We start from the raw sequence: 72089 nt of genomic DNA on the forward strand, positions 1-72089 counted from the left end.
GGTCAAGGAGTCATGAATCAATCACTGGTATTTTTTGAAGGCTTATTGTGTGAAAAACACTGTACTATGAACTTGGGAGAGTACACTATAACAGACATGTTCCCTACCCACAATGAGCTTACAGTCTAGTGGGGGAGACAGACATCAGTATAAATAAATAAATTATAGGTAAAGTGTTGTGGGGTTGAGGGTGACCTGAAGAAAGGGTACAAAGGCAGCACAGAAAGGGGAGAGAGAAGAGTAAATGAGTGTTTAGTTGGGGCAGGCCTCTAGAGGGACATGCAATTTTAATAAGGTTTTGAAGGTCAGAAAAGTGATTGTTGAATATGAAGGAGGAGGGAGTTCCAGGGCAGAAACAGGACATGGAAGAGAGGTCAGGGGCAAGATAGATGCAATTGAGGTATAATGAGTAGGTTGGCATTAGAGGAGCGAAGTATGCAGGCTGGGTTGTAGGAGGAAATCAGAGAGGTAAGATTAGAGAGGACTAATAATGATAATGGCTTTTATTTAGTGCTTACTATGTGCCAAGCATTGTACTAAGCACTGGGGTGGATCCGAGCAAATCAGGTTGTTCATAGTCCCTGTCCCATGTGGAGCTCACAGTCCTGATCCCCATTTTACAGATGAGGTAACTGAGACCCAGAAAACTGAAATGACTTTCCCAAGGTGACACACCTAAAAGTGGCAGAGCAGGGATTAGAACCCATGACTTTCTGACACCCAGGTCCTTGATCTTTCCATTATGCCACACTGCCTCTCAGGCTCAATGAGGGATTGAGTGCTTTGAAGCTGATGGTAAGGAGTTTCTGTTTGACGCTGACGTGGTTGGGCCACCACGGGAGGTTCCTGAGGAGTGGGGAGACTTGGACTGAATTTTTTTTAGAAAAAAATGATCTGGGAATGGATTGAAGTATGGACTTGAGTGGAGAGATAGAGGAGGGAGTGAGGTCAGCAAGGTGGCTGCTGCAATAGTCAATGTGGGATGGTATAAAATTCCTTGACTCGGTGTGGTAACGTTTCGATGGAGAGGTAAGGGAAGATTTTATTGATGTTGTCAAAATTGAACTGAAAGGATTTAGTGGTAGATTGAATATGTGGGTTGAATGAGAGAGATGAATTGAGGATAATGTCAACGTTATGAGTTTGTGAGACAGTAGTCGGTGTCTATAGTCATGGGAAAGTCTGGGGGAGAACAGGGTTTGGGTAGAAAGATGAGGAGTTCTCTTTTGGACACATTATGTTTGAGGCATCAATGGACATCCAAGGAGAGATCTCCTAAAGGCAAGAGGCAATATGAGGCTGCTGAAAAGGAGAAAAATCATGGGATGAGTTGTGGATTTGGGAATCATCCTTATTGAGATGGTGATTGAAGCCAGGGTAGCAGATGAATTCTCCATTAGTCATAGTTGGAGAATAGAAGGGAAACCAGTACTGAGCCTAGAGAGAACCCCACAGTGAGCTTCCAGTCTATCAATCAATCCATTGCATTTATTGAACACTTACTATGTGCAGAGCATTGTACTAAGAGCTTTGCAGAGTATAATACAGCAGAATTAGCAAACACATTCCCTGCCCTTAACGAGTTTACAGTCTAATATGGGAGGCAGACATTAATATGAATAAATGATTTAAAACATAATTTAAAGATATGTACATAAGTGTTGTGGGGTTGGAAGTGGGTGAATATTAAGTGTCCTAATGTCACAGATTGAAGTTCATAGATGACACAGAAGAGATGGAACCAGGGAAAAGAGGGTTTAATCAGGGAAGGTAGCTTGAAGATGTAACCTTAGTAATGCTTTGAAGATGGAGAGGGTTGTGGAGACAGACATAAAATTCATTGTGAATATTTTATTGATTTTTTTATGGTATTTGTTAAGCACTTACAATTGAATGAATGAATTCAGTGCCTAATGCACTGTATTTATTGAGCACTTAATGTATGCAGAGCACTGTACTAAATGCTTGGAAAGTAGAGTTCAGCAATAAAGAGAGACAATCCCTGCCCACAGTGGGCTTACAGTCTAGAAGCGGGGAGACAGACTTCAAAACAAATGAAAGCCATCAGTAGCATCAATATAAATAAATAGAATTTTAGATATATACACATTAAAACAAGTGAACAGGTATGAATATAAATAAATAGAATTATAGATATGTACATATGTACACAAGTGCTGTGGGGTGGAGAGGGAACATAGAGCAAAGAGAGCAACTCGGGGTGATGGGAAGGGGAGGGGGAGCTGAAGAAAAGGGGAGGGCTTAGTCTGAGAAGGCCTTTAGGAGGCAGTGAACATTCAGTAGGGCTTTCAAGGGGGGAAGTGTGATTATTTGGCAGATTTGAGGAGGGAGGGCATTCCAGACCAAGGTAGGATGTGGGCCAGCGGGTGATGGTGGGACAGGTGAGAACGAGGCACAGTGAGAAGATTAGCACAAGAGTAGTGGAGTGTGCTGTCTGGGATGTAGAAGGAGAGAAGGGAGGTGAGGTAAGAGGAGGCAAGGTGAGGGAGAGCTCTGAAGCCAATAATGAGATGTTTTTGATTGATACAGAGGTTGATAGGCATCTACTGGAGATTTTTGAGGAGGGAGGTGACATGCCCAGAACGTTTCTGTAGAATGATAATCCAGGCAGCAGAGTGAAGTATAGACTGAAGTGGGGAGAGACAGGATTTTGGGAGGTCAGAAAGGATGCTGATGCAGAAATCTAGTCGGGATAGGATGAGTGATTGTACTAACGTGGTAGCGGTCTACATGGAGGGCAGAGGTGGATCTTGGTGAAGTTGAGAAGGTGAGGCCTGGCAGGCTTTGGTGATGGATTGGATATGTGAGGTGAATGAGAGAGCAGAGTCAAGAACGATACCAAGGTTGTAGGCTTGTGAAACAGGAAGGATTGTTGTGCCGTACACTGACAGGAAAGTCAGGGAGATGACAGGGTTTGAGAGGGAAGATAAGGAGCTCAATCTTGGACATGTTGAGTTTGCGGTGGCGGGAGGACATCAAGTATAGATGTCCTGATGACAGGAGGAAATGTGAGCCTGGAGGGAGGGAAAGAGAACAGGGGAGGAGATATAGATTTGGGTATCATCCACGTAGAGATGATAGTTGAAGCTTGGGAGTGGATGAGTTCACCAAGGGAGTGACCGTAGATGGAGAATAGAAAGAGACAAATAACTGACCCTTGAGGAACCCCTACAGTTAGGGGATGGGAGGGCTAAGAGGAGCCTGCAAAGGATGCTGAGAATGAACGACCAGAGAGATAAAAGTAGAACCAGGAGAGGTTGGAGTCAGTGAAGCCAAGGTTGGATAACATGCTGAGGAGAAGATGATGGTAGACGGTGTCAAAGGCAGCTGAGAGGTCCTGGAGGATTAGGATGAAGTAGGAGCTGTTGGATTTGTGACCTCGGAGAAGATAGTTTCAGTGGAATGGAGGAGATGGAAGCCATATTGGAGGGGACCCAGGAGAGAGTTGGAGGAGAGGAATTCAAGGCAGCAAGTGTAGATGGCTCTCTCCAGAAGTTTGGAAATGAAGGGTAGGAAGGAGATGAGGTGATAACTGGAGGGGCCGGGGCATCAAGGGAGGGTTTTTTTAGGATGGGTGAGATGTGGGGATGTTTGAAGGCAGAAGAGAAGAAGCCGTTGGGAGAGTGAATGTTTGAAGATGGAAGTTAAGGAAGGGAGGAGGGAAGGGGCCTGATGCACATGTGGAGAGGGTGGCAATTGAGAGGAAGGAGGCGATCTCCTCCTTTGCTGGGAAGGATGGGAAAGTAGAAGAGAGGGTAGAGAGGACCTACTGGTGCTAATTTTCCTAATGAAATGGGTGGCCAGATTACTGGGGGTAAAGGGTGGAGGAGGGGGAGGAACAGAGGGACAGAGGCGGGAGTACTAAGATGTACCAAGTGCTGGGGTAGTTACAAGCTAATCAGATTGTACCCAGTCCAATGTGCCACATGGGGCTCACAGTCTTAATTCCCATTTTACAGAAGAGGTCACTGAGGCACAGAAAAATAAAGTGACTTGCCCAAGGTCACACAATAGAGAAGTGGCAGAGCTGGGATTAGAACACAGGTCCTTTGCGTTCCTAGGCCCATGTTCTATCCACTAGGACATGCTGCCTCTCATCTGTACATAAGTGCTGTGGGGTTGAGTGTAGGATGAATAGAAAATTCTTCAAAGCTATAGATCCATGTGCAGCATGGTATATGAATAGAGCACAAGCCTGGAAGTCAGAGTTTGTGGATCATGGAGCATTTACTGTGTGCAGAACACTGTACTAAGTGCTTGGGAGAGTAAAATATAACAATAAACAAACATTCCCTGCCCACAATAAGTTTGCAGTCTAGAGGGGGAAACAGACACAAATATATAAAATAAATGACAGATATGTGTTATGTGGCTGAGAGTGTGGATGAATAAAGTGATAAGGTGTCAAAGAAGGGAGGGGAAGAAGAGGAAAGCGGGGCTTAGTCAGGGAAGGCCTCTTGGAGGAGATGTGCCTTCAATAAGTCTTTGAAGCAAGGGAAAGTAACGTAATCATAAAATGCCTCAGCAACTGAATCCCATCAGGGCACAAAGCAGAAAAGAGAGCATCAGCTTACCAGTGGTGAAGTTCAGGTGTTGAGAGAGATTGTCTAATTCATTCCAGAAGAGTAAAGTCACACATGATTTGGAAGAGTTTGACAGTTTAGGGATCAAGGAGCCTCTGGCATTCATCAGGAACTCATTGAAAACCCCAAAGCTACCACTCAAGCTGATCTCAGGGCTGCACACCAGATGCCTTTTCTGCTCCCAGATTAATTTAAATTGATGCTTCCTTCCACATATTATGACAAGATATGGAAAAAGAGAGAAAGAGATGATTTTTTTTTCTACCAGAAGTCCTTTAGCAGAGAAAGTATAGGTTCTAATCCCAGCTCTGCCAATTGCCTGTTGTGTGACCTTTGGCAAGTCATTTAACTTCTCTGTGCCTCAGTTTCCTTAACTGTAAAGTGTGTATTCAATATCTGTTTTCCTTCCTTCTTAGACTCTGAGCCCCATGTGGAACAGGGACTGTGTCTGACTTGATTAGCTTTTATATATTCCAGTATGTATTTGTCAGTGCTTGACAAATAGTAAGCACTTAGAAATAGCATTATTATCATTATTATTATTATCCAGAGTGGAATACAGCATTGTCCAATCTAGTTCTTTGTCTTGGATCTGCTAATAAACTATGCCTGTTACTGAGAGCAATAAAAGGATGATGAGGAACATACAAATACAACGCATCATCCAATAGTTCCATAGAGACAGATGTCCTCTTCTCTGCAGGTGATGTTTGATCACTTTATGCCCTGAAGCAAGATGAATCATATGATGGTCTAGGAGAGAAAGTTATTCCTTTCCCAATGTCATTGTTCCTTTAGAACTCTTCTATAGGCATTTGCTCAGGTGAAGCTCTATAGCAGTGTGTTTTCCCATTTTAAATATACCTTTAGCCAAGTACATTTTATGGTATTTTTAAGTACTTACTATATGTTAAGCACTGTTCTAGACTGGGGTAGAATACAAGATAATCAGGTTGGATAGAGTCCCTGTCCCACAGAGGGCTCACTGTATAATTTGGAGCGGGGAGAAGGAGGATTGAATCCACATTTTACATATGACACCACAGAGACACAGAGAAGTTAAGTGACTTTCACAAGGTTACACAGCAAACAAATGGTGTAACTAGGAATGGAACCCAAGTCCTCTGACTTCTAGGCCCATGCTCTTTCCACTGGGCAACACTGCTTCTCTAAAGTGTACACTCAGTGGAAAGAGCATCGGCTTGGGAGTCAGAGGTCATGGGTTTGAATCCTGGCTCTGCCACTTGGCAGCTGTGTGACTGTGGGCAAGTCACTTCACTTCTCTGTGCCTCAGTTACCTCATCTGTAAAATGGGGATTAAGACTGTGAGCCTCATGTGGGACAACCTGATTACCCTGTATCTACCCCAGCGTTTAGAACAGTGATCTGCACATAGTAAGCGCTTAACAAATACCAACATTAATATTATTATTACTCTTTCTTCCACAGCACTCTGAGGTGATCAAGAACTATCCCTGCTCTGCCACTTGTCAGCTGTGTGACTGTGGGCAAGTCATTTAACTTCTCTGTGCCTCAGTTCCCTCATCTGTAAAATGGGGATTAACTGTGAGCCTCATGTGGGACAACCTGATTAGATTGTAAGCCCGTCAAAGGGCAGGAACTGTATCTGTTACCGATTTGTACATTCCAAGCGCTGAGTACAGTGCTCTGCACATAGTAAGCGCTCAATAAATACTATTGAATGAACTATACCAGTTCAGCTCACTAAATTGTCCTCTAGTGGCTTGAACTGCTTATAATTAAGATGTGAGGCCTTAGGGTTTACCTGCTTCAGCCTACTTCCTACCCTCTGAATTGAATTGAAAGTATAAGGGTCAAATTCAATCCCCTTCCCAACCAATTTCATTTTAAAAAAATGCATTTTGCTTTACAATTTTCCTGTCAAAATAGATTTTATAGCAATTTATAAATCTGTCTTCATTCTGCCATGGTCAATGTACATATTTATTTAGTGCTTTTTTGTGGTGATTTTTTTTTTAACTATGCCCATGTTATGAGTAGAATCTACAGGTACTTTGGCAAGAAATTGGTGTGTCTTTGCATCGTATCATAAACTCCTTGAGCAGAGGCAATGCTTGGTATAGTCTCTCAAGCAGTTAGTACAATACTCCTTACTCAGTAGGGACTCAATAAATATCTTTCGATTAATTGATTTTGAGCAGAAATCTCTAAGAGAATCATGAACTGAGACAAAACCAAGAACATTATCCACCACAACAGTGTGTATCTGTGTATGTTTCCATATTTGAGGAAACCACCAACTGTACTGTTTTCTGACAAAACGAAATTCAGTTTCACAGTAGTAACATCATCAATAGCAATCATTGAACACATGCCTAGTGAGATGTACTGTAACAGCAGCGTGGTGCAGTGGAAAGAGTACTGGCTTGGAAATCAAAGGACGTGGGTTCTAATTCCAGCTCTGCCACTTGACTGCTGTGTGTCCTTGGGAGAGTCATTTAACTTCTCTGTGCCTCAGTTACCTCATCTGTCAAATGGGGATTAAGACTGTGAGCTCCTCGTGGGACAACCTAATTACCCTCCCCACCCCACCCTCTGCTCCTCCCCCTCTCCCCTGACCCTCCCTTCAGCACTGTGCTCAATGGTATATATTATCTATTACCCTATTTATTTTGTTAATGAGGTGTACATCCCCTTGATTCTATTTATCATGATTATGTTGTCTTGTTTTTGTTTCGTTCTGTTTTGCTCTGCCTTCTATCTCCTCTGATTAGACTGTGATCCCGTCATTGGGCAGGGATCCTCTCTATCTGTTGCCAAATTGTACATTTCAAGCGCTTAGTACAGTGCTCTGCACATAGTAAGCGCTCAAATACTATTGAATGAATGAATGAATGAAGGTATCTACCCCAGCACTTAGAACAGTTCTCAGCACATCTAAGTGCTTAACTACCATAATTATCATTATTATGTTATTATTATGCTGCTATTACAGTACTAGCCTTCCTCCCTTCCTCCTCTCTCTCCCCACTCCAGTCTATTCTTCACTCCGCTGCCCGGCACATCTTCCTGCAGAAACGCTCTGGGCATGTCAGTCCCCTTCTTAAAAACCTCCAGTGGTTGCCTATCAGCCTCTGCACAAAACAAAAACTTCTCACTCTGGGCTTCAAGGCTCTACATCACCCTGCCCCTTCCTACCTCTCCTCCCTTCTCTCTTTCTATTGCCCACCCCGCACGCTCCGCTCCTCTGCCGCCCACCTCCTCACCGTCCCCCATTCTCGCCTATCCCACCGTCGACCCCTGGGCCACGTCCTCCCGCTGTCCTGGATTGCCCACCCTCCTCACCTCCGCCAAGCTAATTCTCTTCCCCTCTTCAAAACTCTTCTTAAAGCTCACCTCCTCCAAGAGGTCTTCCCAGACTGAGTTCCCCTTTTCCCTCTGCTCCCTCTACTCCCCCTTCACCTCTCCGCAGCTAAACCCTCTTCTCCCCCTTTCCCTCTGCTCCTCTCCTTCTCCCGTCCCATCCCCTCAGCAATGTACTCATCCACTCAACTGTATGTATCTTCATTACCCTATTTGTTTTGTTAATGAGATGTACATCACCTTGATTCTATATATTTGCTATTGTTTTAATGAGATGTTCTTGCCCTTGATTCTATTCATTGCTATTGTTCTTATCCGTCTGTCTCCCCGATTAGACTGTAAGCCCATCAAAAGGCAGGGACTGTCTCTACTCTGTTGCCGATTTGTACATTCCAAGCACTTAGTACAGTGCTCTGCACATAGCAAGCGCTCAATAAATACTATTGAATGAATGAATGAATACTAGGTGTGCGTTCAGTAACTGCTACTGATGTTACTACTCAGAAACTGCATTTTGTTTTGTCAGAAAACATTATAGTTGGTATTTTCTTCAGATATGAAAACACACAAATACACACTGTTGTAGTGGATAATGATCCATAATTATCATTATTATCATCATAGGCACTTGAGAAGCACAGAATATCAAAGTCCAGCAATATCACACAGCAGTCATGCCCCGGGATAAAATAAAACCAGCCACCCTTATCTAAACTAGCCATCTACCCCATAATGAGAAAACCACAACATTAAAGCCCCATATTTTAGTGCCCATCATATTCAAAGATGGCATCAGTAATAATGAAATTTACATTAGTTGAGACTGTGTCTTAAAAAGCTTCTAAGGGCATGGTAGTCCTGACTTCATCATGTATCAACTAACAATATCCTAGGTTTAACTCTGTCATATTTGCCATGAACTGAAATAACAAGATGGACTAGGACAATTCAGGTACTACCTTTCCTCACTTCACTCTTGTTAAATTTTCAAACTCAGTTTCCTCTTGAGGATCTTGGCCACATGAGAAGTGTATGTTGATGTAAAAATCACAAACCCCAATTTTTGACACTTTAAGATGACTCATGCTGGCTGTCAGAAAAAGAAATGTGCCATTTGGTGAGTTTTCATTTTTAGAGTGTTCTGTTTTCTGCTTCTCTTTAAAGTGAAAGAAATGTGTCCAAACTGAAGTGGACAAAAAAAGTCACATTCTCAAACAGTGAGTTTTAAACTTTCCATGCCATACGTGATCATTTCAAATTCCACTACTGTGAATGATTACATAGAAGAACTTTGAGGAACATATGATCATGCATGGAGCATTAAAAATAAAATATGGAATGTGATGGCTCTTTTCAAGCAATTCTGAGAGGATCAGTGCCTTAATGACTGTTACCTTTATCCTCCTCCTCCTCCTGCTCATCATCTCCTTCATACCATTTCTGGCCAAACTCGTCCAAGTTTGCTCCCTCAAGCTGCACTTCTCCTCCAACTCCCTCCTCAACCCTCTGCTATCTGGCTTCTTCCCCTCACTCCACTGAAACTGCTCACTCCAGAGTCACCATTGACTGCCTCAATCAATCAATTAGTGGTATTTATAGAGTGCTTAGTGTGTGCAGAGCACTATAGTATGCACTCGAAATGGTACAGTGGAGTAGAATCGCCCAATTTCTGCCTTTAAGGAACTTATTACCCAGTGAGGGAGGTGGACATGAAAATACATTGCAGAGAAGGAATATAAGGATATGTACATAGATGTTGTGGGGTTGGGTATCAAAGTGCAAATCCAACAGATTTTCCTCAGAGGAGCACCATGTCCTAGTGGAAAGAGCACAAATCTGGGATTCAGAGGACCTGGTTTCTATTCTAAGCTCAGTCATATGGCTGCTGTCTGACCTTGGGCAAGTCATTTAACTTATTTTAAGGTTCCTCATTTTCCTCATTTGCAAAATTGGGAATCAATGCTTCTTCTCCCTCCTACTTAGTTTGTGAGTCCCTTGTCTGAGCTGATAAACCAATATCTACCCTAAGCGTTAAGAAGAGTTCTTGATAAATAAACAGTTAACAAGTACAACAATAATAATAATAATATTCCATTCTAATGCTCCTTGATCTCTAAGCTACCTTTGACTCTGTGGACCACCTCCTTCTCCTAGAAGCACTACCTATCCTTGGCTTCACTAACACTGTCCTCTCAATCGATCTATCACATTTATCGAGTGCTTACTTTGTGCAGAGCACTGTACTTAGTGCTTGGGAGAGTACAATATAACAAGATTATAGAATTGATAGACACATTTCCTGCCCACAGCAAGCTTGCAGCCAGAGGGGGAGGCAGACATTAATACAAATGAATGAATTACAGATGAGAAGCAGCATGGCTTAGTGGAAAGAGCCCAGGCTTGGGAATCAGAGGACATGGGTTCTAATCCTAGCTCCCCCACTTGTCTTTTCTGTGACCTTGGGCAAGTCACTTAACTACTCTGTGCCTCAGTTACCTCATCTGTAAAATGGGGATTAAGACTATGAGCCCCACGTGGGACAACCTGGTTACCTTGTATCTACCCCAGTACTTAGAACAGTGCTTGGCACCTAGTAAACTCTTAATAAATATCATAATAATAATAATAAAACATAAGTGCAGTGGGGCTGAGGGAGAGGTGAATAAAAGAGCAGATCAGGGCATTTCCTCTTATCTCTGTGACAGTTCCTTTTCTGTCTCTTTCTCCAACACCGTTTTTACCCTCTATTCCCTAACTCTGGAAATTCCTCAAGTCTCAATTCTGTATCTCCTTCATTTAGACCCACTCCCTTGGAGAACTCATTCACTTGCATAGCTTCAGCTCCCACAACTCCCATCCCTCCAGAGATGATTCCCAAAGCAAGATGTCCAGCCTTGACCTGAACCCTTCTGGAAAACTCACATTTCCTCATTCATTCATTCATTCAATCATATTTATTGAGTATTAACTGTGTATTGAACAATGTACTAAGTGCTTGGCAGAGTACAATATATCATTAGATACATTCCCTGCCCATGACGAGTTTACAGGACATATATACATGGAAATTTTGCCATCACTTCATACTTAGGTCAAAAACTGAACTCCTCATCTTCCCTCCCAAATTCTTTCCTCTCCTGAACTTTCTCATCTTGTAGAACCCCCACCATTCTCTCTTTCTCCCAAGCTTGCAATCGTGGCATTATCTTTGACTCATCTTTCTTCTGCAACCCACAGACTCAATCACTACATCTTGTCAATTATTTCTTTACATCTCTAGAATTAATCTCTTCCTCTCAATCCAAACTGTAAAAGCACTAATCATATCCCACTTTCAAAACTGTGTCAGGTTTCTCACTAACCTCCCTGCCTACAGTGTCCTTCCTCTAGTTCATACTTCACTGTACAGCCTGGGTAATTTTCTAAGCAGGTGTTCTGCTTATGTCTTCTCCAATGCTCATGAACCTTCAAAATTTGCCCATGCCACTCTTCACCATTGAAATTAAGGAACTCAATCAGGTCTCCCTCCTACTTAATCATGCTTTTCTCCCACTACATCCCATCTATTCTTGCCTCTGCTCCCATCCACCCCTTGCTCATGCCCTCCCTCTCTCCTAGACCTCTGTCCCTCCACAAAATGCCAATCTATGGATGGTCAGAAGAGATGGGGATAATTAAACAATCAGTGGTGTGTGTGGGGGGGGGGGGGTTGGATGTGGGTGCTATTTAATAAGCATTACCATCTGTTACCGATTTGTACATTCCAAGTGCTTAGTACAGTGATCTGCACATAGTAAGCACTCAAATACTATTGAATGAATGTGCAGAGCACAGTATTAAGCACGTGGGAAAGTACAATATCAGGTGTTAGACACAATCCCTATCCCCAAGGAGTTTGTGGAGTTTGCAGTCCTTATATGTCATTTTATAGTTTATATAATTATGGATTTATTTCTACAGAGTCTTTTGAAGCTCAAGGGTCTAGGCTGTGGCCCTCAAAGCCGTTTCATATATCAAGAGGAGTGCTAGAAAAAGCAAAGCTTCCTAGAAATCCCCTATGGGTAGCATTGCCTCAGTTCATTTTCTTTGAACTGGATATGTTCAGAGGACTCATAATGAGTAACAATGCATTAAGTGCTTTCCATATGCCAAGAACTGGGGTAGATCAATCAATCAATGAATGGCATTGATTGAACACTCACTCTGTGCAGACTGTAGTAAGTGCTTCAGCGAGTACATCAGAGTTGGGAGTCATCCATGCCTACAAGGTACAAGGTTTATGATACAAGATCATCATGCCTGTCCAACCACACATACCATAAAATACTTAGTCTCATTTTACAGATTACTAACCTAAAATCCTTGGAATCACTCAGTGACTTTCCCAATGCCACCCAGGAGGCCACTGATGGAAGTAGGATTTGAACAGAGGTGTACTAACCCCCAGTACTGTACTCTTTCCACTAGACCAACCCTGGAATGACAAAACCTTTCTCCCAAAATTAAAGAATGGTGAAGGCTACCTAGCCCTTACATCAAACAGAAATTCCTCATCATTTGTTAGCCCTTCCTATTTCTTCTACTTTCCTACAACAATCCAACCTGCACACTTTGCTCATCTAATGCCAACCTTCTCAATGTACCTCGATCTTATTTACCTCACTGCTGAGCTCTAGCTCACATCCGGCCTTTAGCCTGCAATGCCCTCCCTCCTCAAATCTGACAATTACTCTCCTCACTTCAAAGTCTTATTGAAAGCCCATCTCCTCCAAATGCCTTCCCTGACTAGGCCCTCATTTCCCTTTCTCCCACTATCTTCTGAGTCACCCTGACTTGCTCCCTTCATTTACACCCCCCTCCCAGCCCCACAGCACTTTAGTACATATCTGTCATTTATTTGTTTATACTGATGTCCATCTCTAAGCTCATTGTGGTCAGGGGATATGTCTATCATATAAAATATGTAATAATAATAATAATAATGATAGTATTTGTTAAGTGCTTATTATGTGCCAAGCAGTGTTCTAAGCACTGGGGTAGATACAAGGTAATCAGGTTGTCTCATGGGGTGCTCACAAGTCTTAATTCCCATTTTACAGATGAAGTAATTGTCACACAGAGAAGTTGAGTGACTTGCCCAAAGTCACAGAGCTGATAAGTGGTGGAGCCGAGATTAGACCCCATGACCTCTGATTCCCAAGCTCCTGTTCTTTCCACAGGGTTATGTCTGTTTTATATAAGTAGAGAGAAGCAGCTTGGCTTAACGAGAGAAGCAGCATGGCTTAGTGGAAAGTGCATGGGCTTGGGAGTCAGAGGTTGCGGGTCCTAATCCTGACTCTGCCCCTTATCAGCTGTGTGACTTTGGGCAAGTCACTTAACTTTCCTGTGCCTCAGTTACCTCATCTGTAAAATGGGGATTAAGACAACCCCATTTGGGACAACCTGCTTACCTCATCTCTACTCCAGTGCTTAGACCAGTGCTTGGTACATAGTAAGTGCTTAACAAATACCATTATTATTATTACTATTATATTGTTATGTTATACTCTCCCAAGCACTTAGTACAGTTCTCTGCCCAAACTAATCGCTCAATAAAGATGAGTGATTGACTGAATGAATGACTGATCAAACAGTGACCATTGTCCTCAAGTCTCAAAATTGGAATCCAACTACCCTATCCACTTTCTCTCTCCTCCCAGGGAGCACTTGTCAGTCTGAATCCATGAGTGCTAAGGGGCAGAAAAGATGTCTAAATGTTGTGGCACTAAGTCATTCCAAAAGTTAAAGAATATTTAGCTGGTGTGATGTTAAATTGCTGTTTGTTGTTTTGTTTTGCTCTTCCTGAAATGAGTGTAGTGGGGAAAACTATTTTAAATGGTTTCTACAACACATCACATTAGGTTTCGAAGTCTGAATTTATCCATAATAATTGCGTGCCATGTGAACGTTGAAAAAACACTGTTTACATAAATACAGTAAAGACTTACTTTTCCTTGCATGCGATTTACATTAATGAATATAATTTTACTAATACAGTCAAACTTTAGCATTTGCAAATGCAAAGAGCTCAAAAGAGATCAGGTGCATGAGCGTAGCAGCTGCTTAATTAAAGCAATATTTGGAATATACAACTTGTTCTCAACCCTAAATCAGCACCCTCCCATAGATACATTCTGTATAATATTTTTTATCAGTTTAATCACCAATTTAACCTTCATGCTATGTGTTTCTTATCTGAATTTGGGCTCTGGAGCAGCATTCATGTATGTAAATGGGGATTATCTTTATCTTTTCAGTGATTACCAGCTCACTGATTACCAGTGGCAGGAACGAAGGGCATTCTTATTCTTCCTTCTTCCCAACTTTAATTATTCCCAACACAGGAGTGCATTTAAAAATAATAGTAAGAAGATGACAAAATCTGTCCATGGAATGTTAATAAATTTTTGCAGCCAACATGGCAATTACTGAGTTTTCTGGTGGTTTGGGGTTTCTCCAGAGATGAAAGGAAAAAAGCCCTCTAAGTCTAAAGAGCACAGGCTGTTAATATCACAATCACACTCAAGCCAGAAGTTAAGACAACACAATCAAGCAATGGATATATGGTATTTATTGAGTGCTTTCTGTATGCAGAGCACTCTACTAAGCACTCAGGAGAGTACAATATAACAGAGTAGACAGACATGTTCCAGGCCCACAGGGAGATCACAGCCTAGAGGATTATGAGTTTAGAGGACATATAATGTAAATGGAGCAGTGTGGTGTAGTGGACAGAGCACAGGCCTGAGAGGCAGATGGTCGTGTTTTCTAATCCCGGCTCTGCTACTTGTCTGCTGTATTTCCTTGGGTAAGTTCCTTCCTTTTTCTGTGCCTCAGTTACCTCATCTGCAATACAGGATTTGGGACTGTGAGCCCCAAGTGGGACGGGGCTGTGTCCAACCTAATTTACTTGTGTCCACCCCAATGCTTAATAATGTTGGTATTTGTTAAGCGCTTACTATGTGCAAAGCACTTTCTAAATGCTGGGGTAGATAGAGGGTAATCAGGTTGTCCCATGTGAAGCTCACAGTTAATCCCCATTTTACAGATGAGGTAACTGAGGCACCGAGAAGTTAAGTGACTTGCCCACAGTCACACAGCTGACAAGTGGCAGAGCCGGGATTCCAACCCATGACCTCTGACTCTCAAGCCCGGGCTCTTTCAACTGAGCCGCGCTGCTTCTCACTGCTTAGTACAGTGCTTGGCACATATTAAGCGCTTGGCAAAATACTAGTATTATTATTACTAGTATAACACTGGAAAGGGCATTCCCTCTGGAAATCTACCTATATTCTTCTTTTACATGTAGACAAAAATCCCCAAGGTAAAATAAACATTCCTCTGGAAATGTACTTTTCTGTCTGAACTGAATCTGAGAAACTCCTAGAACAATTAGTCGTTTAGTTAGGTTAGACCTCAAGTAGTACTGTGGGTGCATTTAGCCAACATCCATAAAACAATTGAGAAATAAAAAAGCTCGTGTTAACTACTATAATTAGCTGCTCTTTGCTGTGGGTAATAACATTTTGTCAGGACAGTATGTTTCTCTACAATTTCATCTAATTTCTTCAGGCATATTCAAACTCAGTCATTAAATACTAAGTGTGCTTTCAGTTTGGGAGATGTTTTTATTTTCTATTTTAGTATCTCTTTATCGAGGGAAGAACACCAATAAAGAATAAATGTTTACTTTTATCTCCCCTACTCAAGGATGACCATGGTTTTACCATGGGAATATGAAAGAGAACTACACCAGATGGAATCTTTTGAGCAAGCATTTCCTTGATCCGACCTGAAGCAAATCTAGGTGTGATCCCTGTGATGACCCTTTTGGAAATATGCCTCTTCAGCAGGGTTTTATCATTTCTCCTCTAAACTGTGAGGACACTGTGAGCAGAGAGCATGTCTACCAACTCTATTATATTGTGCTCTCTCAAGTGCTCAATAGATGAGCAGAGAAACAGCATGGCTTAGTGGTAAGAGCACGGGCTTGGGAGTCAGAGGTCACGAGTTCTAATCCCCGCTTCACCACTTGTCTGCTGTGTGACACTTCACTTCTCTGTGCCTCAGTTCCCTCATCTGTAAAATGGGGATTAAGACTGTGAGCCCTATGTGGGACAACCTACCTTGTATCTAACCCAGGGCTTAGAACAGTGCTTAGCATATTCATTCAATAGTATTTATTGAGCGCTTACTATGTGCAGAGCACTGTACTAAGCACTTGGAATGTACAAATCAGTAACAGATAGAGAGAGTCCCTGCCCTTTGATGGGCTTACAGTCTAATCGGGGGAGACAAGAATAGCAATAAATAGAATCAAGGGGATGAACATCATTAAAACAATAGCAAATAAATAGAATCAAGGCAATGTACATCTCATTAACAAAATAAATAGGGTAATGAAAATATATAAGTTGAGCAGATGAGTACAGTGCTGAGGGGGTGGGACGGGAGAGGGGGAGGAGCAGAGGGAAAAGGGGGGGAAAGAGGGTTTGGCTGCGGAGAGGTGAAGGGGGGGGGCTGTAGAGGGAGCAGAGGAAAAAGGGGAGCTCAGTCTGGGAAGACCCCTTGGAGGACGTGAGCTTTAAGCAGGGTTTTGAAGAGAGGAAGAGAATTAGTTTGGCGGAGGTGAGGAGGGAGGGCATTCCAGGACAGCGGGAGGACGTGTCCCAGGGGTCGATGGCGGAATAGGCAAGAACAGGGGATGGTGAGGTGGGCAGCAGAGAAGAGGAGAGTGCAGGGTGGGCAGTGGAAAGAGATAAGGGAGGAGAGGTAGGAAGGGGCAAGGTGATGGAGAGCCTTGAAGCCTAGAGTGAGAAGTTTTTGTTTCGTGCGGAGGTTGATAGGCAATCACTGGAGGTTTTTAAGAAGGGAAGTGACATGCCCAGAGCGTTTCTGCAGCAAGATGAGCCAGGCAGCAGAGTGAAGAATAGACTGGAATGGGGAGAGAGAGGAGGAAGGGAGATCAGAGAGAAGGCTGACACAGTAATCTAGCTGGGATATCACGAGAGCCTATAACAGTAAGATAGCCGTTTGGGTGGAGAAGAAAGGGCTGATCTTGGCGATATTATAAAGGTGAGACCGGCAGGTTTTGGTGACAGATTGGATGTGTGGGGTGAACAAGAGAGCCGAGTCAAAGATGACACCTAGGTTGCGGGCCTGAGAGACGGGAAGGATGGTCATACCATCCACAGTGATAGGGAAGTCAGGGAGAGGACAGGGCTTCGGAGGGAAGATGAGGAAATGCTTAACAAATACCATCATTACTATTATTATGTGACTGATCGAGTCTCCAGAAGTTGTTCAGAGTGCTCAGATTTTAGGCTTACAGGCTACTCAGAGGTATGTATGTGGAACTGCCCTTCTCACCTGAAATCCATCCCAACTATAGCTTCCACTGCCCTCTAAGCAGTTTGTGATAAATGGTTAAAAACACACCACCTACTTTGCTTCAGGGAATACACAGCACTCAAGCATATATGTTTCGTAATTGTGCATCCAATTATATACTTTGATCACTCTGTGCATAAATTCGTCTATGGCTATCTCCTCCGTTAGAGTGCAAGCTTCTTGCGGACAGAGAATGTATCACTTACTTGTTTTGAATTTCCCAAACACTCTTTAGTACAGAATATTGCACCTATTGGGGACACAGTGAATCCTACTTTTTCTGAGCAAAACCTTTATCAGGAACGAGAGACAAGGAGGCAAATGATTGCAAACATTAAACTTAAGAACACAAGAAGGGCCAATATTCTTGTTTGTCCATTGTGCTCGGGACTGTGGTACTCACATTAGCCATTTTAGCAACATGTGTGTTTATGTCAATATTCCCTCAGCGCTTACACAAAAGCCCTTGTACTCTACCATTTCCTACTTTTGTTTACTTGTTTTGATGTCTGTCTCCCCACATCAAGACTGTAAGCCAATCATTGGTTAGGAATTGTCTCAGTTGCTAAATTGTACTTTCCAAGCACTTAGTACAGAGCTCTGCACACAGTAAGTGCTCAGTAAATACAATTGAAAGAATGAATTCCCCTATCCATAATTTATTTCAGTGTTTGCCTACTGCTATAGGCTGTAAACTCCTTGTGGGCAGGGATTGTATGTACATACTCTATGTTGTACTCAACCAATTGCTTGGTACAGAGCATTGCAAACAGTAAAGACTCAATAAATACCATTCATGGATTGATATGTATGCCCTAATAAATGAATTTTACTGACAATGATGTCTTCTTTGAATGTAATTTCACAGCATAACTATATAAACATTACTTCTAGCACTACTTAATTTTTTAAAATTTATTTTTATGGTTTTTGTTAAGTGCTTATAATGTGCCAGCCACTGTACTAAGTGCTGGAATAGGTACAAGCTAATCAGAATGGACACAGTCCATGTCCCACATGGGGCGAACAGTCTCAATTCCTATTTTGCAGATGAGGTACCTGAGGCCCAGAGAATCATTCTAAGATTAATTATTCTAAGGGTGCAAAGAGGGAGAAGTAATTTCTTCAACATATTTCTTCCTCTGATCACTCTGCAGGGATCTTAGGGTCCAATAAGAAATCATTACTTGGACAGGCATCAGTACCATCAGGATAAACAAAATCATAGACATATGCACATCATTAATAAAATAAATAGCGTAATGAATAATATATACAAATATACAAAAGTGCTGTGGGCTTAGCTTTGATGCCATCAAAGGCGGCTCTTCAGTCAAACCCCCTGGTCCCTGGAATGTGTTGATTTTACCCCCCAGGATGACCAAGTGTACTGGGGTGAGGGATTCTGCTCAAAAAATCCCCCTCAAACCAAGGCTGGGGTTCCAATGGATGGCTGATGCTTGTCAGACAGTCAGTCAATCATATTTATCGAGTATTTATTATGTGCAGAGAACTGAACTAAGTGCCCGGGACAGTACAGTGTAACAGTGAACAGACACATTCCCTGCCCACAACCAGCTTACAGTCTATAGGGATGTAGCTAGCTTGTATCTGGTTCACACAGCTATTTGCAGAGGGTGTGTGTGTGTGTTTGTGTGTATGTGTCTGTGTGTGAGAGAGAGAGAGAGAGAGAGAGAGAGCGAGAGAGACTCAACTTGATGAAAGGCTGAGGATGTGTATGATATTCCAGTTCCTGGATAGATACCTTCTACTTTGCTCCTAGGGATACACAGGGACTGCTCTGTTCTTTGGAAGATCTTACCCTAGATATCTGATGGATTACATATCCCTAATTTATCAATGCCTGTCTATGTGTTTTGTTTTGTTGTGTCACCCTTTTCTAGACTGTGAGTCTGTTGTTGGGTCGGGATTGTCTCTATCTGTTGCCAAATAGTACTTTCCAAGCACATAGTACAGTTCTCTGCACACAGTAAGCACTCAAGAAATGATTGAATGAATAATTCATTATTTATATTAATGTATGTTTCCTCCTCTAGACTGTAAGCTCATTGTGGGCAGGAAACGTGTACACCGACTTTGCTATATCATTCTCTCCCAAGTGCTTAATAGAGTGTTCTGCACACAGAAAGCATTCAATAAATACAATTTATTTATTGACTGATCTTCACATACATATCCAGCTGAGCCTCTTCAGTGTTGGGCTGCAAAGAACCCTGGAGTTCTCTTTGTGGGAGAAGCATGATTCAATCAATCAATCAATCAGTCAAAAGAAACAATCGGATCTATTGATTTGTGCACACCACTGAATAAGCACTTTCAGGAGTCCAGTGCAGTTAATCAATAGTATCTGTGTCTTCGGAGAACTGTACTAAGCACTTGGGAGAGAACGGTAATGTTGGTAGACATAATCCCTGTCCTCAAGGAACTCACAGTCTAGCATGGGAAACAGACATTAAAATAAATAGCACGGAAGAGAAGCAAATGAGAATGATGATACATACAATACATAAGTGTTGTGACAGGCCCTGACATCAAGAAGCTTACAATTTAGCAGGGGGATTCTCCCAGTCTAGTCTTCCTTCCCAAAGAAGGACTAAAAAGACACTTCTGTACAATTTTATACTTTTAGAGGTGATTCTCCCACCTCCAGATAATTTACCGGTACACTGGACTTGATCTGGTCCTCCTCTAGACACTAGGCTCCTTGAGGGCTGGGAAAATGTCTACCAACTCTGTTACATTGTTCTCTCCCAAGGGATTTGTACAGTGCTTTGCACACAGTAAGCTCTCAATAAGTACCATTGATTGATTCATCCGAAGAGGATTCACAGATGTGGTAACAGAGGCACAGAGAAGTTAAGTGACTTGCCCAAGGTCACCCAGAAGAAAAGAGGTGGATCCAGAATTAGCAGACAGGTCCTGTGACTTCCCGGCCAGTGCACTTTCTACTAGACCACACTGGGTGGGGGCCAAATGCCTTCTTTTTGCATGGTTAAATTATAGGCTACATCATTAAAACTCCCTTTTCCTATAATTTTCCTCACATTCAAAAAAGCAAATCTCCAGGTATTTAGGTAGCACCTTCTTGAGCTCTGAAAATAAAAATATCTTTTTAGTATGATATATATAGACTTTCACTCTTCCCCCAATAAAATGAGAAATAACAGATCGTCAAACAAAGTATGATTTAAGACTCTGCATGTGATAATTCCCGTTTTTACTGTGAGTTGACTAATACTGATCAACGCTACCTGAAAGAGTCTCACTGGTTTTTTGGAATCTATTTCAGGAATATCTTTTCAAGAGTTTTCCAGTAGCCATAAAGCTTTCTAATTTGTGCAGCTGTGAAATATTTAAGAATGTGCAAACACCCACACAAATGCATATATAGGAAGCACATCTGAATAAACAATATATACATGGTTCATAATATTTTAGACATATTTATTAGCTATACCACCACCCTCATACACACAGTACCTTTTTCTATGAAATGAGTTGGAGAGTTGGCGATTAACCAAAAATTGGGTTAGTGGAAAAGGCTCAACTGGGTAATTGACACCCAGCCAACCCCAAATTCCGGACTGTTAGCAATCAGAAAAATTGCCTTTAATGCTCCACTTCATTTTACTTGAATATAGTCCCAATGATACCATGGAATAAATAGTTATTCATACACATTATATGGATTTCCTGCTGCTTTCTGGACTATACCTGGACGTCTTGCCAACATCTCAAACTAAACATGTTCAAAACAGAACTTCTTCCCACACAAACCCTATTCTCCCCTGTCTTTTCCATCACTGTAGACCACACCATTATTCTCCCTATCTCACAAGCCCCTAAACGTGGCATTATCCTTAACTCATCTCTCCTACAACCCACACATTTAATCTGTCACCAATCTTGTTGGTTCTGCCTTCACAACATCATTAAAATCTGTTTTCCTCTTCATCCAAACCATTAATATATTTATCCAAGCACTTATCCTATCCCCCCTTGAGTACTGCATCTGCCTCTTCATTGACCTCCCTTCCTCCTGTCTCTCCCCACTCAAGTCCATACTTCACTCTGTTGCCTGAATCAGTTTTGTAAAAAAAAAAAAAAAAATCCAGTCCACATCTCCCCAATCCTCAAGTACCTCCAGGGGTTACCCCTCTACCTTCAAAGCCAAGAGAAATTTTTTACTATTAGCTTTAAGGCATTCAAATGTTTTTCTCCCTCCCATCTCACCTCACTGATTTCCTACTACAGCCCAGTCCACACATTTCCCCTTGACTCTATTTATTGCCATTGTTCTTATCTGTCTCCCCCGATTAGACTGTAAGCCCGTCAAAGGGCAGGGACTGTCTCTATCTGCTGCCGACTTGTTCATTCCAATCGCTTAGTACAGTTCTCTGCACATAGTAAGCGCTCAATAAATACTATTGAATGAATGAATGAATGAATGAACATTTGGCCCCTCTAGCACCAGCTTACTCACTGTTCCCTCATGTCGCCTATCTAGCCACGAGCCCACATCCTCCCTTTGGCCTGGAACTCCCTCCCCCTCCATACCCACCAGACCACTACTCTCCCAACATTCAAAACCTTATTGAGGTCACATTTCCTCCAAGTGGCCTTCCCCGATTTAGTCTTCTTTTCCTGGACTTGCTCTCCCTTCTGCATCATCAACACACTTGGATCTGTACCCTTTGGGCACTTGTTAGTCATCCTACCCTCAGCCCCATAGCATAATTTCTTTATATCATTGTCTGTCTCCCCAGCTAGACAAACTTTTGTCATGGTATTTCTTAAGTGCTTACTATGTGCCAGGCACTGTACTAAGTACTAGGGTAGATAAAGGATAATCAGAATGAACAAGGTCCATGTCCCACATATGGGCTTACTGTCTTAATACCAATTTTACAGATAAGGTAACTGAGACGCAGAGAAGTTAAGTGATTTCCCTAAAGTCAGCAGACAAGTGGTGGAGCCAGGATTAAAACCTAGGTCCTTCTGACTCCTAGGCCCAAGCTCTATCCACTAGGCCAAGCTACTTCTCTGTAAACTACAAGTACTGTTGATGGATCGATTGATTGATTATACATACACCAGTGTGTCAGTCAATGATATTTATTGAGTACTTACCAGGGGCAGAGCACTTTATCAAATGTGTGGGAGATTACAACAGAATAAGTAGACATGAGAATCCCAGTTTTTTACTTCTATTGTGGATTTCCCTATCTAAGTTTTAAAGCAGAGTTTTTCCTCTCTGTACCATCCAATCTGCATTTCTTTATTGTCACCTAATGTTTTATTTCCTTCTCTCAGTCCTCACTACAGCCTCTTTTCAGTCCTCCCCAAAATCTGATCCTTGCATCACCTCCATCTAATGCCCAATCACAGCAGCCTCTTCTCAATTTAGTTTGTCCTGTGCCATCCTGGGATTTAGTATGACAATTGGGTGCAGAGTCCAAGATCTAGACTGAACAACCATCACATTTGAGATACAAAAATGTACCATTTGGCACCCATGCAGAGAGGCCTAGTGGAAGGAGCCAGAGCCTTGGAATCATAGGATTTAGGTTCTAAGTCCAGCTCTGCCACTTGTGTGCCATGTGACCTTGAGCAAGTCACTTCACTTTTCTGTGCTTGTTACCTCATCTGGAAAATGGGTTTAAGACTGTGAACTCTATGTGGAACAGGTACTGTTTCCAACCTATCTTGTGTCTACCCCAGTTCTTAGTACATTGCCTGGCATAAACACTTAAAAATACCATTTAAAAAGGAGGGTGATGAGGGGACATAGTTTCTGGGACTGAGTGCCTCTCCCATCACTGACTTCCTTACTTCCGAGAAGAGTGGTTTCTACTCAGCAAACTCCCTCTCCACCAAAACTCATGCCTTTCAACTGGGAACATAGAAATGGGGCCAACATCAAAGATCCTGGTACTTTTTCTCAATACAAAGGAATCACAAGGAACCACCCGACTCCTCTAGACTGCAAGCTCATTTTGAGCTCGTGTCTAACATCCTGCTGCACTCTACTCTCCCTACTGCTTCTTACAAGGCCTTGCACACAGTAAACACTCAAGAAAGATCACTGATTGATTTGATTCCTGGTCCCCCAAGTAGGTAAACCGGCATTCAGAGTGGATCTAAGTATGCAAAATGCATCCCGTCCCTAGATGGCACTCTGCACTGCATCACCAATAAGCTTGCTGCATCCAACTGGATATTCAGCTCTGCAGCCCCAAAGAAATTGCCTCTTTTTTGAAAAAAGAGTTTAAAAAGAAAATGATTAAGAGGGAAATGAATTCCATAGATTTAATTTATATTTTATTGTGTATACTATTACCAGAGACTGTGATTTCTGCAGTTTTGAGCCGCTTGGGGAAATCCGGAGGATATATCCCTGTGGAGGGCAGATCTGAAAATCAAATAAAAATGCACAGCTAAAATGCTTTCCAAGTAGAATCTTCGGGATATAGTATTGTGAAATTGTACTTTCATTTTTTTAAAAAAATTATCATTTTAAATATTATCATTATTATTATTATCAACATCATCATCTGTGCTCACTATTTTCCAAGCACCATACTAAGCACTGGGGAAGACACAAAACCATCAGACAGGTCCCAACTATGGCTCAGTCTCAGAGGTTGGGAGAACTGGTCTATTACCCCCATTTTACAGATGAGGAAATTAGGGCACAGAGTAAGGTCGCTGTAGTCAGAGATGTGTCTGTTTTATATTGTTATATTGTACTCTCCCAAGGGCTTAGTATAGTGCTCTGCACTCAGTAAGCACTCAGTAAATACAATTGTCTGACTGATTGACAAGGGCATAGAGCAGGCAAATGGCAGAGCCTGACTCCCAGGGCCCTGCTCTTTCTAGGTATAAGATGAATTTGCCCTTGTTAAAGTGAGAAGCACAACAAGAAATTATACCTTCTTAGAAGACCTTCTTTGATCATATTCTGCCAGTTAAAATCATTGATTACAGATTACTTACCCTGTTGGTTTCCCCAGACACGATCTGATTGGTTGACACATCTGTCAATCTGTTGAAACTTCCTGATTAGTTCCCACAGGCAGGGCCTGATTGTCTGAGGAACATGGTTGGGATAGGGGGAGAGAAAACAGTGACAGATGGCATTAGCACCACATCACTTCAGGGATGGAATCCATCTATGCCCCGTCCCCATCTCCATCCCTGACTCCCTGCCACATTCGTTTCCTCCCACCAGGGGACTCTGGGATTAGTGCTTCCTCCAGGTTGGAGGCAGAGAGTAGCTGGGATCAGAGTCAGGATGGTTGCTGGCCTTGGGGATAATAATAATAATTTTGATATTTGTTAAGTATTTACTGTGTTCCAGGTACTGAACTAAGCACTGGGGTGGATACAACCAAATTGGTTAGGACACAGTCCCTGTCCCACATGGTGCTCACAGTCTCAATCCCCATTTTACAGATGAGGTAATTGAGGCACAGAGAAATGAAGTGACTTACCCAGCGTCCCACAGCAGATAAGTGGAGGAACCAGGTTTAGAACCCATGACCTTCTGACTCCCAGATCCCCAGGGTCCCACAGCAGATAAGTGGAGGAACCAGGTTTAGAACCCATGACCTTCTGACTCCCAGGTCCATGCTGGACCCTCCCTGATTTCTGGCTCTGGACTCTTACCTTTTTTCCTGATTCCTCATGATGTGGGGGAGGTGGGGAGCTGTCTGACCACTGTCTGACCATCTGACTGTTGACTCTTTTTTTCCCCCGTGAAACCCTTGGGAAATGCCAGGGTTTGAATTCCAGTTTGAATTCCAACCAGATTCGCAGCACAGTTCGGATTCAAAGCTCGCTCCTGGGGTGATCACAAGGCGGAAGCTGGCATTTACGGCAGCAGCATCAGTGTCTGGCATTTGCTGGGAATTTCAGGTTTCATAATTTAAAATGTCCTAGAATCCCTGAAGAGAACAAGATCAGGTTTATGTTGTAAAATATGCATAATGAAAACTTTGCAGTCTAACTAGGTGTGGGTGAGGAATGGAGGGAGACTGGTGGGGGTGAAGTGTTGCCATTGAAGAGAACTACACTAGGGGAGATGGGGAAAAATGGGGGATATGGTAAGGTGTGTGGGGGGAGACCAGGGGACAGAGGCAGACATGGGGTAGATGAGGTGAGGAAAAGGGAAGCAGAGGGATATGGGAGAGATGCAGTGAAATGAGGGGAGTCCAGGGAAGGCGATGGGTTATAGGAGAGTTCACTGTGAATCAAGAGAAAGGTTCTACCTTGTTTGCTTTTCCCACTGCCAACTTCCCCCTCTTGGCTAAAACAGGTGAAAACAATACTTGAAGGATTTGGGAAAGTGTTGATTCGATCCTTTACCCCAGCTTCCTTGTTGCAAGGGATTCTCCAAATAGCAGGATTGCTGTCCATAAAAACACTTTTTTTGGTGGAACCCTAGTTCCACTAGGCCAGGATTGAAAGTTTTGATGGGTGTCAGACTGAGAATAAACCCTCTGTAAATTCATTTTTTTAAGAGTCTTTCATTCTTCATTCACTCATTGACAATTATCAAGCACCCATTGTGCTCCACTATCCTGCATCTCTTCTGTCTGGAGTTTCTCTTAACCAGAGCATGTCAACTGAACTGAGGGAGGGTGTAGGGGAGTGTGGTATGGGTGTGTGTGTGTGTGTGTGTGTGTGTGTGTGTGTCTTTTCTGAGTTAGGCCAGAAATGGGGGCTTCGGGGGAAGAATAATTCCCCATCTCTTGGCTTCCTAACTGGGGTGGTGCAGAATTGATCTTTAAAAGTTTTAGGTTTGTAACTTTTTAGAATTCCCTCCATTATCTATAAATTCCATTCCAAGCAATCATTCAGGCAATCAATGGAACATATTGAGCAATTAATAAGAATACTAATGTATAATTATGGCATTTGTTAAGCACTTCCTATGTGTCAGTACTGTTCTAAACGCTGGGGTAGATACAAGGTGATCAGGTTGTCCCATGTGGGGCTCAAAGTCTCAATCCCCATTTTCAAGATGAGGTAACAGACACACAGAAGTTTAAGCAGCTTGCCCAACACCACACTGCAGGTAAATGGTGGAGCCGGGATTATAATCCATGTTCTCTGATTCCCAAGCCTGTGCTCTGCAGAGCCCTGTACTAAGTGCTTGGGAGAGTACAACACTATTGAGTTGGTAGACATGACCCCTTCCCTCAAGAACGTTCCAATTTCCCTATCTTATATCCCTTTGATCAGGGCTTTGCATGACAAAGGAAACAGGTGTTGCCCAGAAAGTTCAGATTCCCCTTGTAGCCCATGGGCTGGCTAAGGGTAGAATGAATAGAGGTAATGGGGGAGGAGGGGAAGGAGCATGCTAGGACACCGAGTTCCTGTCCATCGGTAACTGTAATTAAGCCTCTCAAATCTGTCCAGGAAGACAAGTGATTGAGCCAGCTACTTTGAAACTGTCACCCTTTCTAGCCTCTATTCTACTCCGAACTGTCTAGCTGAGTGCAAAGAATTGGCTGCTTACTGTATACCGGTCAATTAGTAGTTACTATTTTTGTCCTCCTCAAGGAGTTTACAATCTAGCAGGGGACAAAGACGACTCGACAGCACTTAATAATACTAATGACAATAAGGGGAAGTAGACATTACAGTAAATTACAGAGAGAGGAAATGAATAAGGGTTGTGCAATGTAAAATGGTGAGATTGTGTCCATGAGGGTGAATAACAGAGAAAAACCCAAAAAACTCTTAAAACTTTCACAACTGCCAACTACTAAGCAGTATGGACTAGTGGAAAGACCACAGGCTTGGGAGCCAGGAGATCTGGTTTCTAGTCCAGGCTCCTCGACTTGTCTGTTGTGTAACCTTTGGCAGCTCATTTAACTTCTTTGTGCCTCAGTCACCTCATCTGTAAAATGGGGCTTAAGACTGTGAGCCCTAGGTGGGATAGGGACTTTGTCCAACCCTATTATCTTGTATTCATTCATTCAATCATATTTTTGGAGCACTTACTGTGCGCAAAGCACTGTACTGAGCTCTTGGGAGAGTACTATACAACAACGAACAGACACATTCCCTGCCCATAGTGAGCTCGCATTCTAAAGGGGGAGACAGACATTAAAAATAAATTATAGATATATACTTATGTACTATGGGAATGGGAAGGAGGATGAACGAAGGGAGCAAGACAGGATGATGCAGAAGGGAGTGGGAGAAGAGGAGGGAAGGGATTAGTCAGGGAAGACTTCTTGGAGATGTGCCTTCAAAGAGGCGTTGAAGTGGGGGAGAGCAATTATCTGTCTGATATGAGGAAGGGGAGCATTCCAGGCCAGAGACAGGATGTGGGTGAGAGGTCAGCAGCAAGATAGATCGAGATACAGTGAGAAGATTAGCATTAAAGAAGCAAAGTGTTTGGGTTGGTTGTTGTAGGAGAGTAGTGATGTGAGGTAGGAGGGGGCAAGGTGATCGACTGCTTTAAAGCCAATGGTGAGGAGTTTTGATGTGGAGGTGGATGGACAACCACTGGAGCTTCTTGAGGAGTGACAATATGTGGTCTGAATGTTTTGGAAAAAAAAAGATCCAGGAAGCAGAGTGGAGTATGGACTGGAGTGGGAAGAGACAGGAGGCTCGGAAGCCAGCAAGGAGCCTGATACAAGAATAAAAGCAGGATAGGTTGAGTGCTCATTGTAACATAGTAGCAGTTTGGATGGAGAGGAAGGGATGGATTTTAGCGATGTAGTGAAGATAGAACGGACAGGATGTAGTGATGGCTTGAATATTAATAATGATGGCATTTGTTAAGCACTTACTATGTTCAAAGCACTAGGGCTGTGTCTACCCAAGTGCTTAATACAGTGCCTGGCTAGTGGTAGACACTTAATAAATACCATTAAAAAACTACTATTAATGTAATTAAATGTTAGGTAACATAGAGAGAACATTTTCAGGAACTTCAATCAATGGAAAAAATCATATTAATTTAAACACTAGCCCTCTAATTCAGGTTTTGGCCACTATCATTCCAATAGAGAAGGGCAATAGAGAAGCAGCGTGGCTCAGTGGAAAGAGCTCGGGCTTGGGAGTCAGAGGTCATGGGTTCGAATCCCCCCTTTGCCACTTGTCAGCTGTGTGACTGTGGGCAAGTCACTTAACTTCTCTGTGTCTCGGTTCCCTCATCTGTAAAATGGGGATTAAGACTGTGAGCCTCACGGGGGCAACCTGATTACCCTGTATCTACCCCAGTGCTTAGAACAGTGCTCTGCGCATAGTAAGCGCTTAACAAATACCAACATTATTATTCTCTTGAATAAAAGGAAGCTTTTACATTTTTTTTTTTCTAAGTTAACAGCATACTCTTCTCTTCCACCCTTCTCTGAGTAACTTAATTTCAGCACATTAGAGAATCAGCACGTAGTAAACACTTAACACATACCATAAAATAAAAAGAAGGCATCATTCATTCATTCATTCATTCAATAGTATTTATTGAGCGCTTACTATGTGCAGAGCACTGTACTAAGCGCTTGGGATGAACAAGTTGGCAACAGATAGAGACAGTCCCTGCCGTTTGACGGGCTTACAGTCTAATCGGGGGAGACGGACAGACAAGAACAATGGCACTAAACAGCGTCAAGGGGAAGAACATCTCGTAAAAACAATGGCAACTAAATAGAATCAAGGCGATGTACAATTCATTAACAAAATAAATAGGGTAACGAAAATATATACAGTTGAGCGGACGAGTACAGTGCTGTGGGGATGGGAAGGGAGAGGTGGAGGAGCAGAGGGAAAAGGGGAAAATGAGGCTTTAGCTGTGGAGAGGTAAAGGGGGGATGGCAGAGGGAGTAGAGGGGGAAGAGGAGCTCAGTCTGGGAATGCCTCTTGGAGGAGGTGATTTTTAAGTAAGGTTTTGAAGAGGGAAAGAGAATCAGTTTGGCGGAGGTGAGGAGGGAGGGCGTTCCAGGACCGCAGGAGGACGTGACCCAGGGGTCGACGGCGGGATAGGCGAGACCGAGGGACGGTGAGGAGGTGGGCGGCAGAGGAGCGGAGCATGCGGGGTGGGCGGTAGAAAGAGAGAAGGGAGGAGAGGTAGGAAGGGGCAAGGTGATGGAGAGGCTTGCTATTTTGGTAAGTGGTCCCACAGAGTTATGTACTTCTACTCTCCCCTCACAGGTGATTATGTAGCCCGGTCACAGTCCATTGAAATGACCCAGGACCACGCTGTTCATTTTCTACATTCTGACAGAAAAGTCAATTTCCACTTCAGGAATAACTCTTTTACTCTGAGAGCTGTAAGACAATAATAAGAATGCCTTGCCTAGTGAGGTTTTGAAATCTCATTTGAAGACTCTTCCAAACTGCACAATTCATTCAAGATTTAAATAAATGATCTAAAGAAACCTCTGAGGAAGTCGTGTTTGACTTCCAGAGTTAGGGTAGAAAGATTCTAGGAGCTGTCTCTTCTTCTTCAGCCCCCTGGCATCAAGTACAGGCAAGTAGAAGGTGTTCTAATCACTTAATTATGATAATGATAGGTATATTTGTTAAATGCTGTTCTTTGTGGTGGGGTATTAGTTAATAATGTAGGATGAAGGTTGGATCATAGTCTATGTACCTAGCTATCAATCAGTTAATCAATCAAGGGTGTTTAGTGAGTGCTTACTATGTGTAGAGCACTGTACTAAGCACTTGAGAAAGTACAAAACAACACAGTTGGTAGACCTGATCCCTGCCCACCCGGGGAACAGGCCTAGGGGAAGCACCATGGCCTAGTGGATAGAGCATGGGCCAGGGAGTCAGAAGGACCTGGGTTTTAATTCTGGCTCTGCCATCTGTCTGCTGTGTGACCTTGGGCAAGTCACTATACTTCTCTGTGCCTCAGTTACCTTTTCTGTAAAATGGGAATAAAGACTGTTACCCCCATGTGGGATAGAAACTGTGTCCAACCTGATTACCTAGTAACTACCGCAGCATATAGAACTGTGCTTAACACACAATAAATATTTAGAAAATACCATTATTATTATTAATATCATTATAAAATACCCATTTTGCAGTTGAGGGAATTGAGGCATTGAGAAGTTAAGTGATTTGTCCCAGGTCACCCACTGGGCAAGTGACAGAGCTAGAATTAGAACATAGGTTCTCTGACTCCTCGGCCCATGCTCTTTTCACTAGGCCACACTGTTTCTGATTGATTCACTGAGTCATTGTATCAAAGGCACCTCACACAGCAGACAAGAAGAATTTAACTTTTTTTAATCATATTCATTGATTACTATGTGCCAGGCACTTTACTAAGTGCTGGGGTAGATACAAGTTAATTAGGTTCCACATAGGACTCATAGTCTAAGTAGGAGGGAGAACATGTATTGAACCCCCATTTTTCAGATGAGGGACCTGAAGCACAGAGAAGTGAAACAACTTGCCCAAGTTCACATCACAAACAAGTTGTGGAGTCAGATTTAGAATTCAGGTCCTCTCACTCCCACGCCTGTGTCCTTTCCACTAGGCCACACTGCTTCTCCATTACCTGATTATCTTGTACCTGTTCACATGCCTAGGGTAGTGCTTGGAATTCACAAGCATTTAATAAATATCACAATTATTATTAAGGGCACATAAATTGCTCTTATGCACCTGGTAGGCATGGGGAAAGAACTATCCCCTCTGCTGGCTCCCCCAACACTTCCTGCACAGCAGCACTATGCAGTGGCCACATAGTCTGCGTTTTACCAGAACCCAGGACTCAGAAAAACAGGGCTACTGCACACTCTGGCCAAGAGAGGAGAACACCCATCCCCCATTTCCAGTTTTCCTGGATTGCAGCATCCTGAGGCGAAAGAATGAAAATTACGCTATTAGGCCCAAAATAACACAAGCTCCAAGTCTCCAAGTTGGAGAAGGTAAAACATCAGAGAGTTGCTAGTTTTCTTCACACCCAAGGGAAAACAGAGAAGATTCTGCTTTATCTCTTGTAGAGGTTTCTGTTGAAGAAGCATCACCTCTAGGGTAAGACTATATCAATCAATCGTAAGTGCTTGAGCGAGCACCGTACAACAGAATTAGCAATCACATTCCCTGCCCACAGTGAGTTTACAATCTAGAGGGGGAGACATGGGTAGGAACCTATTATGTGGCAAAAATGAGTGCACTACTCAAAAATGGCATATGATGCAGATGAAACAATTGAGGGCTCAGCAATGTTGTGTAAGGTGAGCATCCAGAAACAATCTCTTCCACAGACAATCTGCCCCTCTAATTCCACCCATTCACCTTGCAAATTGCTGACTAGAGAGAGACTCAAGCAAGAAAATATTGGTGCCTTTACCCATCACCACAGTGCAAAACAAATCGAATGCATGTTCTGTTATATATAGTCTTACCCTAGAAATGATGCTTCTCCAACAGAAACCTCCACAAGTGTGTGTCCATCATTGGAGTGGTCCCCTAAACTAAAAGTCCTAGGAACGGAGAAGATTCTGGAGAGACATCAGCCCCATCTGTCAACTCCTGGATGTCCGATCAATCCTGCTTAAAACTTCAGCTTGTCTTTGGGAATCCAGACGAGATGTTCTTCCCCTTGACTCTATTTATTGCCATTGTTCTTGTCTGTCTGTCTCCCCTGATTAGACTGTAAGCCCATCAAATGGCAGGGACTGTCTCTATCTGTTGCCGACTTGTTCATTCCAAGTGCTTAGTACAGTGCTCTGCACATAGTAAGCGCTCAATAAATACTATTGAATGAATGAATGAACAACCACTACTTTATTTTTGCAACATGGACCTGAGCGCTGTCACTGAATTTTGGTACTTAGGCAGCACAGTGACTAACAACAGCATTGGACAAAGTAGAAAATCAAATCAAGAAGGTCAACACATCTTTATGGAGTCTGTCAGACAGACTGTGTTAACACAGTGGTAATAGATTTCAGACCAAAGTCTACTGAGCTGAAGTCCTCTTTGACCTTCTCTATGGTTGTGAGAACTGGATCCTCACACAGGCAACACATTATGCATCTTGAGCAGTTTCATCAGTGTTATTTATGTTCAACAACAAATGGCAACACATGATTCTAAAACAATGAATTTATAAATTTCACTCAATTATATTTAGCGCTTACTGTGTACAAAGCACTGTACTAAGCACTTGGGAGAGTACCATATAACACCAAAGAGACACATTCATTCATTCAATCATATTTATTAGAGAAGCAGCGTGGCTCAGTGGAAAGAGCACGGGCTTGGGAGTCAGAGGTCATGGGTTTGAATTCCAGCTCTGCCACTTGTCAGCTGTGTGACTGTGGGCAAGTCACTTAACTTCTGTGTGCCTCAGTTGCCTCATCTGTAAAATGGGGATTAAGACTGTGAGCCTCATGTGGAACAACCTGATTACCCTGTATCTATCCCAGCGCTTAGAACAGTGCTCTGCACATAGTAGGCACTTAACAAATACCAACATTATTATCATTTATTAAGCACTTGCTGTGTGCAGATCACTATATTAAGTGCTTGGGAAAGTACAGTACAGCAATAAAGAGTGACAATCCCTGCCCACAATAAGCTCACAGTCAACAATGAATTCAGTTCCTTCATTCATTTATTCCAATGTATTTATCGAGTGCTTATTGTGTGCAAAACACTGTACTAAGCGCTTGGAAGAGTACAAATAACTGACACATTCCTGCCCACAACAAGCCCACAGTCTAGAAGGGTAGACAGACATTAATATCCATTCATTCGGTAATATTTTCTGAGCACTTACTGTGTGCAGAGAACTGTACTAAGTGCTTGGAAAGTATAATTCAGCAACAGATAGCGACAATCTCTACCTAACAGCAGCCTCACAGTCAAGAAGGGGGAGACAGACAAAAAAACTAGATAAGTAAATAAATTAAACAAATTACATCCATATATAGATGTGTACATATGTGCTATGATGATGGAGAGATGATAAATGAAGGACAAAGTAAGAGCAGCACAGAAGGAAGTGGGAGAAGAGGAGAGGAGGGCTCAGTCAGATAAGGCTTCCTGAAGGAGATGTGCCTTCAATAAGATTTTGATGTGGGGGAGAGCAATTATCTGTCTGATTTGAGGAGAGAGGATGCTCCAGGCCAGAGGTAGGATGTGGACGGGAGGTTGGTGGTGAGATAGACAAGATAGTTGCCTAGCAATAAATCAATCTGTGTATTTATTGAGACCTTGCTGTGCAGAGCATAGTACTGAGTGCTTCTGAGACCCTTGTACAAGAGAGTTGGTAGCAAAGATGCTTCACCTCAAGGAACTTACAGTGAAGATATGCACATCTCTATGTAGCTACATTGGGTGGACATTTGAGGAGAACATATAGCTGCTAATTGATGAACTTAAATGGAAAAGAGAAAGCAAGGAGGATAGAGGAAACCTTTGAAGCTTTCAGTAATATAAAGTCTCAGGCTATGCTGCATCTCAGCTGAAAACTAGGAGTAAAGGGTTGTGGATATACAGTTACTGTTATCAAGAAAGGAGTGACTCTTTTCAAGCTAATCTTTGAAAAGATCAAGGGACATGGAGGAAAAAGACAAAACAGCTTCAGGTGCTGTGAACAACAAACAAGACCACATAGCAAGTGACAGACTTTTTATGTGTGCAGTGTGGCCAGACCCTCTCAGGACTCTAGTTTCCAGTACTCTATCAGTCTCAACTAGGGAGGGAGAGTCAAGCAGAGGCATACCCATTCCATTCCTAGCTTGGCCAGTGGCTAGCGAGTGGAAGGCAATCTGTTACAAGTCAAACCTTACCTGTGCTGGACAGCAGCAGGAGAGAGTCGAGGATGGAGACTTGAGTTTACTGCATGGAAGAGGCAATGGTAAACCACTTCTGCATTTTTACCAAGAAAACACTCTGGATACTCTACCAGAATGATTGCAGATGGAGTTGGGGCATTCTTGGAGAGATGTGTTCATGGAGTTGCTATGGGTACAAGATGACTCAACTGCATAAGACACACGTGGCCAAGTGGATTGAAATGTGCCCTTTTCAGTCATACCTGCACTTACAAGTGTATTTTACCATCAGTGATGTCTTCAATAACTTCAAGAATGAAGGATAGTATGTGAGCATTCATTCAATCATATTTACTGAGCACTTACTGTGTGCAAAGCATTGTAGTAAGCACTTAAGCACTGTACTAAGTGCTTAGTGCTGTCAGCATTTGAGGGCACCCTCAGTTGAGGTAAGTAGATTGGGTTTAAAGGGGATTGTTTGCCTTGGTGTTGTGTGGGCAACAGTGATCCTTCGGTTGAGCCGGGCACAGCCCAGGATCCTTATACATAATAAGCACTTAAATACCATCTATTTTTTTTTTTTAGTCTTGAGAGTTCTCCAGGCAGTTGAGGGTTCCAGCATCGCTGAGAGCTGGGGTATAGGCAAGAGAAGAAGTAGGGGTGCTCACTACATGGGAGCTCTGGCAATCCCTGCCAGAAGGCTAACACCCCCTGATCCCCTACCCTGTAACTCAGTCATATTTATTGAGAGCTTACTGTGTTCAAAGCACTGTACTTAGTGCTTGGGAGAGTGAAATATAACACAACGAGCTTATAGTGTAGAGGCGAATATAGACATTAATGTAACTATATAAATTACAGATATGTACATAAGTGCTGTGGGGCTGGGAGTGGGGATGAATCAAAAGGAGCAATTCAAGGTGATGGAGAAGGGAGTGTGGAATAAAAGAGGGCTTAGTCAGGGAAGGCCTCTTGGATGAGATGTGCCCTCAATAAGGCTTTGAAGCGGGGAGAGTAATTTTCTGTCAGATATGAAGCAGAGTGGCTTAGTGAAAAGAGCACAGACTTGGGAGTCAGAGGTCATGGATCCTAATCCCAGCTCCATTACTTGTCAGCTGTGTGACTTTGGGCACATCACTTAACTTCTCTGTGCCCTAGTTACCTCATCTGTAAAATGGGGATTAAGACTGTGAGCTCCCTTGGGATAACCTGATTACCTTGTATGTACTCTAGCACTTAGAACAGTGCCTGACACCTTGTAAAGGCTTACCAAATACCATAATAATAATAATATGAGGAGGGAAGGCATTTCAGGCCAGAGGCAGGTAGTGGGTGAGAGGTCGACATTGCGAGGGATGAGATTGAGGGAGAGTGAGTAGGTGGGCATTAGAGAAGTGAAGGGTGCGGGCTGGGTCGTAGTAGGAAAGTCAGAGCCGAAATGACAGCAATACGCTCACCATGCACTTATCCTTCCTCCCCCCATCCCAGGGTGATCTGGAGTAGAGGTCCAAGTTCTGCACGTCGCCATCCGTCTCCACATCACAGGGTTCAACCTTGCATCAGCAGTGACCTTGTACCTACCTGAAGGTGTGACCTGCCCTCAACTCTGTAACCAGCCAGCTCTGTTATATTGTACTCTTCCAAGCGCTTCATGCAGAGTTTTGCACAGTGTGATTCATAAATACCACTGATCAACTGATTGACTGCCCCCGCTGTGGAACCAATGCTCCCTGCCCGCACCTCTGCCCTACTCTCCCACAACACTCTACCCCAGGGACTCAGACCTACAGAGGTGGGCGCTCCAGATCTGGTTTCTGTAGAGTGGAGTTGGGCAAGGGTCTGACCCCAGCATCTCACCTCTGCTCAGCACCTCAGGCACTGGCCCTCGAGCTCACGATGGCAGTGAGCCCAAGATGGTGGAACCCTTGCCATGTTCATTCATTCAATAGTATTTATTGAGCGCTTACTATGTGCAGAGCACTGTACTAAGCACTTGGGATGAACAAGTCGGCAACAGATAGAGACAGTCCCTGCCGTTTGACGGGCTTACAGTCTAATCGGGGGAGACGGACAGACAAGAACAATGGCAATAAATAGAGTCGAGGGGAAGAACATCTCGTAAAAACAATGGCAACTAAATAGAATCAAGCCGATGTACAATTCATTAACAAAATAAATAGGGTAATGAAAATATATACAGTTGAGCGGACGAGTACAGTGCTGTGGGGATGGGAAGGGAGAGGTGGAGGAGCAGAGGGAAAAGGGGAAAAAGGGGGTTTAGCTGCGGAGAGGTAAAGGGGGGGTGGCAGAGGGAGTAGAGGGAGAAGAGGAGCTTAGTCTGGGAACGCCTCTTGGAGGAGGTGAGTTTTAAGTAGGGTTTTGAAGAGGGGAAGAGAATCAGTTTGGTGGAGGTGAGGAGGGAGGGCGTTCCGGGACCGCGGGAGGACGTGGCACAGGGGTTGACGGGGGGATAGGCGAGACCGAGGGATGGTGAGGAGGTGGGCGGCAGAGGACAGCCCAGCAACGAATGACAGGTCACCAAAGGGAGGGCTGGGGGAAGCTAGCTGTGTCAGTTAGGGGTGATTTGGTGTGAGAAAATGTGAGAAGCAGCATGGCCTAGTAGATAGAAAACAGGTCTGTGAGTCACAAGGTCAAGGTGCTCTTTGTAGCAAAAGTAAGCATCACACTGTCAATAGGTTACCGTGCTATTCTTCATGGTCCTACCAAAAGGAAGGCCCCCTTTTCCTCTGCTCCTCCTCCTCTCCCCATCACCCTGACTCCCTCCTTCTGCTCTATCCCTCTCCCCACCCCACAGCACTTGAGTATATATTTACACATTTATTATTTTTTTGTATTAATGATGTTTATACATCTATAATTGTATTGATTTATATTGATGCTATTGGTGCCTTTTTACTTGCTTTGATGTCTGTCTCCCCACTTCTAGGCTGTGAGCCCGTTGTGTGCAGGAATCATCTCTGTTGCTGAATTGTACTTTCTAAGCACTTAGTACAGTGCTCTGCACACAATAAAGCGCTCTATAAACATGACTGAATGAATAAATGAATGAAAGTCTATAAAAGCCTATGTTGCGATATACAGATCAAGGTGAAGCTCACTCATGCCAACTGGTGGTTTGCCAATGCTGAAGCGATCCAAGGCTATGGAGAACTCCAAACCACTGAAGTCTGTTCAATCCTGAAGGACCTGACTGATCTACAGCACAATACATCTCCCATCTTTGCAGTACTATTAGGAAAAGAAAACATGTCAATATGTGACTTTCAAGGAAATCATTAACAAAGAGCGAGAACAATTATGATATTAGTTAAGTGCTTACTTTGTGTCAAGCACTGTTCTAATCGCTGGGGTAGAGACAAGGTAAACAAGTTGTCCCACGTGGGCTCAGTCTTGATCCCCATTTTACAGATGAGGTAATTTAGGCACAGAGAATAATAATAATAATAATGATGGTATTTGTTAAGCGCTTACTATGTGCAAAGCACTGTTCTAAGGGCTGGGGAGGATACAAGGTGATCAGGTTGAACCATATGGGGTTCACAGTCTTCATCCCCATTTTACAGATGAGGTAACTGAGGCACAGAAAAGTTAAATGACTTGCCCAAAGTCACTCAGCTGACAAGCGGCTGAACCAGGATTTGAACCCATGACCTATGGCTCCCAAGCCCGTGCTCTTTCCACTGAGCCACGCTGCTTCTCTAAAGTGAAGTGATGCCTAAGGTCACATGGCAGACACGTGGTAGAGCCAGGATTAGAACTCATAACCTTCTGTCTCCCAGGCCTGAACTCTGTCTACTATGTCATGCTGCTTCTCTAATGAAGGATACTTAGAGATATATGTGAATGCACATATTTGTATGGATATTCAATTATTCATTCAGTAATTATGTATAATAAGCTTCATTTTCTCCTCCCACTATGTGTAAATAATTTACGTTATTCTGTTTTCCGCTCTGTGAGAGCGGGGAACTTATATTTTGTTTCTGATGTCCACTTCCAAGATTTAGCATAGTGTCTCATTGCTCAATAGATGTACAATAAGTATCATTAATCTATTATCATCAAGGTATCTCATGGCATAGCATATCAGATAAACCTGCAAGGTAGAGATGTGAAGCACAGTCATTTAACCAGCCAAAAAAAGTTGTGGAAATCTTGAGAGGTCAGAGACGAGCAATCTTACCATCTTCAAAAAGCAAGTTGGAGAGTCACCTATGGAAACTACCAGTTTTTCAGTGTTTAGTAGATCTTAAACCCAATCCTTTTGGACCAGATGCTGATGAAAAATAACAATAATACTAATAATAATTTTCGTATTTGTTAAGCACCTATTATGTGCCAGGCCCTGTATTAAGCACTGGGGTGGATACCAGCGAATCATGTAGAATACAGTCCCTGTCCCACATGTGGCTCACAAACTTAATCCCCATTTTAAAGGTGAGATAACTCTGTGAGGCGCAGAGAAGTTAATGGACTTGTCCAGGATCACACAGCAGTTACAGAGCCGAGATGAAAATCTAGGTCCTTCTGACTCCCAGGCCTGTGCTCTATACTCTAGGCCACACAGCTTCCCTACCACTAATAATGATATCATAAATAATGGTGTTTTTGAAGTGCTTACTATTTGCTAAGCATTGTACTGAGAACTGGTATAAATAATAACAATAACAATAATAATAATTGTGGTAATTGTTAAGCACTTACTATTTGTCAGGCACTGTACTAAGCGCTGAGTTGGAAACAAGCAAATCGGGTTGGACACAGTCCCTGTCCCACAGTGGGGCTCCTGGTCTCAATCTCCATTTTACAGATGAGGCAACTGAGATACAGAGAAGCTAAATAACTTGCCCATAGAAAACAATCAGCTCCGGCACAATTCCTGTCCTATGTGGGGCTCACTTTGTAATGCAACATGGCATAATGGCCATGAGCTTTACAACAAATTTCAGAAAGATTATGATATTTCTATAAGCACAGGGTAGGAGGTGAATACTAGAGGTGCATTTGTCTTTTTCAGCCACTCAATAAAATCTCATTGTCAGTGGGGTTATCCTTGAGGTTGAAGGACATAGTGATGTTTTTAAAAATATCCTAGGGGAGAGAATTGAAAACAATCTTCCTTTCTGATTTGGGAAAATATTATTTTTTCATTTTCTTTTGATTTGCAGCACTTTGCATATTGGTATTCTAAATCATTACCAAATTACAATAAAATTCAAGTGGAATTGTATATTGCACTCACATTAATACCAGGTAAGTTACTTCATTAGGACAATAGCAATAATAATGTCTAGTAATGCATTCACATTGGCTGACTACTCATTTTAGTATTTATATAAACTATATTTGAGCTGTTTTTGAAATGGCAGGGGTGAAGAGATATAGTATTCATTGCCCTAATCAGTAGCATCAGGAGAAATGAACTTTGGAGAAAAACAATGATGAAGTGTAAGTGGTTTCTGGAATTAAAAAGCTATTTTAGAAACAGATACCACTTAAATAAGACTGTTCTTGTGTTTTTCAAGTTACGTTCATGATTGCAAACTACAGACTAAATAAATATTAGTACAAGCAACTTTCCTTAACTAGGACCTTCTTCAGCTCAGAAGGTTACAAGGGTGATATCAAACATTGGTCACTTGGTGGATTCTATCAGTAGTTGCATAATGTAGGGAGAAGTAAACAATTAGAATATAATGTAATAATGACAATAATTATGGTATTTGCTAAGGGCTTTTATGTGCCAAGCACTGGTCTAAACAATGGGGTAAATATAGGGTAATCAGATTGTCCTACGTCGGGCTCACAGTCTCAATCCCTATTTTACAGATGAGGTAACTGAAGCACAGAGTAGTTAAGTGACTTGTCCAAAGTCACACCACAGACAAGTGGAGAAAATGGTATTAGAACCCTCGACCTCTGACTCCCAAGCCCGTGCTCTTGCCATGCTGCTCCTCTATAATGATGATGGTATTTAAGCACTTACTATGTGCCAAGCACTGTTCTCTGCACTAGGGTAGATACAAGATAATCAGGTTGACCCACCTGGGGCTCACAGTTGAATTCCCATTTTACTGATGAGGTAACCCGAGGCACAGAAAAGTTAAGTGGTTTGCCCAAGGTTATACAGCAGACAAGTGGCAGAGCCAGGATTAGAATCCTCATTCTAATTAGAACCCAGCCACATCATCTACCAAGACCGTGCTCTTTCCACTAAGCCATGTTGCTTTTCTGTACTCAAATAATAGCACATGCCTAGGTAGGATGTGTCCCGTTCATGTATTCTTAAATGAAAACACAGAGGGAGTAAGAATTTGACAGACAGAAAACTTCAGTACATATCTTTTCTAGACTGGTGAGGCCCATGTGGGATACAGAGAGGGAAACAGTGTGGTCTAATGGATACGGCATGGGCCTGGAGGTCAGAAGGTCATGGGTTCTAATACCGGCTCCTCTGTTGTCTGCTCTGTGACGTTGGGCAAGTCACTTCACTTCTCTATGCCTTAATTACCTCATCTGTAAAATGGGGATTAAGGCTGTGAGGCACACATGGGAGTCTGACAGTTCCAAATTGATTAGCATGTATCTACCACAGTGCTTAGTACAGTGCCTGGAACATAGTAAGCACCTGACAAATCTCATAAAAGAAAAAACAAAAAGGACTATGTCTGATCTGCTTATCTTCCCACCCAAACTCTGTCCTCCCTCTCACTTTCCCATCACTGTTGACAGCACCACCATCCTTCCTGTCTCACAAGGCCGTAACCTTGTTCCAACCCCATATTCAAGCCATCACTAAATCCTGTCAGTTCTACATTCACAACATCACAAAAATCCACCCCTTCCTCTCCACCCAAACTGATGGCGAGAGGAATTAATAAAAGCACGTATCCTATACCTCCTTAATTATTGTATCAGCCTCCTTGCTGGCCTCCCTGCCTCCCATCTTTCCCCACTCCAATCAATACTCCATTCTGCTACCCGAATCATTTTCATTCAGAAAAGTTCAGACCATGTTTCCCTACTCATCAGGAACCTCCAGTGGTTGCCCATCCACCTCAGCATCAAACAAAAACTCCTCACCATTGGCTTTAAAACACTTAATCACCCTGCCCCCTCTTACCTCACCTCACTACTCTCCTACTACAATTCAGCCCACACACTTTGATCCTATATTGCTAACCTTCTCAATATACCTCGATCTCATCTATCCCACCACTGACCTCTCCACCACATCCTACCTCTGGCCTGGAATGCCCTCCCTCATCTCAAACAGATAATTGCTTTCCCCCGACTTCAAGGCCTTCCTGAAAGCACATCTCCTTCAATAAGTCTTCCCTGACTAAGCTCTCCTCTCACTCCCTTCTGCACTGCTCTTATTTGATCTTTCATTCATCCCCCCTCCCAGCCCCACAGCACATATAATAATAATAATAATAATAATAATAATAATAATAATAATAATAATGGCATTTGTTAAGCACTTTCTATATGCGAAGAACTGTTCTAAGCACTGGGGAGATACAAGGTGATCAGGTTGTCCCACATGGGGCTCACAGTCTTAATCCCCACTTTATGTAAGTAACTGTTATTTTTTTATATTAATGTCTGTCTCCCCCTCTAGACTGTGAGCTCGCTGTGGGCAGGAAAGTGTCCGTTGTTATATTGTACTCTATCAAGAGCTTAATAGAGTGCTTTGCATACAGTAAGTGCTCAATAAATATGATTGAATTGAATTGATTGTAGATACTCCAGAATCTAGTAGAGTGCTTGGCACAAAGTAAATGCTTAATAATATTAATAATAATAATAATGTTGGTATTTGTTAAGTGCTTACTATCGCCAAGCACTGTTCTAAGTGCTGAACAATACCACCACTACTGTAATTATTATTCTGTGTACCATTTTTTACAACCCCAAAATTAAACCATAAACAATTTTTGCTCTAACTTACCAGCATGAATCATTACCGTCATCCATCATTAATGGTATTTATTGAGCATTTACTCTGTGCAGAACAGTGTACTAAGCACTTGGAAGAGTACAACAGAAGAGTTAGAGGACATGATCCCTGCCTACAGTGTGCTTACAGTCTAGAGGGGGAGACTGACATTAATATAAATAAATAAATGAAAGTGCTGTCTATGAGGGTTGTTTTTAATGGTATTTGTAGTTAATGGTATTTTTAAAGGTCTTACTATGTGCCAGGCACTGTTCTAAGCGCTGGGGTAGAGTGAAATCCGGTTGGACACCCAGTCTTAATCGCCATAGACCGTGAGCCTGTTATTGGACAGGGATTGTCTCTATCTGTTGCTGAATTGTACATTCTACCACCCCCCCTTCACCTCTCCGCATCTTAACCCTCTTTTCCCCCCATTTCCCTCTGCTCCTCCCCCTCTCCCTTCCCCTCCCCTCAGCACTGTACTCGTCCGCTCAACTGTATATATTTTCATTACCCTATTTATTTTGTTAATGAAATGTACATTGCCTTGATTCTATTTAGTTGCCATTGTTTTTACGAGATGTTCTTCCCCTTGACTCTATTTATTGCCATTGTTCTTGTCTGTCCGTCTCCCCCGATTAGACTGTAAGCCCGTCAAACGGCAGGGACTGTATCTGTTGCCGACTTGTTCATTCCAAGCGCTTAGTACAGTGCTCTGCACATAGTAAGCACTCAATGAATACTATTGAATGAATGAATTTGACAGATGAGGTAACTCAGGCACAGAGAATTGGAGTGACTTGGCCAAGGTCACACAGCAGAGAGGTAGCAGAGCAGGGATTAGAAGCAATTTGATCTATTGAAATCATACTCAGCCTAAATAAAGAAAGCCTGGTGCATTTTCTGGGTTAGACTGGCTATGAGAAGCAGCGTGGCTCAGTCAGAGGTCATGGGTTCGAATCCCGCTCTGCCACTTAGCTGTGTGACTGTGGGCAAGTCACAACTTCTCTGTGCCTCAGTTACCTCATCTATAAAATGGGGATTCACTGTGAGCCTCACTTGGGACAACCTGATTACCCAATATCTACCCCAGCTCTTAGAACAGTGCTCTGCACATAGTAAGCACTTAACAAATACCAACCTTATTATTATTTGGTTCCATTGGAGCGTGATTTGAAATTGTGACCCTTGTAGAATAACAGCACCTACTAAAAGATCCTTTTGACTTCCAGACCTATGCTCTGTCTACTAGGCCATGATATTTTTACCTTGACTTTATAATAAGACATTTTACCTATACTTTATTCATACTTAGGTCACTTAGATAAGAGTTTAAGCAGAAAGACTCAGTCCATGAGTATGTCCCTGTTTAATTCCTCCAAAATAGCAAGCATCAAGTATACAAACAGGATTATTTTTCATTTTAAATTTCTAGAAGAGCTTAATAAAAAATCTCAACCTTCAAGCAGTGGTGTTATTTTTATGTCCTTATAATTTGCAAAATACTCTTCTAGGTACTTGGGAGAGGACACTAGAGTTGGTAGACATGATCCCTGTTTACAATCTGCATTCCTAAATTTAATGGTTTCCGTTATTCATTTCCTACTTCATTAGTTTTTGAGTGATGATGGAGCTGAGGGCAGTGTATATCAGTCACCTAAAGAAATGCAGTGCTAATGTATTTATTAACATACTTGTATATAGGGGGTGATAATTTGTCTTCTTCCTTTTTAATTTCACAACCACCTGGCCTCATGGTAGGAGCTTGGGTGAGGTAACCTCTCAGTGTATTTCCAGCCCTGGGATCTTCTCCAAGGATTCTGTGCTTGGGAAAGTTCAATAAATGCTAATTATGAATAAATCAATCTATTGAAATCACACTCAACCTAAATACAGAAAAACTGGTGCCTTTCCTGGGTTAGACTGACTATTGGTTTCCAATGGAGAGTGACTAGAAACTGTAACTCTTGTAGGATAACAGCACTTAGTAAAATATGTATGATTTCTTCATAAAATCTCCTTGGAGAGAGGTTGGAAGGAAAGCTTCTTATAATTTCAATTTAAGTAACAGTATGTGCTACCACTGGGAGTTTTGCTAGACTAAAACTGATCCACTTTCTCAAACCAAATTTGAAAAAAAAAAGTATTTGAATTTCAGGGTTCTTTTAGTCGCCACAAGTGTAATTTCTACATTTAAGCTTTTATACATATATCGTAGATATCTAGATTTTTCTCTATCTCTGCATTAATCTATAATATAGATAGTCATATGGATATCTAGAGTCTTGTGTTATGCTGTCAAGTCATCTCTGACCCTTAGCGACTCCATGGCTACATCTCTCCCAGAATGCCCCATCTTCATCTGCAGTCGTTCTGGTAGTGTATCATAGAGGTTTTTTTCTAAAAGTACAGAATTGGTTTACCATTGCCTTCTTCCACATAGAAAACCTGAGTCTCTGCCCTCCACTCTCTCCTATGCCTTTGCTGCCCAGCCCAGTTGGGTTTTGACTTGGCATAGTAGATAGATCATGGGCCTGGGAGTCAGAAGGTCATGGGTTTTAAATTCCAGCTCCTTCACTTGTCTGCTGTGTGACCTTGGGCAAGTCACTTCACTTTTCACTGCCTCAGTTACCTCATATGTAAAATGAGGATTGAAACTGTGAGCCTGATGTTGGACAGGGACTGTGTCTACCTAATAATAATGTTCGTATTTGTTAAGCGCTTACTATGTGCAGAGCACTGTTCTAAGCACTGGGGTAGACACAGGGGAATCAGGTTGTCCCACGTGGGGCTCACAGTCTTAATCCCCATTTTACAGATGAGGGAACTGAGGCACAGAGAAGTTAAGTGACTTGCCCACAGTCACACAGCTGACAAGTGGCAGAGCTGGGATTCGAACTCATGAGCCCTGACTCCCAAGCCCATGCTTGTATCCACCCCAGGGCTTAGTACAGTGTCTGGCACAAAGTGCTTAGCTAATACACAATCAGTATTATTATTTCCACTCCCTAGCCATTCTCAAACTAGTAATGGAATAGGTATGACTCTTTTTGACTCTCCTTCCCATAGCCAAGACTGGTAGAGTACTGGAAACTCTCCATGTGCGATTCTCAGAGGGGATATATTAGCTGACTATTTGAAAATGTTATCACAGGTAATCTCTACATTTAGGCTTTTATACATATATCATTTTTATCTGTAGCTTTCTGTTTATATCTAAATCTATGATATAGATAGGCATATGTATATCTATAATATAGAGAAAGAGAGGTATATAGAGAAAATGACACACACTGTGGGTGTGGCTGAAAAGGCCAATGCAAAATCAAAATTCAAGCCACACTGGACACACAAAAGAGCTGTTTCTTGTTGTGTTATTGCACTTACACTTATAGTACTGAGCACTGTTTTCTGTTTGGTCTCCTTCACTCCAAATTTGCCTACATTAGAAAATTACATTCTTCTCACTTAATTGCTGCCCAGCACGGTGAATTTTGACTTGTAGCAGTTTGCCTTCCACTCACTAGCCAACCTAGGAATGGAACAGGGATGCCTCTGCTTGACTTTCCCTCCCTCAGTCGAGATTGGTAGAGTACTGAAAACTCTCCAGGTGCAGACCTAAGAGGGGGTGAACAGAGTACCAGATGTTAAACAGAAGACTTCTCTAAAATGTCTTTGTGAGGTAGTTTTGTTCAACTGTCAAGCAACCAGGGCCTAAAACTGACTTCACTAAAATTATCTAATGTCTTGGAAGAGAGAGTACCCCTTGCTCACATCCTCCCTCCTTCCTGGAGATTTATCCATTCATATCCAAATGATTCTCTGTATCTCCCATGCCCTCCTAAAATAAAATTTCCTCCAGGAAGCCTGCCCTGACCAACCTCTACTTTCCCCATACTATCTACCCACACTTCTTTGCTCTTGTGTCTGTAACCCTCATTCACTTTGATACTAACCTAATCCCAAGCCCAAAGCACTTCTGTACATATCCTTATATTCTGCCACTTCCCCCTCTTTCATTCATTTTACCATCTGTCTCCCCATCTAGACTGTAAGCTCTTAGAGGGCAAGGACCCTGTCAATCAATACATTAGTGGTATTTGTTGAGTGCTTATTATGTGCAGAGCACTATACTAAGCCCTGTGGAGAGTACAACAGAATTAACAGACACGTTTTCTAACTATAACCAGTCAGTCATTGGTATTTATTGAGAGCTTACTATGCACATCACCTTTCAGGGTTGTACCTGAAGAGTTTCCAGTACCCTACCAGTCTCGACTATGGGAGGGAGAGTCAAGCAGAGACATACCCATTCCAGTCCTGGCTTGGCCAGTAGCTAGATAGTGGAAGGCAATCTGTTATGAATCAAAACTCACCTGCACTGGGCAGCAGCGGCATGGAAGAGAGTCAAGGGTCGAGACTCAGGTTTACTGCATGGAAGAAGGCAATTGTAAACCACTTCCATATTTTTTTTACCAAGAAAACTCTATGAATACACTACTAGAATGATTGCAGATGGAAGTGGGGTATTCTGGGAGAGATGTGTCCATGGCATCACTATGTGTCATAGATGACTCCACAGCATAAGACAACTAGGCACAGAGCACTGTTCTAAGTGGTTGGGAGAGTACAATACAACAAAAAACAGGTGAATTCCCTGCCCACAATGAGTTTACAGTCTAGAGGGGGTGTCTAGAGCTTACAGTCTGACCATAATTGCCTTCAGTCTAGTGTGGGAGACAGATGTTAATACAAATTAAATAATTTATAATATATAATTTAAAGAGATGTACCTAAGTGCTGTAGAGTTAGGGGTAGTGTGGATATCACATGTTCCAAGGTCACAGATCCAAGTGCGTAGATGACACGGAAGGGAGAGTGAGCTGGGGAAAAAGAGGGCTTAACTGGGGAAGGGTTCTTGAAGGAGATGTGCCCTAGTAATGCTTTGAAGGTGGAAAGAGTAGTGGTCCAATGTATACGGAAGGGGAGGGAGTTCCAGGCTAGGGGAAGGATGTGGGAAAGGGGTAGGTGGTGAGATAGAAGAGATCAGGGCACACTGAGTAAGCTGGTGATACAGGAGCAAGTGTGTGGGCTGGGCTGTAGTAGGAGATTAGTGAGTTGAGGTAGGATGGTCTAGCTGAATGAGTGCTATAAAGCCAATGCTAAGGAGTTTCTGTTTGATGCAGAGATGGATGGGCAGCCACTGGAGGTTTTTGAGGAGTGGGGGTACATGAACTGAATGTTTTTGTTGATAACTGATTTGTGCAGCTGAGTGAAGTATGGGCTGGAGTGAGGAGAGACAGGAAGCGGGGAGGTCAGTGAGGCCGCAGATGCAGCGGTCAAGGCGGGATAGGATAAATATTTGGATCAGCAAGGGAGCAGTTTGGATGTAGAGGAAAGGGTGGATTTTAGCAACTTGTGAAGGTAGCGCTGACAGGATTTGGTGACAGATTGATTATGTGGCATAATGAGAGAGATGGGTCGAGGACAACGCCGAGATAGCAGGCTTGTGAGGTAGGGAGGAAAATGGTGTTGCCTACATGATGGGCAAGACAGAGTTGGGGGACAGGGTTTGGGTGGGAGGATAAGGAGTTCATTTTTGGACATGGACATCAGCCAGGTGATCATAACTAAGGGATAGGTGAAATACTGGGAGAATTAATACAGTCCAAATAAGTATATAAGGGGATGCCTTGGAAAATCAAATAATAATGATAATTATAGCATCTGTTAAGCACTTACTATGTGCCAGGCATTTTATTAAGAACTGGGGTAGATGCAAGCGAATCAGGTTGGACATAGTCCCTGTCCCACATGGGACTCACTGTCTCAATCCCCATTTTACAGATGAGGTAACTGTAAGTGAGAAGTGAAGTGACTTGCCCAAGGTCATACAGTAGACAAGTGGTACCATGTTATGTGCCTCAACTCAAATTCATGGTAGTGTGAGAAACACTCCAGCATATCACTGGCTTTCTCTCTCAACAACCCTAACACTGAGTTTGAATCCCAGCTCTGCCACTTGTCAGCTGTGTGACTGTGGGCAAGTCACTTAACTTCTCTGTGCCTCAGTTCCCTCATCTGTAAAATGGGGATTAAGACTGTGAGCCCCACGTGGGACAACCTGATTCCCCTGTGTCTACCCCAGCGCTTAGAACAGTGCTCTGCACATAGTAAGCGCTTAACAAATACCAACATTATTATTATTATTAAATATTTGGGACTTTTCTCCCTGTCTACCACAGCAAAGCCCAGCAGACAAAGTCAGGGGACAGCTTAGACAAACACCTCGTTCTTGTCAAAACCGACATTAAGAGACAAAGAACACAGCCCAGCTATTTATTCCAGCCTTGCAATCACAATCTGCCCAGATGGATGTGTGTTGGAAAATTTTTCCCTAATTTCCTTAAAGCATTATATCTGAAAGATATACTAAAAATGTGTTATAGAAGAAATGGTGGCACAACCTTTATTGATGTAAAAAAAGAATGAAAAGAAGTGGAGTTAAATCGTTCAGACCCAGTGGCATAGAGAAGGGAAGGAAAGAAGGAAAGAAAGGAAGACCTTATTGCATTATGCCTATCTAAAGCAATTTTAAATGTGTTAAAATGTGAGACAGAGGGTTTATGAGCACATGCTATGGAAGCAAAATATTCACATTTTTACTAACATCATAGTGAAAGAATCCAAGCTTCCTTTTGGGTGTTTACTCTCCCCACCTTCAAAGCCTTACTGAAGGCAGACATCCTCCAAGAGGCCTACCCTGATTAAGCCCTCATTTCCTCTTCTCCCTTCTGTGTCACTCTGATTTGCTTCCTCTATTCACCCCACCCTCACCCCACAGCAATTATGTACATATCAGTAATTTATTTGCTTATATTAATGTCTAGTTTCCCCCACTAGACTGGAAGCACAATGTAGGCAGGGTATGAGTCTTCCAACTCTGTTATATGCTCTGCACACAGTAAATGTTCAATAAATGTGATTGATTGAAAAGTATTTGGCTGATGATTAGACTTCCATCAAGATCCAAAACCTTATCCAGCTTGACCTCACTGTATGACCCTCATTCCCTATTATTCCTAATATTCAACCTACTGCTCCATGGGGCACTTCTCCCTCCAAGATGGAATAAAGACTATGGAAAGCCAAGACTTTGCATGTTTCAACATTCCCTGATTCATGGTAAAGTTCGAAAGTAAGCCGACACAGTGGTAAATGAATTTACCCAGAATAAATGTGCTTGCCTCCCTTTCCAACAATTTTTAAAGATTTTTCATCGCAATATTCCGACCCCATTTCCATTTGGAAGGCAGGAGTGTTACTACTGGCAGTTTCTTAGTCTGAGGAGGAAGTTGCTCATACAAGTGAATGATAGCAAGGTGCCCAGAATTTACGGCTATGCCACTTAAACCTTTTCCCACTACATTCCTACTTAATAATGGGTTATTGATTTTGAACCAAGCCAAGATGCTATTATGAGAAAATAATATTTCATTTAAGCATAGCTCTTTCGATAAATATCCCTGCCCAATCTAGGTTTTCAAAGTTTACCTGCATGTTAAAGGGCATCATACAAAATTGATAATTAATATTTCAATGATTAGTAGAAATCAGTGAACTATTAAATGGCCATGGCAAGTGGGACCAACTTTGAAGACATAAGTCCTCATGCCAAGCTATCCATATGCTGGTGAGATGGGGCCCCTCTCATGGTGGACATGATAACAATAACAACAATAACTGTGGCATTTAAGCACTTACTGCATTCTAAGCACTACACAAAGTGCTGGGATGGATACAATCAAATCAGGTTGGACACAGTCCCTTGACCCGCATGGGGCTCACAGTCTTAATCCCCATTTTACAGATGAGCTAACTGAAGCACAGAGAAGAGACTGTGAGCCCGTTGGGAAAGGATGGTCGCTGTTGATGAATTGCACTTTCCAAGTGCTTAGTACAATGCTCTGCACACAGTAAGCTCTCAATAAATATGACTGAATGAATGAAAGAAGGGACACACAAAGTGTCTCATTCATTTCATTCGATAGTATTTATTGAGTGCTTACTATGTGCAGACCACTGTACTAAGCTCCCTCTAATCAATTCATCGCTTAGTAGAGAAGCAGCGTGACTCAGTGGAAAGAGCACAGGCTTGGGAGTCAGAGGTCATGGGTTTGAATCCCACCTCTGCCACTTGTCAGCTGTGTGACTGCGAGCAAGTCACTTAACTTATCTGTACCTCAGTTACCTCATCTGTAAAATGGGCATTTAGATTGTGAGCCTCATGTAGGACAACCTGATGACCCTATATCTACCCCAGCGCTTAGAACAGTGCTCTGCACATAGTAAGCGCTTAACAAATACCAACATTGTTACAGTGCCTGGAACATGGTAAATGCCTAACAAATAAAAAAATACAAAAAAAATCCACGTGGATTTCTACTATAGAGTAATATCATCAAATGTCCAATAAATCTTTCTCCATACCAGTCCATAGAAATAAATGCCTCAATCAATTATTTGAACATCTTTAAGAGGTCTTCCTAAGCCCTCATTTCCTCTTCTTCTATTCCCTTCTGCATCATCCTTGAACTTGAATTTTCATGCTTTATTCAGCCCTCTCTCATCCCCACAGCACTTATGTACATATCCATAATTTAACAGTAATGGTATTTAAGTGCTTAATATGTGCCAAACACTGTTCTAAGCACTGGATTATGTCTACTAATGTCTGTCTCTCCCTCTAGACTATAAGTTAATTGTGGGAAGAGAAAGTACTACCAACTCTTATATTGTATTCTCCCAAGTGCTTAGTACAGAGCTGTGCACAAAGTAAGCCTTCAATTAATATGATTGATTGATTGATTTGCATTCATATAGTATCTGTTACTTGCAGAGGGCTGCTTTAGATGCTCGGGATGAGGGGCGGAGTGCAACAAAAGCAAAAAGATGTAGTCTCTGATGTCAAGAAACATAGCTGGCTATCATGCTTAGCAAATGCTATTATCATCATGATAAATAGTAGTAAGAAATAGTAGCGTGTCCCCTGTGAGAGGGGCCTAATCTTACCAGCACATGGACGTCCTGCCCCGAGGACGTGTCTTTGAAGTTGGTCTCATGTCATGGCCCTGTAACAGTTCATTGATTTCTATTAGTTTTTGAAATATTAATAAGAAATTTTCTATGATAACATACAGGTAAACTTTGAAGACCTAGATTGGGCAGGGATATGTATTGAAAGAGCTATACTTAAATAAAATATTTTCATATATATTTTGTGACTGCACCTGCAATCTGTCACTGGCCTAGAATGCCCTTCCTTTTCATATCCATCAGACAAGTACCCTCCCCACCTTCAAAGCCTTACTAAAGGCACGTCTCTTCCAAGAGGCCTTCTCTCAATAAGCTCTCCTTTACTCTTCTCCCACTCCCTTCTGCATCACCTAGGCTTGCTCCATTTTTTCATCTCCCTTTCCAGCCCCAAAGCACTTCTGTACATATCTGCAATTTTATGTATTTATATTAATGTCTGTCTAGCCCTCTAGACTGCAAGCTCATTTTGGGCAGGGATTGTGGGTGCTATATCTTTCAGAAAGTTCCAAACATGTCACCTGATGAAAATAATCCACTCCTTCATGTTTGCAAAGCTCTAATCGCTAAGCAGTGTCAAATCAAATTTCTCCTCCAAAGAGGCATGTATAATGTCCCTTCAGACAGGCTGGTGATGGAAATTTGAATTTAATGAGACACCTCCCTTGGCTTCCAGACTTTTATTTTCCCTATCTTATCTGTGTGCCTGCTTGTCGGCCTGTCAATCTCTTCATATGGTATCTATCATTGTCATATACAAGGAACCTTTGAGTTGCTTTTTTCAGCCCTGCCAATGCTCACTGAAAATTAGTTGAAATCATTTGGAGAAGCATAGGAGCCAACATCAAGCAGATTTCCTCTGCTGACTTGCATACAACATCCTTGCCAATTATTTGCTTCTCCAAAGCAGAAAAATGAGTGATAGATTCCAGAATACAGAAAAACCATTGAGTCGATATAGGCTTATTCCAAATAACATGTTATTCAAGACAACTTTTCTTTCCTAGCTGATTAGGTGCTCCAGTCTCCTTACTGAAAACATCAGAGAATACAAATTTGGTTACTTGAAAGACATTCACATGACCTAGTAGATAGTGCATGGGAGTGGGAGTTAGAAGAACCTGGATTCTAACCTGGCTCTGCCACATGTCTGCTGTGTGACCTTGATCCTCAGTTACCTCACTTGTATAATGGGAAGTAAGACTGTGAGCCCCACGTGGGACAGGGAATGTGTCCAACCTGATTTATTTAAATCTACCCCAGTGGCTAGTACAGTGTCATTTGTGTGTCACAACTCCTCCCCAGTTTGCACCAAGATCTTCCTGGATCTGGTAAGCCTCAGTGACACACAGTAGGGGTCAAACCACACCTCTGCTCACTAAGGTTACTGTGAAAAGTTTTTTACTTAGTTTTACCAGTTTGGAAGGGAGTGACACATACACACACTCACTCCACAAGGGTCTGATGCCAGCCTGTGATCAAAGGAGCCCATTCTGCCAATGTTTCTTCTTTCTGCTTCCAAGTGCTCTTGTCTTCTGCTACTTCTGAGTGCTACTCTCCTGCTGCTTCAGTGATTGCCTCTCTATGATGCCTCTAGTTCTCTACGTGCCTCCAACCTGCCTCCAGGTGCCCCAACGTCTCAACATTCCCCTCATCATTCAAAATGACCACCAATTTATCTGCCTTAGATAAACTACAGCTGTGGCCCTATATGGCAGCTACTAATTGGCTCAGGCCTGTTACTGGGTGGAACAGGGAGAGAAAGTCAAGCCTCCCTCCATGCTCCACCCCCACAGGACCTCATCACCTGTCTCAGGTAGAACATATCAGTGCCTTCCCGAGTCTCTTCCTCGTTGTTGTTTGCAGGATCACAGTCATGAAACAGGGCAGCTTGTTGTGGGCTCACCACATGTCACATAGTAAGAGCTTAACAAGCACTACAATTATTATTATTTTGAATGAATAAAATTTTTCCAACCATAAATATGATTGCAAACTTTTAGCAGTTACTCCCATTGCATTCCGCATTGACCAGATTATGGTCAGATTTCTGGAACCATCTGGGATATTTAAACAGGATATGAAAAATGGAGAAAAGGCTCAAGTGAGGACCAAAGAGATGAATAAATTGTTGGAATGAAGAATTTATGAAGAAACCGTAAAATTGTTATTAGTCTCAGGGAGAGAGGCTGGTTAGGGTGGATGGAATATTAAATGGAAGTAGGCTCAAAGTGAAAGATGGGGGAATACTGGTTTATTGTCATATGTGCTCACTCTTTCTCTCTAAGTCTCTCTCTTCTGAATGCCACATCACTGTTGGCTAATGCTATCATTCCTCTTCATCTCTGCTTGTCCAATTCAGCCAGCCCACTGGAGAAAGCTCTCATTTAACTCTATGACAGGACTCAAGCTCCTTATTAGTGTCCAATTAATAGAAACTGATTGACTGTAGGCTCCTCTATCCTTAAATGGGACATTTGATATTCAGGAAGACTCTTGGACTTCTTTGAACATCTAGCAGACCACTGAGTATCCTGGAACCAGATGATGAGGGGTATGAGGAGTTGGGGTGGGTAGGTCTCAGCAGTCCCATTGTATTGTAATACTCCAGTGTGGGTAATAATTAATAATAATTGATATAAATATTAATAATAATATTTGCAAAGTGTTTATTATGTGTCAAGCATTGTAGTATAAAAAAAAATCTTGTCTCACATGGACTTCACACACAGTCTAAGAGGGAGAATAGGCACTGAATCCCCATTTTGCAGATGAGGGAAGTGAGGCACAGAGAAGTTGTGTTTTACACAAGGTCACAGTGCAGGTAAGTGGCAGAGCCAGAATTAGAAGCCAGGCCCTCTGACTCTCAGTACTGTGGGCCCATACTCTTTCCCCTAGACAATGTTGCTTCCCATGCTGGCTATTATTTTGGCCAGAGGGCAGTTTATGGACTTTTGAGACTGGCAGAAGAGGGTGGGTAATAAACCACTGAAGTCTAGTCATTTGTGACTGCTTTGCCTCCTACTGACTCCAAACCAACCATAGCACTGGCGGTACCCTTCTAAGATCGCTACTGTGAGGGATTGCTAAGTGGTCTGCAGCTTGTTTGGAGCTAGGAAGGAGTCATCACAGACAGAAAAAATTGGCTTGAATAAGGCCAGATTAAACAGATTGGTGGACTCAATCTGGCACCTGCATCAATTAATCAACAAATAATATTTTTTGAGTGCTTCCTGTTTGCAGAACACTCTACAAAACACTTGGTGGAGAGTATGGGAGAATGTATGTGAAAATATGTGAGAGTGAAGAGTATGCTAGAAGTAGGAGATACTTTCTCTGCCCACAATGACCATAGGGAGACAAACTATGAATAAATAAATTATGGATGTATACATAGCTGCTGTGGGGCTGAGGGGGAAGTGAATAAAGGATACAAATTCCAGTGCCAGGGAGATGCAAAAGGGAGCTGGAGAAGAGGAAATGAGGGCTTAGTTGAGGAAGACCTCTTGGAGGAGATGTTCTTATAATATGACTTCAAATAAAGGGAGAGGGATCATCCGTCAGAAACAAAGAGGGAGGATGTTCCAGGGCAGAGGCAGGACATGGGTGAAATGTTGTCAGCAGTGTGATTGGTGAGCGCAAGATAAAATGAGTAGGTTGGCATTAGAGGAGCAAAGTATACGGGTTGGGATGTAGTAGAAATTCAGCAAGATAAGGTAGCAGGGGGACTGTGTCCAACCTAATTAGCTTGTATTTACTCCAGCGCTTAGTACAGTGTCTGTCACCTAGTAATCACTTAAATATCATAAAAAATGGTGACTGAGTACTTGAAAACCTATGATAAGGGGTTTCTGTTTGATGTTGAGGTGGATGGGATGTCACTGGAGGTTCTTGAGGTGTGGGAGGGAAACATGGGCTGAATAATATTGTGGAAAAATGATCTGAGCAGCAGAGTGAAATATGGCCTGGACTGGGGAGAGACTGGAGGCAGAAAAGTCAGCAAGGACACTGATGCAATAATCAAGGTGGGATAGGAGAAGTGTTTGGATTAATGCGGTAGCAGTTTGGATGGAGAGGAAAGGGAGGGTTTTAGCAATGTTATGAAGGTTGAACTGATTTGGTGATGGATTGAATACGTGGTTTGAATAAGAGAGAGGACTCAAGGATACTGCCAAGGTTGCCGGCTTGTGACACAGAAGATGTTGGTGATGTCTACAGTTATGGGAAAGTCAGGGAGAGGACAGGATATGGTTGGGAATATGAGGAGTTTGGTTTGGGATGTGATAACTTTGAGGTGTGGGTGAGACATCTAAGTAGAGATGTCCTGAAGACAGGAGGAGATGTGAGACTGCATAGAAGGAGAGCGGTCGGGTGGAAATGTAGATTTGGGAATCATCTGCATAGTTGACGTCATGGAAGCTAATGGTTTCTCCAAGGGAGTGGGTGTAGATGCAGAATAAAAGGAGACCCAGAATGAGTCTCTGAGAAGCAGTATGGTGTAGTATAGAGCACGGTCCTGGGAGTCAGAAGGTCATGGTTTCTAATCCCTCCTCTGCTACTTGTCTACTGTGTGCCCCTTTGCAAGTCACTTCACTTCTCTGTGCTTCAGGTCCCTCATCTGTAAAATGGGTAATAAGACTGTGAGCCCCATGTGGAACATGGACTGTGTCCAACTTGATTTGCTTGTATTCACCCCAGCGCTTAGTACAGTGCCTGGCACATAATAAGAACTTAACAAATATCATAAGCAACAACAACAAAAAAGAACTAAGGCAATTTGCCTGGATTATTTGCCCTTGGTTGGAGATGAGGGAAGACCGAATTTTAGGAAATGTCATAAAAGACGTTGGTTGCACATACCTGCAGATTGAGGCAGGAGCTACTACAGAGGTGCTTGGCTTGTGCTGTATTCCTGATTTGAGGAGAGGGATTAGGACACTCCTTCCTCCCCACCAAAGCACACTCATGTCTCCGTTCACCGACACAGCATCAACGGCTACCAGTGGGGGCTACGCATCCAGGCCGGCATCAGATTGTGTCATGTGACTGACTGGGCAAAGTGGAACCAGGTCATACCTTTGTGCAATCCCTTCACCTCAGGATTGGTAGAAGTGATAGGATGCCCAGGCAACTCTGTAAGCCAACAAAATGCCTCTTATGCACATCATACCCACGTCTCTGACTCAGAACATATAATAGAAGGGAAAGGTAAAGTCCTTCCCTTCTAGGAATGTACAATTATGGTAATGAGTAGGTTCACTGGCAAGTTAGCTTGAAACATTTTTACAACTATACCCTTCCCAAACTTGATAGAGTAATTGTCATGAAAATCCCTTTCTTGCACAATTATAGCTTGTGGATGGCTGAGCATCACATCATTGTGGGCTCTTTTCCATCATAATCACTGTCATTTCAGTTGGTTTGAATTCAATTTATGATGACTCACATAGACACTTAATCTAAGTGTCTAATTCATCATCTCTGAGTGACCTGAAGGTACAGTCTGAAGAAGAAAAGAGCTATCATTACACACCAATATGTCCTCAACTGCCCCTTTAATGTTTTTTAGCTTCATTAATTTGAATTAGTGTCCTAGTGTGGGCTAGCTTTAAAGATGAATAGTTTTACCTACTATTAGCAAACTCCAAAATCCAGTTCAAATTTTCACATTATTACTTATCTGAAACAAAAATAAGCTTAGTTTAAAAGAAAAACTAACTCTTCTTTCACCATAGGTCTTGACTCTTAAGCACTTCTCCCCAAAGTGAAGCCTCCACTAACATGATCATAGTTCAGGAAAACATACCATTCATACCAGAGTCTTGTATGGCATCAGGACATTTAAAATCAGGACTTCTCTAGAGGGTTGTTTATTAAACATTCTCAAATTACATTGAATGGAAAAGGAAATGGAAAAGGTTACACAAGATAAATCCAAATGTTTTTTTTTAAGAGTTTGGGGATGATTTATCAAAATAGTCCACTATTAATGGGATCAAATTGTTTTATGTATTTTTTCACCTTTCATTTTGAACCTGATGTGACCTTTATTCATGCAGAAATGTCTCTCCCTGAGTGAAAATTTTGCTCCTCTAAAGCATACATTTTAAAACAGGATTATTGGAAAAATCTAATTTTACCTCATACACTTTTATATGTGAAATGTTCCCCCACCTCCACCTGCCATTTCAATTTTATCCAGTTCATTATAAACACAATCAATATTGAATGTTGAGCTTTGATATGGCGTAGTGAAGAGTTCAATGTTTTTTGTGAAATGCACTGCAACAGAAGTATGGATGCATAATGAATAGCACTGATCAATCTAAGGAAGTATTCTAATTTTGGCAGATGCTTTATTTGATTCCCAAAATTGCATTACAAACCCCATTTGAATGGGGCAAGCCCGTGGCTAAGTGGCAATTAAAGTGTATAAACAGATAATATTGCTTTCAAGCCCTATAGCCCTAGTCCTAGCTCAGAGACTCTTTCATGAACCCTATGACCAGTGGAATCCTGGGATTTGTTTGTTTGTTTGCTTTTTTAATGGTATTTGTTAAACTATTACTAGGTACACTAGGGCAGACTCAAACTAATCAGGTTGGACACAGTATATGTTTCATGTCCGGATCACAGTCTTAATCCCCATTATACATATGAGGTAACTGAGGCACAGAAAAGTGAACTGATTTGCCCAAGGCCGCAAAGCCAGGTCCTTCTCATTCATTCATCTATTCATTCATTCAATCATATTTATTAAGCACTTAATAATAATAATCATTATTATTATAATAATGGTATTTGTTAAGCACTTATTATGTGCCAAGAATTGTTCTAAGCACTGGGGTAGATACAAAGTAATCAGGTAGAAGCAGCGTGGCTCAGTGGAAAGAGCACGGGCTTCGGAGTCAGAGGGCATGGGTTCGAATCCCAGCTCGGTCACTTGTCAGCTGTGTGACTTTGGGCAAGTCACTTCACTTCTCGGTGCCTCAGTTCCCTCATCTGTAAAATGGGGATGAAGACTGTGAGCCCCACATGGGACAACCTGATTCCCCTGTATCTACCCCAGCACTTAGAACAGTGCTCGGCACATAGTAAGCGCTTAACAAATACCAACATTATTATTAGGTTGTTCTATGGGGGCTCACAGTCTTAATCCCCATTTTACAGATGAGGTAACAGGCATAGAGAGGTTAAGTGACTTGCCCAAAGTCACACAGTTGATAAGTGGCAGAGCAGGATTAGAACCCACGAACTCTGACTCCCAAGCCTGTGCTCTTTCCACTGAGGCATGCTGCTTCTTTAATGCTGCTTAATGAGTGCAGAGCACTTTAATAAGTACTTGGAAAGTACAATACAGGAATAGAGACAATCCCTGCCCACAATGGGCTTACAGTCTACAGGAATAATTATGGTTTTTGTTAAGCTTTTACTATGAGCCAGGTGCTGTAGTAAGCAGTGAGGTAGCTAAAGGCAAATCAAGTTAGACATAGTCCATCTCCCACATGGGGCTCACAGTCTTAATCCCCATTTTACAGATGAGGAAATTGAGGCACAGAGAAGTGAAGTGACTTGCCCAAAGTCACACAGCAGACAAGGGGTGGAGATGGGAATAGAACCCATGACCTTCTGATTCCCAGGCCTCTGCTCTATCTATTATGCCATGCTGCTTCCCCAGGCCTAGGTCATGCTGCTTCTCCAGGCATAACCTGTATCCTTTCAACTTCTGGGGGTCTTCAGGACAATCACCAGAGCCCAGGCAGGGTGGTGGGAGAGGTGAGTTGGAGTGAAGATCCACCATTCCCTCAGCATCTGGGAAGGCTCCAGTTATTTGCAGTCAAAGACTATGTCAGAAGCCTTGATGGGATGAAGGATTCATCCTTCCCGAGAAATGTATTTTGTTGACTTACATTGTTACTTATGATTGTTGATTTTGTAATTTATTTCTTTTGCATATTGTTTTCCCCATTCTATCCTCTCAAGCACCGATTATACACTCATAGAATATTGTACTCATTACTTTACATACCCTATTATTTAAGCATTTACTCACATATATCCAGCTTTCTTTCCTCTTCTTTCTGTAAATTATTATATAGCTCTCTCACCTTCTAGATTGTCAAGTCATTGAGGGAAGGAACCATGTCTCCTCACTCTAACTCTATTGTATTCTCCCAAGCATAGTACAGTAATCTGCACATAGTAAACACACCCTAAGCAAGATTGATCAGTAGATAGCTTGATTGCTTGACTGACTGATTAAGAAGTGGTGGGCAGGGACACAAACTTGAAATTCAAGGACTCGGAGGTCTAACTTCTTATTGCACCTCTACTAATCTGCATATCTATGAATTTATTTACACCCTTCTTAGCAATCAATCACTGGTATTTACTGAACATTTACAGTGGGCAGAGTACTTTACTAAGCACTTAGCCCTCATGTATAAATGTTTGCTCAATGCATTTATTTTGTTTTATTTATTTATTCACTTATTCATTTAATTTATATTGCTCAGACTAGTTGTAAATATTTTTGTTGTCCTCCGTTCAGGAAATATCACTTCCTTAATCTCCCTTTTGAAAAATGGCATTTGTTAAGTGTTTATTATGGTCCAAGCACTGTTCTAAGCACCAGAGGTAGATAAGAGATAATCATGTTAGTCACAGTCCCTGTCCCACATAGAGCTCACAGTCTAAATCAGGGGAGAATTTAATCCCCACTTTACAGATGAGGCACATAGAAGTTAAGTGACTTGCTCAAGGTCACACAGCAGCCAAGTGGCAGAGCTGGGATTACAACCCAGGTCCTCTGACTCCCAGGGCCATGCCCTTTCCAAATAGCTTTACTATTGAAGGGGTTATGTTGTATTCCCAACACAATTTCTTATCATCTAGTGATTAATTTATTGTAGGGTGGTACCTGGAGAGTTTACAGAACTATACCAGTCTTGACTATGGGAGGGAGTCAAGCAGTGGCCTACCCATTCCTAGCTTGGCCAGTGGCTAGTGAGTGATAGGCAATCTGCTACAAGTCAGAGCTCACTTGTGCTGGGCAGCAGAGGCATGTGAGAGAGTGGAGGGCAGAGACCCAGGTTTACTGCACAGGAGACAAAGTAAGCCACTTCTGTATTTTTACCAAGAAAACTCTATGGATCCCCTACCATAATTGCAGATGGAGGTGGGACATTCTGGAAGAAATGTGTCTATGGTGTCGCTATGGGTCAGAGATGACTCAACGGCATAAGACAAGACCTGAGGTTAAGAAAAATTGCAGTGGTCAAGAAAGATCATTTCATATGGAGGACTCAGCTCTGTTTCAAGTTCCATAACTTTGGGGTCTATATCTAAGATTGAGTATTTCTCTACTCATTAAATGAAATGCAGTCAGATTCCCCTTTCACTTTTTAGGCTTATTACTGGGACTATCTCCTCACACTGTTCTGATTATTCTTTCATGCTTCATAGTAAGGGGATAGAGCCAGTTTGCTGAGATCAGGTTCAAACATAAACCAGGTTCAGATTTTGAAAATCATAACCTCTAGAGTCCTCACCTGAAATTTAATTTCAGACTGCAGCATTCCAAACAGAATATATTTTGACGTAGAGTTTTTTGAGGTCCATAATAGTAATAGGATCAAGGTAATTAGATGTAAAAGAAAGTCTAACAGAAGCAGAATTGAGGAATAAAAGAGAAGCACCAAATCATTCAAACAATTAGTCCTAGAGGGAACAGAAGGAGACCAGTAAAAGTCAAGGTTCATGGACCAAACGTCAGATGCATGAATTGAACTAGAAGCCTCTCTCCTCCTCCTACTGGAAGGACAGGCTGAAGTCTGAATACTGAATAGCAACCAGATGAATGTCTGACAGTTTCATTGGCCCATATCAAAGGGAAAGTTTCAGAATGTGTTTTGCCTAACGAATGGTATTTTGTCTCTCTGTGGCAAATTCCTTAGGATTTGGGGTTTGTTTCTTGTCCAAGTGAAGTCCTACGAGTCATGATTTGAGGCGCATAGCGATTTAAACAAGAGGTTTCTAAGTCCAGGAACAAAAATGAAGCAGTACATGATTCTCCCCAATCACACAGTAAGTCGTTCATGCAGCTAGAACTAGGATTCACTAACAACCCCCTCATAGTTTGCTCTGCGGGTCCACAGAATCTCCAAGGCCAGGCACTTAAACTGGAACATTCAGGCACCAATTTGTCAGAATGGTCCTGACCAACCATCCAATCCATGCCAAACGGACACTCGGTGAATATTTCCGAGGCTTCAATTCATGTTGCCCTTAATAGTCCTGGCTTTATTTAATGAGCTACAACACAGCTTCAAACAGCGAAAGGGGCACGGCCTCCTTGGACTTCATTAACCATTTGAAAGAACACATTTCTCAGCCCTTCTCAATGTACTGTAATGGGACTGACAAAGAATGAGGTCAGAGGTCAGAGCACCACATTGACACAGACACTATTTTATTTCTTGAGGGAAAAAGGTGCCTTCTGGTATGGTTTGTTTTTGCTTGGGCTATGATCCCATCATGCCAATTTATTCTTTCTCAGTAAAGGCAGCAAAATAACTGAGGTGAAACAAAAAATGACCTACTCTTTCCTCTCTTATTGCAACCCTTATTACAATTCTCATTATAACTGATTTGCAATAAAAAAGTCTGACTGCCCTAGTGCTACCAGGTATTTTTACCCTGGTGAGCAATTTCACCCAATTTCACAAGTTTATGAAGTTGGGAACATGAACTAAAGTGAATGAAATATAGAGGCATTTTGTCACCTCTGCTCATTAACCTAGTGACACAAAGGAAGAAAGTAGAGAATGAAGCTGGAAAAATGCTCTACCTTTTCCTGGAGTTTAGCCCCCTTTGGACTTGAACCACTGTGAGTCAGGAGAAAGTCTTGCAGAGAAAAAAAGGGAAATAAGATCTCCCTGCTAGGAACTATGAGTTGGGTGTACCTTTGCTTTGGGGAATATTGATTTTCCTTAAAATCTGAATTTTTCTCTGATCTTGTAGCATTATCATGAGATTCCTTCCCTTGGATGGAAAACCAAATGAAAGTAGCTATGAAACAATAAACTCATTAGACTAAGAACCTATATTGATCAAAGGTGGTGATCATTAGGTGGGGCACAAATCCTGTCTTTATGCTAGGTCCTAGAGAAGAGGTATGCCTGTTTACATAAAGATTAACTGATCTTCCATAAATCCTAAGGGAGTCGGTAGTTTGAGTTTTTCAGAGATCATCTCTATAAAATAAGGAACTCTGACTTTGATTGATGTATTTCTAAATGGCATCTCAATAATGATAACCTTCTTCATTCCTTTTCCCGAAGAGCTTCATGCCCCAACACTGATACAACACCTCTTCTTTATATTCTCTTTTTCTTTGATTTATATTGACAATCATAACGATGAGAGAAATTCATCCATCTATCTTATTCCAAGTCCTCTTTCAATAATAGGACTTGTGTCCTAATTCTCTCGTGGACATTTGGTGAAGCCATGGAAGTGAAGACATCTCACAGATCAAGTTAGTTTCATTTATTACTATGAAATCTGAGTGTACTTTGGGGATTCATGAGGTTCAGTTTTTTATTTATTTTTGACCTCTCTAGTTGTAAATATATTTATGTTTGTCTCCCCCATTAAACTGTTAGCTCCTTTGGGCTGGGATTATGTCACTTCATAATCCTGTCTCCCCAAGCACCTTAATACAGGACTCTACATCTTTTAGACACTCAATCAATAAATTAATTAATCAATCATATTTATTGAGCTCTTACTATGTACAGAGCACTATACTATGTGATTTGATTGGGAGAGTTCACTATAACAAAGGCGGTGGACATGTTCCCTGCCCACAGAGAGTTTACAGCCTAAAGGGAAAGACAGACATTAATATCAATAAATAAATTGTGGTATATTTTCAGTGCTTAGTATGTGACAAGCACTGAACTAAACACTGGGGTAGTTACAAGATCGTCAAGTGAGAGATAGACCCTCTCCCACATGAGACACAGTCTTAAGTAGGAGGGATAACAGATATTTGTTCCCATTTTACAGAGGAGGAAAGCGAGGGGCAGAGAAGATCTGTGACTTACCCACTGTCACACAACAGGCAGGTGACAGAGCTGGAACGAGGACCCAGGAACAGAACTCTCCCCACTAAGCCATTTCTGCTCCTCTTGTCAGCCACAACATCTAATGATTTTTGTTTTTATTTTGAGCGTTTGTCATTGTCCTTTTTGTTGCTTTGCTATTTTATGGTCTCATCACTCCCGTCGCATTTGCCTCCAGGCCTCACCACCATGCTTATATTCATAGATTGTGATCCCCTTGGGAGACTGAGACTTATTCCCTGGTTTCTAATTCACAGCTGTGCATTATTTTCCAGTGCTTAGTTCAGTGCTCTGCAAAGATGAAGTGCTTAATAAGCATTACTTCAACCTCTTCTACTATTCAAATAATAATTATGGCATTTATTAAATGCTTGCTGTATGTTAACATAAATTGGACACAATCCCTGCCCAAAATGGTGCTTATAATCTGTTTGATCCCTATTTTACAAGTGAGGAAATTGAGTCACAGAAATGTAAAGTGACTTACCCAAGGTTTCTCCATACCACACCCTTTCTCTATCTCTCATTTTCTCTCATTCATGTTGTAATAATAATAATGATATTCATAATTTTGATGATAGTAGGATATTTCAGTGTTAACTTTATGCCAAGCACTGTACTAAACACTGGGGTGGATACAAGATAGTCAATTAATCAGTGGTATTTATTGGTTGTTTACTATGTGAAGCGTGGCTCAGTAGAAAGAGCGTGGGCTTTGGAGTCAGAGGTCATGAGTTCGAATCCCAGCTCTGCCACTTGTCATCTGTGTGACTGTGGGCAAGTCACTTAACTTCTCTGTGCCTCAGTTCCCTCATCTGTAAAATGGGGATTAAGACTGTGAGCCCCACGTGGGACAACCTAATTCCCCTGTGTCTACCCCAGCGCTTAGAACAGTGCTCTGCACGTAGTAAGTGCTTAACAAATACCAACATTATTATTATTATTATTAACCCTATATTAAGCTCTTGGGAGGATACTCTTGGGAGGGTACAGTGCAATAAAGTTGGTAGACAGATTTCTTTCCCGCAGTGAGTTTTCAGTCTAGAGGAAGAAACAGACATTAATATAAATAAATTAAATTATGGATATGTACATAAGTGCTGTGGGGCTGAGCAGGGGAGGGCCTGTGTTCTAATCCTGGCTGCTCCAATTGTCTGCTGTGTGACCTTAGGCAAGTCACTTGGCTTCTTTGGGTCTCAGTTACTTCATCTGTAAAATGGGGATTGAGACTGTGAGTCAGTCATTCATTCATTCAATAGTATTTATTGAGCGCTTACTATGTGCAGAGCACTGTACTAAGCACTAGGAATGTAAAAATCGGTAACAGAGATAGTCCCTGCCCTTTGATGGGCTTACAGTCTAATCGGGGGAGAAAGACAGACAAAAACAATAGCAATAAATAGAATCAAGGGGATGAACATCTCATTAAAACAATAGCACATAAATAGAATCAAGGTGATGTACATCTCATTAACAAAAGAATAGAATCAAGGAGATGTACATTTCATTAACAAAATAAATAGGGTAATGAAAATATATACAGTTGAGCGGATGAGTACAGTGCTGAGAGGAGGGGAAGGGAGAAGAGGAGGAGCAGAGGGAAAGGGGGGAAAAGAGGACTGAGCTGAGGGGAGGTGAAGTGGGGGTAGAGGGGGAGCAGAGGGAGCAGAGGGAAAAGGGGGAGCTCAGTCTGGGAAAGCCTCTCGGAGGAGGTGAGCTCTCAGTAGGGCTTTGAAGAGGAGAAGAGAGTTAGTTTGGCGGAGGTGAGGAGGGAGGGCATTCCAGGACCGCGGGAGGACGTGGCCCGGGGGTCGACGGTGGGATAGGCGAGAACAGGGGACGGTGAGGAGATGGGCAGCAGAAGAGCGGAGCGTGCGGGGTGGGCAGTGGAAAGAGATAAGGGAGGAGAGGTAGGAAGGGGCAAGGTGATGGAGAGCCTTGAAGCCTAGAGTGAGATGTTTTTGTTTCGTGCGGAGGTTGATAGGCAACCACTGGAGGTTTTTAAAAAAGGAAGTGATGTGCCCAGAGCGTTTCTGCAGGAAGATGAGCCAGGCAGCGGAGTGAAGAATAGACTGGAGCGGGGAGAGACAGGAGGAAGGGAGATCAGAGAGAAGGCTGACACAATAATCCAGCCGGGATATTATGAGAGCCTGTCCCATGTGGTACGGGGATTGTGTCCAATCCGATTTGTTTATGTCCACTTCAGAACTTAATGTAGTGCCTGGTATTGATTTCATTCATTCAAGTTTATTGAGCACTTAACTAAGCCTTTTTGGAGAGTACAAGACAAGAACAGACATATTCCCTGACAACTACGAGCTTACAATCTAGAGGGAACATAGTAAGTGTTTAACAAATACAGTAAGTGCTCAATAAATACAAATGAAAGAATGAATTAACAAACACCATAATTATTATTATGAAATCCCAGTGTTCAAAGGGTATAGAACCAATTACATAGAAGTATAGCAAGGTTGGACAAGTCCCTGTCCCACAGGGGACTCAGAGTTTAAGGCGGAGGAAGAAAACATATTTAATTCTTATTTTGCAGATGTGAAATTTGAAGTACAGTCAAGTTAAGTGACTTGCCCAAGGTGACACAGGAGGGAAGTGATGAAGTATAGATAAGAACTCAAATCCTCTGACCCCTCCAACTAGATCACTCTGCTTCTCTTTCTTGTCCTTTTGTCCTTTCCTCATCTTCTTCTCATTTTTCCCTTCCTTTCCTTTAGTCTTTCTATTTTCTCACTTTCTCTTTTGCCCCATCTTTTTTACCTCTCTCCCCATGTATTTTATTTCCCTCTAAGTCCAAATAGAAATTAGTAATGTAAAACACCTGCCCACTCTCCTCATCTTCAAAGCCCTACTAAATTTATAACTCCTACAAGAATCCTTGCCCAAATGAACATTTCCCGTGTTCCCACTTTATTCTTCCCCCTTTCTGTATCGCCCATGAACTTGCACTTTAATTCCTTAAGCATTTTGATACTTACCCCATCCCTCGCCCCCAGCACTTATGTATATGTCCTTATATGCACCCATTTCCCATATCTGTAATTTATTTTAACATCAATTTCCTCTCTAGTATATAAATTCCTTACAGGCAAGGATTGTGTCTACTGACTTGATTGTATTGTACTTTCCCAAGTGCTTCATTCAGTGTGGCACCAAATAAGAGTTCAATAAGTACCTAATTCATTCATTCAATCGTATTTATTGAGTGCTTACTATGTGCAGAGCACTGTACTAAGCACTTGGAATGTATAATTTGTCAACAGATAGAGATAATCCCCGTCTAATGACGGGTTTACACCCAGTAAATAAATGGCTCTTTGAGAAGCAGTTTGTCAAAATGGCAAGATCATGGACCTGGGAATCAGAGGACCCAGGTTCAAATCCAGTCTCAGCCAGTTGCTTACTGTGTGACTTGGATAAGTCACTGAACTTCTGTGTGCTTCAATTCACAGTTCAGCTCACAGCTTCACATAGGACAGTGACTAAGTTCGACCTGATTAAGTTGGATCTATCCCTGTGCAAAGAACACTTCTTGACGCATAGCAAGTACTTAACAAATAAGTCGTGGGCACGGAATGTGTCTGTTTATTGTTGTACTGTACTCTCCCAAAAGCTCGGTATAGTACTCTGCACACAGAAAGCACTCAATATATACGATTCAGTGAAATGCCCTAAAAAATCATTGATGTTTTGAGTGTGATCCTAATCAACTATTTTCCTCCTACTATAATTTCATAATTGTACCTCTACAGGAAAGTTACAGGACTGCATTAAAATTGTATGAAAGACTTCTCTCTCACCAACTGCTTAGAAGTTTGCTTTTGTCTGGCTCTTCTGAGCATAGCAGATGCCAACCCCTGTTTTATCTTGCATGAGCCAATAATCAGCTAAAAGAGTTAGGCAATAAAAATAAATTCATCCCTTCAGGAATTCTCCCTTTGGAATTGCTGTGAGCACAAAAGGGCAACATAATGCAGAGATCTCTAGAATGTAAGCTTGTTGTGGGCGTGGACTGTGTTTACCAATTCTGCTACATTCTTCCAAGAACTTAATACAGTACTCTACACTCAGAGAGAGCTCAAAAAATGCCATTGATAAATTGCTAAATTTGGGGTTAGATACTAGATTTTTTTTTATGGCATTTGGGCTTACTATTTTCCAGACACAAGCTAATCGGGTTGGACACAGTCTCTGTCCCACATAGGGCTCACTGTCTTTATCCCCAATTTACAGATGAGGCTACTGAAACACAGAGAAGTTAAGTGACTTGCCCAAGGTCATATAACAGACAAGTGATAGAGCAAGGATTAGAACCCAGGTCCTTCTGACTCCCAGGCCCATGCTCTATCCATTAGGCCACACTCCTCAGATCAGATCCAGTTCCTGTCCCACAAGAGATTCACAGTCTAAGAAAATAGACCACCAGCTCCTTCTGCTCCATCAGAAAAAAAAGAGAAAGTTCCTCATTTTTTAGGCTGACTCATCTTTCCACTTCACTTTGTCCATGAATAGACACTGTCAATTCAAAAATGTGCATTCTGATCTTCCGGAGATTCAGATCTTCCTAAACAAAGCTTCCGCATCTGTTTTATTAGTGAACACTCAGCTTCATTTAAAGCATAAGCTTCAAAAGTATTGCCACAATGAATGAGACTGATCTAATCATGTATTCATTCCTATCTGTAATGAAATTCCTGTACCCATCTTCTAAATTGCATATGGTATTTTCCTTGTAATTGAATAGTCAACTAGTTACCATGAAAAGGAAACATCCCTGCTATTTATGTTCTGTAACATAAAACGTACCAGATACTTACACACATTATTGAAAGAAAGAACTCCCTTTCCAATAGTAAAGTGAAAGCAAACATGTTTTCCCCTGAGTAGCTTCAGACTAAGCTGGAAGGTGAAGTAAAAAGGTTGCAGGAAATATATAAATAGCAATTAAAGATAAAAGAAAGCCTCTCCATTCTGTTAGCTGCCCCAAGCAAGAGCTAAGGGGAAGTTAATTTCCTGAGATTTATAGTTCTATATAAAACCTACAGTTGCACATTATGGTTTAGTGGATTAACTGGGTTTCAGAAAGATATTGGGTAGAATCAGGGAATGCAATTCCCACTAATATGTTCTAGGCTCCAACCTCCAAGTTGCATAGATTTTGCAGAAAGAAAAGTAGACTACTCCTTTTAGTCCTCTGCACTTATCTTCCCTTTCTCTGCTTCTTCTGAAAAGAGACAAATTAATATTGTTGTTAAAAACAACAAACAGTAAGATAGTGGAATAGCATTATCTTTTCATTTTCTCCCGCAAGCTTCAATAATTATGAAATCTCATCCCCCCTGCCTTTTGCACTAGAGAAATTGCCACAGTGTTCAGGAACTGCTATACATTCCACTCTGACCATATATCCACACACCTAAGCCTCAGAGAAAAACAATTCAGTAAATGTTCCTGGCTTTTCCTGGATGCTGCTTCATAAAGAAATCAAAGCCATTATTATTATCCTAGACTCTGAGTTCGATAATTACCAGTAATAATTTTATTAACCATAACTACTCCCTTACATTTACATTGCTGTCAGGGAGGAAGAATCTAGTCTTAAGAAGACAATAGATCTCAAGAGAATACTTATGGGTTTATCTTAGTTAGGGTTTCTTGGGGAGGAACGATTAATGGTCATTAAATAAAATCACCACTTTTCTTCCTCTCAGGACTCACTGGTGAGTCTGAAAAGGGGCATGAATAAATAATGCAGATTGCTGAATGGGTAATAAGATGTAGCAGGATAAATAATCTCAACTACAGGATTGATTTTCCCATTTAGACCATCATCTTATTTTTTAATAAATAAGCATGATTGCTAACAGCAGAACTGCTGTTCCTCATGTTGTAAGGTTTGGCTAACTCTCCAGCTTATGACTCTAAAAAAGTCAAATCAACCTAGGCTGAATCCAGAAAACAAGCAAATGGATCTAGCATAGAGTGACAGAGGATTTTATCAGAAAAGTGCCATAAAATGCTTAATTTGTGTGTTTTTTCCTAGAAAACAATCATATTCATTTAACTTTTAAAGTCATTCAATTAATCAGTAGTATTTATTGAGCATTTACTATGTACTCATCACTGTGCTAAGCTTTCGGGGAGAACACTACAATAAGGTTGGTAGATGTTTTCTCTACTCACAAGGACTTCCCTGCCCACAAGGAACTCACAGTCTAGAGGGAAAGACAGACATTAAAATAAATTATTAATGGGGGATTGGGAGAATATAAGGATGTATAGTTAAGTACTCTGGGCTGGGGTGGGTGATTATCAAGCTCTTAAAAAAATTATGGTATTTGTTAAGTGCTTACTATGTGCAAAGCATTGTTCTAAGCTCTGGGGTTGATACAAGGTAATCAGGTTGTCCCACGTGAAGCTCACAGTCTTAATTCTCAATTTACAGATGAGGTAACTGAGGCACAGAGAAGTTAAGTGACTTGCCCAAAGTTATACAGCTGATAAGTGGCAGAGCCAGGATTAGAACTCATGACCTCTGACTCCCAACCCCATGCTCTTTCCACTAAGCCACACTTCTTCTTCAGGAGTACACATCCTAGAGCATAAGCAACATAGAAGGAAGAGCAAATGGAAAACATGGAGGAGATGTGGTTTTAGTAAGGTTTTGAAGATGGGGAGAGGGTCGGGGGGTGGGGTTGGTGTAAGATAAGGAGGGAGAGGGGATTCCAGGCCTAAGTGAGGAGAGTGAATGAAAATTGGTGGCCAGATAGATAAGATCAAGGTACTGTGAGTAAGTTGGGCACCTTGTGCTGACTAGCTTGTATTAGGAGAGCCTTACAATGTTCTAGACTGTAAGCTTGTGGTGGGCTTGAAATGTGTCTACCAACTCTATAGTAGAGTACTCACCCAATTGCTTACTACAGTGTGCTGATGATGAGAACAAGCAAGGCAAGAAAGGAGGGCGAGAGCTGACAATCGTATAGCTGATGGTAAGGAGTTTCTGTTTGATGCTGAGGTGGATGGGTAGCCATTAGAGGGTCTTGAGAAGTGGGAAGAAGTATACAGAACAGAGTTTTAGGACAAAGAGATGGGCTGCTGAGTAAAGTTTGGTCTAGAGAGGGGAGAGAAAGGAATAAGGGAGTTCATAAAAGAGAATGATGCCGCACTAGTTAAAGCAGGACATAAGAGCTTGGATCAATATTGTAGCAGTTTGTCTGGAGAGAAAAGGGCAAACTCTAGAGATGTTGTGAAAGTAGAATCAACAGGATTTGATAGTAGATTGAAAATGTGGGATGAATAAAAGTGATGAGTCAAGGATAATGCCAAGGATTTGGACAGGAGACAAGGAGGACGTTCATGTTTTCAACAGTGATAGGAAAGTTAAGTGGAGGTCTGGATTTTTCCATACAATGAGAAGTCCTATTTTGGCAGGTTCAGCTTGTGATGTGGCTGGAACTTCCAAGTAGAGATGTGCTTAAGGCAGGAAGACATTGAAGTATGCCAAAAAGGAGAGAGGTTAGTTACGGAGAGGGATATTTGAGAGTCATCTGGTTAGAGGTGGTAGTTGAAGCTATGTGAACAAGTGAGTTTTCCAAGTGAGTGGGTGTAGATGGAGAAGAAAAGGAGTTCCAGAAATTAGTCTTGAGGGACTTCCACTTTTAAGGAGTGGAAGGCAGGGAAAGACCCAGAAAAAGAGTGAGAAGAAGGCACCAGAGAAATGAACAGACCAGGAGAGGTTTGTGTCAGTGAAACCAAGATTAGATAATATTTCTGGGATAAAGAGGTGGTCCATAGTAGGAAAGGCAGTTGATAGGTGGAGGAAGATGAGGACAGAGTAGAGGCCAATCAATTTGTCAAGGAGGAGGTGATTGGTGACCTTAGGACAGTTTCCATGAGGTGAAGAGGATAGAATCCAGATGGCAAAGGGTTGAGGAAAAAAATGGAGAGGAAGCAGAAGCAATATGTGTAAAAAAAAAAACCCTCACATAATGAACTCAGAAAGGATTGGAAAAGGGAGATAGGATAATAACTGGAGGCAGTGTGGGGTCAAGGAAGGGTTTTCCAGGATAGGGAATAGATGGATATGTTGGAAAACAGTGGGGAAGGAGCCATTGAAGAATGACCAGTTAAAGTTGGTGGTCAGAAAGGGAAGAAGAGAAGAGGCAAGTGTTTTAATAATGCGGGAGAGAATGAGGTTAGAGGCCCTTTTGGAGAGAGTCAGATGTGTGTTTGAGGCTATGTGAGTGGAGAGAGACAGAGATAGAGAGAGAAAGGCAGAGACAGAGACACAGAGAAACAGAGACAGAGGGAAAGAGTATAAACGTAATGGATTTCTTTCTTATAATACCACCATAACTTGTAATAATAATAGCAATAAGTATGGTATTTGTTAAGCACTTACTATGTGCCAGGCACTGTACTAAACACTGGGGTAGATACAAGGTAATTGGGTTAGACACAGTCCTGTCATACACAGGGCTCACATTCTTTATCTCCAGAGAAGTGAAGTGATTTCCCCTAGGTTATACAGCAAAGTGGCAGACCAAGATTAGAACCCAGGTCCTTCTGACTCCCAGGCCTGTGTTCTCACCACTAGGCCACATTGCTAGCATGTCTTGTTAATTGGATTCACAAAAGAAGCTGAGGTGGAGCAAACATTTCATTCTACAGCAGGAGGAGCAAGAAGAGGATGGGCAAAAGGATTGTGTCCACTGACTGCCGCTGTTAT

General features: G+C 42.1%; 1 long non-coding RNA gene across 2 annotated transcripts; it reads right to left on the minus strand.

Annotated features, from left to right (window-relative positions):
- Positions 1-23694: 23694 nt before the first annotated feature.
- LOC114815210 lies at positions 23695-52875 on the minus strand. Of its 2 annotated transcripts, none has more exons than XR_003762981.2 (4): positions 52669-52875; positions 25068-25345; positions 24396-24489; positions 23695-23811 (listed from the first exon to the last, which is right to left on the minus strand). It is a non-coding gene; the product is annotated as an uncharacterized LOC114815210 (long non-coding RNA). The 2 variants fall into 2 exon arrangements; XR_003762980.1 differs by lacking the exon at positions 52669-52875 and adding an exon at positions 51198-51256.
- Between the last annotated feature and the right edge of the window lie 19214 nt (positions 52876-72089).

The sequence above is a fragment of the Ornithorhynchus anatinus genome, chromosome 1, assembly GCF_004115215.2.
Source record: "Ornithorhynchus anatinus isolate Pmale09 chromosome 1, mOrnAna1.pri.v4, whole genome shotgun sequence".
Classification (NCBI taxonomy): Eukaryota; Metazoa; Chordata; class Mammalia; order Monotremata; family Ornithorhynchidae; genus Ornithorhynchus; species Ornithorhynchus anatinus.